The 72,089-nt window shown below is 45.4% G+C and overlaps 1 long non-coding RNA gene across 1 annotated transcript; it reads right to left on the bottom strand.

Moving 5' to 3' along the window:
- Positions 1-2,181: 2,181 nt before the first annotated feature.
- On the bottom strand, positions 2,182-38,779 carry LOC119807580. Its single transcript, XR_005284318.1, has 3 exons — positions 38,534-38,779; positions 33,040-33,106; positions 2,182-2,342 (listed from the first exon to the last, which is right to left on the bottom strand). It is a non-coding gene; the product is annotated as an uncharacterized LOC119807580 (long non-coding RNA).
- Between the last annotated feature and the right edge of the window lie 33,310 nt (positions 38,780-72,089).

The raw sequence follows: 72,089 nt of genomic DNA on the forward strand, positions 1-72,089 counted from the left end.
TCTTCCTGGGTGGTGGTTGTGGGGGATGTTAGTAGACCTGCGTAAAGGGGCTGCAGCAGATAGAGCTGGAAATTTCTTCTGTCCTCCAGTCCTTTGAGACTAGAACCCAGGTGGTAAGGGAATCAGGAAATATTTTGACTATATTAAATGTACTAGGTGTGTATGTCTATGAAAGTCCTGTAAACATACCCTTACCTCAGGCATCCAGATAAATCAAAATCTTGATGTCCCTCTGAGGTCAGATCTCAGCTCTCTGAAGGATCTGAGCAGGAGTGAGGTTGGCTAACATTGGCTGGTATTTGTGAACCCTTATTTAGCTTCTGTTCTTTGAAGACTGGGATCCACTGTTCTTCAATAGGGTGAGGTTTAAGACTAAAATATTAGATTCAAAAATATTTTCAGAGCACTTTTTTTAAAGTTTGACTTCTTTATTGATTCTTTGGGAGTTTCACATCAAGAACCCCAATTCTACTCACCTCTGGGTCCCCCCATATCCTCCCCTCATTCCTGTAGCATCCCTTCACAAAAGAACATTTTTAAATAATCAAAACAAAACAAAGCAAGCAAACAAGCAAACAAATAAAAACAAGAACAAAAGAAACAAAAAAGCCAAACCTCTTTGCCCCCCACCCCCAACACCTCTTCATTCTTCCGGGTGGCATCTAGTGTGTCACATAGTATAAACCCTTTTGTTCAATCAGCTTTACTAACAAGTGTTCATGGCAATGAGTCACGGGTCTGGTTTAAGGGCTCTGGTTTCTGGTACACCATCATCCCTGGGTCCTCATAGGAACTCCTCTGGAACATCTTTGGCAGACTGGAGTCATGGATGGAGATCCTCTGGGTTTTATTCCACAGGACCAGTCCCTTCACAAGCTCCAGCAGGTCCTAGATGGGGTAGATGTTAGGGAGGGCCTGGGTGGTAACTGAGCTGGTCATCCCAGACTCCTGGAGCCACCCACCTCAGTGAAGGTGCAGAGTCAGCTCCCCTAGGCCCAAGCCCTCAGGGTCAGTTCACCCCTACCTGTGGTGAGGGGTGGGGCCATCTCTCCTGTTGTAGGGGCCAGTTCTCCTGTGAGGGTCAGGGCCATCTCTCCTGTTGTAGGGGCCAGCTCTCCTGTGAGGGTCGGGGCCAGCTCCCTTGCTTCAGTGTCAAGCTTATACCATTCTTAATACCCACTAAATAAACTCTATACCCAAGCTCTCTCTGTACCGTGTATCTGTCTGTCTCCTAACCGCCACAGCCTCGGGTCACCTGCCGTGGCCCCTTGTGGGACCAGCCTCAGGTCACCCACGTCCAGACATGGCCCTTAACTGCAGTTCCGGCCTGGACATCGCCATGGCATTGGATAGCAGCAAAAGCCACTCAGACCTGTGTGGCCCTAGCTGCATCATGGCCCTCGGGCACTAACCTGGACGCAGGTGGTTGATCTGACCCTGGGCATCCTCATCTGGCTGCTATAGGGGCATAGACCCAGACGTGATCCTTGACAGCAGCCTGGGCCCAAATGACACCATGGTCTGAGATGGCAGCACAGGCTACTCGGATGTGTTTGGCCCCTGCTACAGTCTGGGCCTCAGACTCCAAGGCCACAGGCTGCAGCCCAGACCCTGGGCCTCCGTGTGGGTGCTAAAGGCAACCTGGGCTGCAGACTTCAATGCCCACTCCAGCTGCAGCTAGACCGCGGACCCAGACATGGCCCCAGGCCTCGGCTCAGCTCAGTCGCTATCCTGGCTCCAAGTAGACGCTGGGCACTCAGTTCAGAGCACTTTCTGTTACCATTTGCTGGGAGCACACCTCCTACATTCAAAGAGACCATAAACTAAAAAATAAAATAAACCAAGATCAGCTAGGTATTGTGATATCATAAAAATATGAACTAGGTATGGTGGCACACACCTGTAAGCCTAGTCCTTAGGAGGTGAGGCAGGATTGCAATGAGTTTGAAGTCAGGTTTGGCTACATAGTGAGTTCCAGGCCAGCAAGGGCAACAGGGTGAGACCTTGTCTCAAAGGAAGGAAGGAAGGAAGGAAGGAAGGAAGGAAGGAAGGAAGGAAGGAAGGAAGGAAGGAAGGAAAGAAGGAAGGAAGGAAGGAAGGGAATGAGGGAGGTAGAGAAGGAGACTTGTTTTTGTTGTTGTTTTCAAATTTATCAATTTATTTTTTATGTGCGTTGGTATTTGCCTCCTTGTATGTCAGTCTTGGGTTGTCAGATTCCCTGGAACTGGAGTCACAGACAGTTGTGGGCTGCTCTGTGGGTGCTGGGGATTGAACTCAGGTCCTCTGAAAGAGCTCTTCACCGCTGAGCCATCTCTCCAGCGCCGGGAAGGAGATTTGTAGTCCTAGTGTGGAGGAGATAGAAGCGTGAGAACTGTGAGTTTAAGGTCACTTTGGGCTATCTAACAAAACTCTGTCTAAACAAAATGAAGAAGGGAGACCAAGCCACGGGTGGCAGAGCGGGGGAGGGAGGAGAAGATGGATGGGACTCATAGGCAGGGGCTGTAGCTCCATGGTTGGCTGCTTGCATAGGTGCTCAAGACCCCAGGTTTGACCTCCAATGCTGTAAGAATCAAAAGAAGGAAGGAACCCTGCAGCCAGATGTGCTGGAACACTCCTGTAGTACAGTAGTCCTGTAGACCTTCCTGCGGCATTTCAAACTGGTCCTTAGACGAGGAGACAAAGCCAGCTATGCACAGACCAATCCCGGCAAAGGGAAGGGTGAGCATGGACAGCTATTAAGGTCTCTGGGTAGGAAAGACCAATGTGCTGCAGCTCCTGGCAAGGTCAGGTGGGGTTAGCCACTGAGGAAACAGGCAAGCACACACACATAAAATAAACAGGAAAAAGACAAAAACAAATAAGCAAGTCGGGTGGTGGGTGGTGCACACCTTTAATCCCAGCACTCAGGAGGCAGAGGCTAGAGCTCTGTGAGTCTGGGGCTAGCCTGATCTAGAAAAACCCTGTCTTGAAAAACCAAAGAAGATGACAAAGAAGCAGTCGTGGTGGTGTTGGAAGCAACAGGTCATCCCTAAGGGCATGCCCTCCAGGACCCATTCTTATCAATTCGGCTCCACCTTCTAAATTTCTAGTTCTTCCCAGTAGCCCATCAAACCTTGATGCAGAGCCCTGAATCTGCTCAACCTCCCATGGACCTCTGAACCTGCTGTATCCGACTAAGGCTTCTGCGTGGGAGCCCTGGATGTTGAAGAAGCAGCCAATCTGTTGAAGGAGCAGCGGGCTGTGTCCTGCCACCCGGCTAGCTTTACCCAAAATAATTACATGGAAACTGTATTCTTTTAAAACACTGCCTGGCCCATAGTTTCAGCCTCTTATTGGCTAATTCTCACATCTTCCTTTAACCCATATTTAGTAATCTGTGTAGCACCACGAGGTGTGGCTTACCAGGAGAGATCTTAACCTACATCCATCTCGGAGAGGAGAAGCATGGAGACTCACTATGGCGACTGCCTGAAGCGTCTCCCCAACCCTGCTACCCAGCATTCTGTTCTGTCTACTCCGCCTACCTAATTTTCTGTTCTCTTAAAGGGCCAAGGCAGTTTTCTTTATTAATTAACCAATGAAAGTAACATAGACAGATAACTCTCCTCCATCATTTCCCCTTTTTCTGTTTAAACAAAAAGAAAGGCTTCAACTTTAACATAGCAAAATTACATGTAACAAAACAGTTATCAAGCAAGTATTACAGTTACAATATTTAGATCTATTTTATCTTTTATCATAACTAAGGAAAGCTATAACTATCTATTTATTCTTCAACTCCATCAAAGACTCCAGAAGGATATAATATTACCTAAGTAAACAAGTCATATGCAACTTTCAAACTCTAGAAATGACAGAGACAACTCGCTGCCTGGACAGTCACCCAAAGTTCCTCTGTACCGTTCGGGCATCCATCTTCAGCCTTCAGGCCCATGGTGTCCAGCAGACATTTCCATGAAGCAGGAAATTCCAAAGACAGTTCAGTCACTTTCTGCTGTGTCCTGCAGAACGTCTCGCAGACTCTTTCATGAATCAGGACCCCCCCAAAAGGCCATCTCACCTTTAGGCAAGTTCAGCAGTCCTCTTTCTACGGGTTCTTTGTGTCCAGTTTATGCAACAGTCCAGGCAAGAGCATTTTCTTGTCCAAATGGCTAACAAACTCCATAAGTAGCCTCTTCGATGCCCATCTTCCTCTCGAAGTAGATTGGTGCTGCCAGGAGCAGATGTGTCTCATTGTCATGAAAAACCCTAAGTTATTAAAACATTAAATGCCATATTCTGCAGTCTTTGAAAGATATGAAGAATGCCTATCTGAACTATATCTATGCACATCTAGAAAATCTAACTAACATGACTACAAGTTTGACTATTGAAAGATATGAAGAATGCCTATTTAACTAAAGTATATCTCTATATATCTAGAAAATCTAACTAACATGACTGCAAGCTTGACTATTATCGATGATTATCCATTAACAACCTATATTTCCTAATTATACATTACAGTTTTTAAAATGAACTACACAATCAAAATAGCTTAATCAAGATCAGAAATACATATACATATAACAAATTGACCTTAAAATCCATACCATTGCAAATTATTCATCTTTATATCATATCCCCCTTTAAATGTAAAAGAACATTTATAAACAATATTTGGGAAAATGGGCGCAGTTATTTCTCTCCAAACTGCTTCCTGCTGAATGGGGGCGCTGTTTTTTAGGTCTTTCATGGTGTAACCTGTGTGCCAGGTTCCTCTCCGTCGGCAGTTGAGTGAAGTAATTTTTTGAGGGTGTTTACAGCAACCTTTCAGGAGGGCGAGGTCTATCATACCATATTGGGATAGAAGCAATCCACAGTGTGTCATCCTCTGTGAAACAAAAGAAGACCCTCTTTTCCAAAGCATCATGTTCTTAGATCCAAATTCTGAAGTCATAGCGTTAAGATGTCCATTCTGGTCTAGCCTGGCAGCCCATATAATGAAATGTCTCTTTGTATTTAGCTCCTTTACAGTCAAAAATTTCAAAGAAAACACAATAAAATACACAATCCAGACTCTGTGAATTTTCCATTTTTACGTGGCTTATTTTTACTCCATCACTTTACTTTATTCTGTCTCTTTAAAGACTTTACCCCTTTTTTTTTTAAAGGGATTAACTTCATTCTCTATATTCTTTTTCTCTCTCTCAAGCCTACGTACATTCATCCAACATTGTGACCCATATGGGGGTCTTCTATGTCTGAATCTGTCCTATTGTGAATCTGTAATTTTTTTACTGTCGAGAAACATGTTTGATTTGAGCCTTTACATTGCTAAGCGCTTAAGACTCTAAGCTGTGACATTCCTAGGTCAAAAACAGGTACCGTGTGCTTGCCCCGCCCAGTCCAACATGGTGAAGCCGCTTGTGACTCTGAATTGGTTGCACCTCTGAGCTGCAGAGCCGCCCGGGCTGTTCTGGATGTTGGCTCCACCTCTCTCCAATTTCAAAATGGAGGATGTACCATTTTCTACCAGCTCTGGGGCTGCCAGGTAGGAGCCGCACTCAGCACTTTAACTCTGAGACTGAGCATGCAGCACAGAAACTCTTTTCATCCAAGTTACAATCAAATCTGACATGCAGAGCACCGCGCACCCTGGACACATCTCTCTGTATTGTGGCAGGAATCCGTCATGCTCTTCCGTCTGCCTAAGCCTGATTCTGCCATCTGCCCAGGTGCAGGCGGGGAGTGCTGAGCCATTGGCCCGGTCTCAGCACACTCTCCTTCCGATCCCAAGCGGGAACACAAATATCCAGGCCCATAAAAGCCACTGAAATGCTTTAAAGCCAGAGTTCGCGATGGCGGCACAGCGCAGGAAGCTGCATTTTAAAATGACTCAGCTTTTTCTCTGCCGCTATTGCTGAAACAGGAAATCTCTACAGCACGTCCAGGCAAACAGCAAAAAGCGGTGTTAAACTCTCTCTCTCCTTTATTTAAAGCCCTCTCAGGTTTTTAAGTGGATTTAGTAACCACGTTGGAGCGCCAATCTGTTGAAGGAGCAGCCAATCTGTTGAAGGAGCAGCGGGCTGTGTCCCGCCACCCGGCTAGCTTTACCCAAAATAATTACATGGAAACTGTATTCTTTTAAAACACTGCCTGGCCCATAGTTTCAGCCTCTTATTGGCTAATTCTCACATCTTCCTTTAACCCATATTTAGTAATCTGTGTAGCACCACGAGGTGTGGCTTACCAGGAAAGATCTTAACCTACATCCATCTCGGAGAGGAGAAGCATGGAGACTCACTATGGCGACTGCCTGAAGCGTCTCCCCAACCCTGCTACCCAGCATTCTGTTCTGTCTACTCCGCCTACCTAATTTTCTGTTCTCTTAAAGGGCCAAGGCAGTTTTCTTTATTAATTAGCCAATGAAAGTAACATAGACAGATAACTCTCCTCCATCACCTGGAGAACGGTCCCCATCCAAACCCTAATGCTGGGGCTCAGAGCACTTCGAAGCAACTAATTAGTTTTCATAATGATTGCTCTCCATTGTTAATTGCCTGCATCACATTTTACAGGCCCTGGGGAAGAGCAGGTGCCCGTAATTTGCCTAAAGCCGTAGTAAATTGAGAACTAACGGCAGTCTCGTGCTCTGCCAGTCTTTAAAGGAGTATTTACTTATCGTGTATATGTATGTGTTGGTGTGCACCACGCATGTGCAGGTGCTCTTGGAGGGCAGAGGGTGTTAGCTCCCCTGGAACTGGGGTCATAGGTAGTTGTGAGCTGTATGATGTGCATGCTGGGAACTGAAGCCAGGTCCTCTGCAAGAGCAGTTGGTGCTCTTAACCACTGAGCCACCTCTCTAGCTCATCCCCTCCACCCCCATCTGCACTTTTTTTGAGACAAAAAAAAAAAATCTCATTATGGAGTCCTGGCTAGCTGGAACTCATGGATATCTGACTCCTTAATACTGGGAACAGAGATGTGTGCCAGCACATTGGGTTTTTTAGTGGTGGTGGTGGTAATGGTGGTGGTGATTTTTAAATGAGATAGGGTCTCTTTGTAGCTCAGGCTATCTTTGAACTCACCATCTTCCTGCCTCAACTGCTGAGGGCTGAAATGACAGGCACACAGCACCACATCCAGGTCTGACCCTCTTCAGAAACCCTTTTGGTTAGGAAGAGAAAACTAAATAGCATTTCTGGTGAGAGGAAGGCATGGATTTTCATAGACCTGGCATCATGTTTTGACATTGCCTCTTGCTATGTATGAGACACGGGCACATACATAACAAAACATTCCTAAGACTTGAAATGAGACTCAGTGGCACAGTGCCTGCTAGCAAGTACCCAGCCCTACATATGATTTCAGTACCAAAGAAGAGGGCATACTCCAGAGCCTCAGTTTGCTTATTTGCAAAATCCTCTTCTTTTTATTTGTTTGTGGATTTTGTTGTCTGTTTCTGTTCTTGTTTTTGATGCAGGGTCTCACTGTGTAATCCGAGATGGCTGGGAACTGGCTATGTAGACCAGGCTGGCCTCAGACACACAGAGACCTGCCCACTTATGCCTCCCAAGTGCTGGGATTAAAGGTGTGTGTTACATGTCTGACCCTCTAAAGGTTTCCTTCAATATTTATTCATGCTGCATGTGCTCAGGTGCCCATGTGAGCATGTGCATGCCATGTAGAAGTGGATGGAAGCCAGAAAAGGGCATCAGGTCACCTGACACCCGAGGTATTGATGAATGGGAGCAGCCAGATATGGGCACTAGAAGCTGAATTCCGGTCCTCTGGAAGAGCAGCAAGCACTGAGCCATCTCTTCAATCCCCAAACCTCCAATTGAATTTAAACTAGCAATGTCTCTCTTACAATAATTCAAACAATGAAGCACACTGGGAAAAGCATGGAGCTGGCAAGATGGTTTGGTTGGTAAAGCCTTCATAAGGCAAGACTGATGACCTCAATTTGACCCCCCAAATGCATGTAAAAGTGTAAGGAGACAACTGATTCCAAAGTTGTCTCCGTGACTTCTACATAAATGCTGATGTGTGCATGCTTGTATTCTCTCTCTCTCTCTCTCTCTCTCTCTCTCTCACACACACACACACACACACATCATACACACAATACTAAAACATAAAATATTTGAAATATAAATTTTTATTTTAAATAAATATTTATTTTATTATATACGTATATGCTGTATGTTTGTTTAAAAAACTATATAAAATGGCCAGGAACAGAGTTGCATATCTTTAATGCCTTTATTTCAACACTCAGGAAGCAGAAGCAGGCAGATCTCCATGACTTCAAGACCAGCCTGACCTACATATCATATTACAAGCCAGTCAAATCTACACAGTGAGACCATATCTCAAAAAAGTAAAACAAAAAAGCCGGGCGGTGGTGGCGCATGCCTTTAATCCCAGCACTCAGGAGGCAGAGCCAGGTGGATCTCTGTGAGTTCGAGGCCAGCCTGACCTATTAAGTGAGTTCTAGGACAGTCAGAGTTGTTACACAGAGAAACCTTGTCTCAAAAAACCAAAACCAAACAAAACAAAAAAAGCAAAATTAAAAAAAAAACATATATAGGAGTTCTGGGCTTAGTGATACACACCTTTAATCCCAACACTTAGGAGGCAGAGGTAGGGGGATCTCTGTGAGTTTGAGGCTAGCCTGGTCTACATAGTGAGTTCCAGGACAGACAGGCTACATAGGAAGACCCTATCTCAAAAAATAAAGATGCTAATAAATAGGACTGAACAGATGGTTTAGCAGTTAAGAGTGCTTGCTGCTTCTTCCAGAGGACCTGAGTTCAGTTCCCAGCATCCATGTCCTGTTGCTCACAACTACCTATAGCTCCAGCTCATGTGCAAACACACACACACACACACACACACACACACACACACACACACACACACGGAGGGGGAATTAAAAATATAAAACAAAAGGACATTTAAAGCTGGCTTTTCAGTAACAAATATTTCATAGGACATACATAAATCTAGACTATCATACAGAGGTTTGCTTATGCCAAAAGAACCTTTAATCTTACTAGCAATAAGAAATGTGAACTAAGTAATCAATACAAATATCATCATTAATAAGTGTCTTAGTTACTTTTCTGTTGTCATGACAGCTCACCATTACCAAGGCTATTTAAGAAAGAAGGTCTTTAGTTTAGCTTGGGACCTATGATTCCAGAAGGTTAGCCGCCATGACCATCATGATGGGGAGCATGACAGCAGACAGGCATGGCGGTGGAGCAGTAGCTTAGTTTAAAGCTTACATCTAGATTCACAAACAGGAAGCAGAGAGCTAAAAGGCATGGGTTTTGTTTGTTTGTTGGTTTGGTTTTTTTTTTCAAGACAGGGTTTCTCTGTGTAACAGTCTTAACTGTCCTGGAACTCACTCTGTAGACCAGGCTGACCTCCAGCTTACAGAGATCCACCTGCCTCTGCCTCTCAAGTGCTAGGATTAAAGACATGTGCCATGACACCAAACTGGGCATGGGCTTTTGAAACCTCAAAGCCAGCCCTCAGTGACCTGCCTCCTCCAACAAGGTCACATCTCCTAATGCTTCCTAAATAATTCCATCACCTAAGGAGCAAAGATTCAAATGTGTGAGTCTATGGAAGCCATTCTCATTTAAACCATCACAATGAGATAGTGACAACTAGCTTATTATCTTAGTTATTATTCTATTGCTATGATAAGACAATTTCACAAAGAAAGTACTTAATTGAGCTTACCATTCCAGAAAGTTAAAGTCTGTGATGGCAGAAAAAAAGGAGTTGGCAACAGGCAGCTGGAGAAGCATCTCAGAGCTCATATCTTAATCCAGGTACACAAGACAGAGAGAGACACACACTGGGAATAGCATGAGTCTTTTGAAATCTCAAAGCCCTTCCCTAGTGACACACCTCCTCCAATAAGACCACACCTCCTAATCCTTCCCAAACAGTTCTACCATCAGGAGACCCAGTATTCAAACATATGAGTCTATGAGGGCCAGTCTCATTCAAACTACCATACTTATCCCTAAATGATGTTCCCAAACTCAATCTCACTTGCTTAACTGGTACTTCCGCCAGGATGGTGCGTTTCAGTCTAGTGATAAGTACCAGACTCCCCCCCACCACAACTGTGAGACTTCTATAAAACAATGGAGCCATGCCGTGGTGGCGCATGTCTTTAATCCCAGCACTTGGGAGGCAGAAGCAGGAGGATCTCTGTGAGTTGAGGCTAACCTGGTTTATAAGAGCAAGTTCCAGGACAGGATCCAGAACTACAAAGAAACCCTGTCTTGAAAAGACAAAACAAAACAAAAAACAAAAAACCCACAATGGGCTGTTGAGTGTCATGGTTATGAAGCCAATGAACAGGCTGATGCAATAGCTAGATACAGTGTAAGAACCAGTGTGGGATCATGGGCAGTAGCAGAAACTGATGAGAATCAAGTAAAGTTTAGAGTTCACCTAATAAACTTGCATCTGTGTTGACTTCCTGGCTTTCATCATCAAACTCTATATAAAATGTGGGCATTAGGGAGGGATGGCTAGAGAGGACTCTTTGATCAGGTTTTCTGAATTCTTGCTTCTGCAGTTGCTTAAAGGAGATGAACGAGAGCAGAAGGGTCAAGAGAGAGTGATGGGCTGAATATGATCAAAACACATTCTGTACATGTATGACAATGTCATGATGAAGGGTATTATTACCGCTGCTGCCGTTGTTGTTATCATTTTGAAACACATCTTGCTCTGTAGCCCAGACAGACCTTGAAATTTCAGTCATCCTACCTCAGCCTCCCAAGTAACAGCAGTCAGGCCCAGCTTTTGGTTTGACACAAGGTTTTGACCTGTAACCCAAGCACTATTACGACAGATGTGTGTCTCCAGATCGAATTAAGCCAAGCATGGATTCCTTAGACCCTAGGTAACTGTGGTGGTCTGCTGAGCAGTTCAAGTCCCCCCAGTCCCTTGGCTTGTGAGACTGGCTTGCTGGGCTCACTGCCTTTGCCCCAGAAACCTGGGGAGAAAAGACTCCTTTTCCAAGCCAGGGCTCAGTTCTGTGTTTCAGGAGTGGTTTCTTTTGTTCTCTAAACAAAAATAGAGGCAAATGTATGCCATACAATCAGCGAGTGTGTAGAGCAGGGACCCCGGCTTCCTTACTGGAGGAAACACGCAAACAAAAAGTATTGGTGACTTAACTCAACGAGAGAGGCAGAAAATACATTAACCGCGCGACTGCGCTAGAGGGGGAAGGGAGGGAAACGAGAAGTCAATTCATAAAGTCTGATTCATTTGAAAAGGAAAGTCACATGCTACGAGATTGGGATTTGTGCTCGCTGTGCTGAGCTGAAGTCCGGAGCCTTTGTTGTCTCAGGGGTGACTAAGCCATTATTTCACCCCGAGCACAAAGAGCTCTTGCTTCGCATGCCCCTCACTGTAATTAACTCTCGCAAGCAGAAGATGAAGAATTGAACCTGAGAGGTCTTTGGCTACCGGCCAAGCACTGGGAGTTATTTATTTTATTTGGGCTAAGGAAATAGAGAAGAAGGCCGTGTCTAGAGAAGGAGGGGTCTACTTTGTGGGTCAGCTGCAGCGACTGCAGCGCAATGAGATGAGAATTGTGTGTTCTTCTGTTGGAGGGCAAAAGGGATTTCATTCAAGAGCCCTGTGGGGCTGGCACATGCCGTCTTAGCTGGTAGCGTGCTGGTGAACATTTAACCAACAGCTTGGAGAGGATGGAGAAGCTGGTTTTTGTATTGCTTGTGGACTTCTGTAGTGAAACTATTACTCTGCTCTCGCACATGGCCGATTCTAGGCTCCTCACCCTCCTCCTGGTACACCATGTCACGCTATTCCCACCACTAAAATACCATGGAAAACAGATGGCTGCGGTATAATACTCGGGAGCGAAAACAATGAACTATTTTCCACTTTATTTTAAATGTAATTTATCGAATTCAAGTTTACATAATTGTATTTTCGTAATTACTGTGTTTGATTACTGGCTCATCAAATTCTTGCAAAGTGTAAGAACCAGCTATTCATAGTCTGTCAGAGTTAATACCAACCAGGTATGCCACTAAATAAGTGTATAATTCCAAAGAACAGAATGGCAAGTTTGGGATCCTCCTGGGCTACATAGCAAGCTTCAGGTCACCTGGAAAAAAAGCAGTGAGACCCAGCATGTTAGGTGCTCTTCTCACTCCTGTGATAAAATATCTGACAAGAACAGAAGGAGGAAGGTTTAGTTCTGCTCACACCTTGTGGGCAGAGCCAGCCCATCATGGTGGGACGGGCACGGTGGCAGGGACACAAGGCATTGGTTGCATTGTTTCTGAAGCTGGGAAGCAGAGGCAGATGAACGCTAGTGTGCAGCTTTCTTTCTCCTTTTCGCTCTGTCCCAGGTCCCCAACCCATAGGATGGTGTCACCTACATTAAGGGTGTGACCTCCATGCTCAGTTAAACCTTCTGGAAATGCCCCCATAGACATGCCTACAGGGATGTTTCCACGGGGCTCTGGCTTCCCTCTGTTGCTGCTGTAAAACACCCAGACCAAAAAGTAATGGAAGGGAAGAATAGGTTTATTTGACTTACACTTCCAAGTCACAGTCCGCCACTGAAGGAGTCAGGGCAGGAATCGGAAGGCACAGCTGCTTGGGATCTTATTCAGTATTATCACTTCAGATCAGGGAATTCATAGCCAAGGAAGCATAGCAGAAACCACGGAGGAACACTGATTGCCAGCTCAATCTCTGGCTTGCTCATGCTCAGTCTCAACTATCTTCCTTTTTATAGCCTACAACCACCTGATCAGGGAACGATGTCACCCGCAGTGGACTGTGTCCTCCTGCATCAATTGGTGAAACAGTTCCCTAAAGACGTGCACATAGGCTAAGCTGAACTCTGCAATTCTCAATCAAGGCTTTCCTCTCCTGTGACTCTAGGCTGTGAGAAGATAGCAGTTAAGGCTAACCAGGACATGAGGTCTCAATCCAGTCAAGAGACAATGAAATTCACCACCCCCACCCCCAAAAAAGATCCAGCGCAAGGAGTTCTGGCACATGACCACTGCATAGTCTGGGGAAAGAAGCTCAGCAGGAACACGCTTTCATATAGAGCTCAGGGTTGTCATCAAGTGTCGCTTCTTGTGTGACAGTGCTGATTCTAGCCATCCATTATTCTCTTGCCGAAAGAGAAGGCCACGCCCAGTATTCTATAGGTTATCTCCCCCAAGTGTCTGATTTTATAAATGAGGAATGGAAAGCAGCAAGTGATGAAGATGGCGCTGGAACTGATGTCTGGTCCTCAGAAAGGGCAAATGATGGAGATGGTGCTGGAACTGAAGTCTGGTCCTCAGGAAGAGCAGCAAATGCTCTTCACTTCTGAGCCCTCTCTCCAACCCCCTCTGTTTTGTTTTATCTTATTTTTCCAGACAGGATCTTATGCAGCTCAGACTGGTATTAAATTCACTGTGTGGTTTACAATGGCCCTGATCTTCTAACCCTTTAACTTCTATCTCCCCAGTACTGAATGGCGTACCATCTTTTTGCCACCATGCCTCACGATGTGTTGCTGGGTATCACGCCCAGGGTGTTGTGCATGGAAGTCGACCACTTTACTAACTGAGGTTCTCAACCCTGACATTCTCATTTTAGATGTGGAGACATCAACACACAGAGCTTCGCATCATTTCTGATTCTACTCTACAAAAAAAAAAAAAAAAAGTTGTATGGGAATTCTGGCAGTTTGGCCAAATGCCGATGCTCAACACCATGGTGATTGCACGTATGGTTTGTGGCTGAGGTCAAGTGGGGTGAGAGCAGGTGTCAGGCGTACGTTTCCCAGCTCTTTGGAGCCACTACTGAAAAACTGTAGACAGCAGGACGTGGTAATCCAAGGCAGGAATTCCAGTGCTTGAGAGGAAGAGGCGGGAGACGGTGAATTTCAGACCAGGTTGGGCTTCACAGTAAGTTCTAAGCCGCTTTGGTTTAGATAGGCTAGCAAGATCCTGTCTCACAAACAAACAAAAATCAAGAAAATATTTAAAAGAAAGAAAAAAAATCAACAATTTGGGGAACTAATTTATCGTTCCAATTCCTATTTCTTCTGTGGCAAATAAAAGTTTTAGTCATACATGGTGGCACAGACCTGTAATCCCGGCACTCAGGGGGCTAAAACAAGAGGACTGCCAAGAGTTTGACACTAGCCTGAGCTACATAGTGAGCTCAAGGCCAGCCTGGTCTACCTGGTCTACAAGAGCGAGTTCCAGGACAGACCCAAAGCTACACAGAGAAACCCTGTCTCAAAAACACAAACGAAAACAAAAACAAAAAAGGAAAATAACCTTTTCATATATTCTTTATCTTTTTTTTTTTTTACTTTCTTGAATGGAAAAAATAGTGATTTTTGTTATTGTGTTTGTTTGTTTATTTCTTTGTTGAAAGACAGGATCGCAACAATGTAATCCTGGCTGGCAAATCTGGAACTCAGTATGTAGACCAGGCTAGCCTCAATCTCAGAGATCTGCCTGTCTCTGACTTTCAAGTGCTGGGATTAAAAGAGTGGACCCACCATATATTTTGTTGTTGTTTTTTAAATAATGTAGATTTATTAAGAAAAAGTGAGGGACTGGAGAGATGACTTAATGATTATGAGCCCCTACTTCTCTTCCAGAGGACCTGGACTGATTCTTACTTGGCAACTCACAATTATTAGCAATAACATTCCAAGGAACTAGAAGTTATGGCAAAAAAAATGGCACTGTTCCCTGAGTGGCTGCAGTGGGCAGTGGGTTCTGAGACCACGGCAGGGCAAGAAGGCAACCGTCCCAGGCAGGGAGCCATGTGGTGGGTGAGACAGAGACATGAATAGGCACACGCCACGCAGAGTGAGGTTGGATATCTATTTAGTGGGTTATGGAGGGGCAAGGGAAAGGGGGAAGGAAAGAAGAGAGAAGAGCAGAGAGGGGCAGAGAGAGAGAGAAAAACAGAGAGAGAAACAGAGAGGGGGAAGGGAGAAGTGGGGAGAAGGGAGAGAGGCAGAAGCTGCCTCTTTCAGAGAGAAATGGAAAGGAAAAAGCTCGGACTGGAAGCAGAGGAAGAGCTGCCTATGGGGGGGGGGAGATGGGGGTGGAGTGAGTGGGCGGGGCTTTTCTCTTAAAGGGACAGGCAAAACACTCAAACACATAAAGTGATATAAGCAGGTTACAGGACAGTCAGAGGAAATCCTGTCTAGAAAAAAAATAAAAAAAAGAAAAAAGAAAGTGTTAGAGGGGTTAGTAATACGGGCCAGGGGTTAGGAGCCCTTAATTTTGCAGGCCTGGGTTTGGTTCCTACCACCCATGTGACAACTCACAGTCTAAATTCCAGGGGTCTGGCACCCTATTTTGGCTGTCACAGACACCAGGCATGCATGCAGGCAAATACTCATACATATAAATAAAATTTTTTTAAGATTTATTTTATTTGTTATATCTACAGTGCTCTGTCTGCATGCTTTCCTGCAGTCAGAAGAGGGCATCAGATTTCATTACAGATGGCTGGGAGTCAGCATGGAGTTGCTGGAAATTGAACTCAGGACCTCTGGAGGAACAGTCAATACTTTTAACCTCTGAGCCATTTCTCCAACCCAAGATAAAACATTTTAAAAGCTTAAATTAAAAAAAAAATAGTATGCCTTTTATCCCATAATTTGTGAGGCAGATCTTCATGAGTTCAAGATCAGTCTGGTCTACTTAGCAAGTTCCAGGAAGGAGAAACCAGAAGGAGAATGAAGAGGAGGAAAGAAGAAGGTCCACACACTATCTCTTATATCTTCATTTGCTACAGATTGGGTAGCGGGCAGTTTCTGTTTAAGAAGGAGGAAATAGAAAGTCAGAAAAAAAATTAGTTGTACTGACTGGCTAGGAGCAGGTGGAACCTGCCTGGAGCTGTTGGGAGTGGGTGGGGCTGCATTCTAGAGGATTCCTACCCTAACCTTGTCTTGTGACTTTCTCTCAGTGAGATTTGATCATTGTTTAATAAACAGGGAACTTATCTAACTCTGTCCCAAGGCCATCACAAGCAGAAACTTTGGAATCAGGGAGCCTCGCTGTGAATGAGGCTAACTTAACCTCACTGTGGTTCAGGTCACATAGATGTAAAACCATCAGGATAGACCAGACATGGTGGCATGTGCCTGTAATCCTAGCTCTAAAGAGCTGAGGCAGGAGGATCACTATGTTCAGAGTCAGACTTGGCTATACAGAAAGACTGTTTCAAAAAAAAAAACCCAAATAAACAGGCATAAAACATAAGAAGAGAAAGAAAGAAGGGAAAGAGCGGGAAAGGGAAAAGGAAAGAAATGGAATTCCTGCTGTAAAATGTAGACCACCATATCAGCTGAAGACAAACCTGAGGTTTTGCTCCACTTGGGTTTCTTTTTTTTCCTCTACTGATGGACATCAAACCCCACCTTTCACATGCCACAAGCTATGGCCCAGCCAAGCTCCTTGATGTAGTCCACTGTATCCTGTATTATATCCAATAGGTACACAATAAATGTTTCTTTAAACTAGCGTCAAATATTTACTCTAGACCCAAACACACCGAGGTGTTCGAAAACGTTGTACCAATATTCTCTGTCAACTGCAGTAGGCTTTTAGGTGTCCATCTCTCTCTCTCTCTCTCTCTCTCTCTCTCTCTCTCTCTCTCTCTCTCTCTCTCTTTCTCTCTCTCTCCCCTTTTGGTAATGAAATATACATACTACAAATTACTGCTGAGAGAGGGTGGTGCATGTCTTTAATCCCAGCACTGGGGAGGCAGAGGCAGGCAGATCTCTAAGTTCGAGGCCAGCTTGGTCTACAGTGTGAGTACCAGGACAGCCAGGGCTACACAGAGAAACCCTGCCTTGGGAAAAACAAACAAAAAGTTGCTTAGTGCTGGAGGGGGTCACTCAACAATTAAGAGCACTTGCTGCCCCTGCAGAGGGCTCATCGTTAATTCCCAGCCCCCACAGGGTGACTCACAACAGCTTGTAACTCTAGTTCCAGGAGATCTGATGTCCACTTCTCGAACCCAGGGCTGTGCACGTGGCCAGCAAGGACACTCTATGGAGCTACATCCTCTACCCGTAAAGAAGGAAAGGGTTAAGAATGGCTGAGGATCTCTCTGCCTCTAACTGCCTTGAAAAGTATCAGAGGGTTTTTCCCAATCCTGCCTTTCTCCCTCAGTGTGTCTGAAATCAGTTTTGCTTTAGCATGTAGATATCACATGCCATTTGTGTGTCCCAAGATAAAATCTAGGGCCCTATGAATGCCAGGCAAGAGCTCTACCACTAGCCTCTATTCCTGTCTTAGTTAGGGCTTCTGTTGCTTTGATGAAATTCCGTGACCAAAAGGCAAGTTGGGAAGGAAAGACTGAATCCTGCTTATACTTCCACATCCATCACTGAAGAACATCAAGGCAGGAACTCAAACATGGCATGGAGGGGTGCTGTTTACTGGCTTGCTCCCCAAGTCTTACTCAGCCTGGTTCCTATAGAACCCAGGACCACCAGCCCAGAGTTGGCACCACCCACAATAGGCTGGGCCCTTCCCCATTATTCACTAAATAAGAAAATGCTTACAGACTTGCCCACAACCTGATCTTATGAAGGAATTTTTTTAAATTGAGGATCCCTTCTCTCAGATGGCTTTAGCTTGTGTCAGGTTGATATAAAACTCTCTGGCACAGTTCACTAGCTTAGAGCCAGATTTTTTTTTTTTTTTCACAAGGAATCTTAAGAAATTTGAGTAAGTAGGTTGAGAGTAAAAATTCAACCCAAGGCCCTGGAGTCAGTTCATCCCCAAACCATAAGCAAATAAAAATTGGAGTAATCAATGGGAACCCTAGGTTTCATTCCTTATTAGCAGGGAGACCACACCTCCCAGGCTGTCTGGACCACCTGCTTGACTCAGGCTTCCCACACCCTTGTTTTGTTTTTAGACAGGATCCTTTGTAGTCCAGGCTGGCTTCAAACTCACTGTATTTCCTTCACCGTATGGAAACCAGGGAATGAGCTCAGGTCATCAGGCTTGGCAGCAGCCAAATAAGGAGGCCATTACCCACTGAGTACTGGCTTCCTTATTTGTGTGTGTGTGTGTGTGTAATTAAAAAAAATACGTTTTGCCGGGTGGTGGTGGTGCACGCCTTTAATCCCAGCACTCGGGAGGCAGAGGCAGGAGGATCTCTGTGAGTTCCAGGCCAGCCAGGGCTGTGCCTCAAAAATTAACTAAAAGGGGGTGAGGGCAGAAGGATTCTTTTTCAGCCTTGATGACTCATCAGGACAGTTCACAGTTTATGTGTTTCTGACTACAGCCCAGCCCAGATCCCACTGATGGGTAAGCCAGGGCATTGCTCTGTTTTCTGAAGTTCAATTTGCCAGCTGCTAATCTCTGGGAATGTTCTGGCGTTCTGATGAGTTTACCCAGATGGCACTCTTAGTGACAAAATTGTTCAAAGGGATTTCTTTATTTTCTCTCTGCTCTTTCTCATATATGTGCGTTTCTGCTCATAGACAGTTTCTCTTTGGAACAGCCCTGGCTGTCCTGGAACTAGCTCTTGTAGATCAGTCTGGCCTCAAACTCACAGAGATCTGCTTGCCTCTGCCTCCCAAGTGCTGGGATTAAAGGTGTACAGCACCACCACATGGCAATAAACACTTTATAAATCCTAAAACACAGACCGTCTATGATGGAAACTGGTGTGGGTCACCGCCAGCATCAGAGTAGCCTCGAACCATCACGTAGACCCTGCTTAAGCAGTCAAAGAAAATTATACATATTTTCCTTAGTCACGCTCACATTTTGCAGGGAAGAGGGTGAGAAAGGGTCTCACTACAGAGCCCTGGCTGACCTAGACCTCACTGTGTAGACCAAGATGGCCTCTAACTTGGGACTGATCCTCCCTAGAGCTCAGATAAAGCCCGTATAACAGCACACATCTGTAATCCCAGTGGTTTTATGGTGAGATGGGAGCAGAGTTCAAATCCAGCCTCAGTTATTTATCAAGTTTGAGGCCAGCCTGCGTTGTATGAGATCCCATCGTGGGGGTAGTGGTGGGGGGAATGTATACCAAGTTGGATGAAGCTGCCGCTCTGGTCTTCCTGGTGGACCTTCAAATTGCTCAGTCTCAATGTTCCCATCTGTAAGAAGGGAATTGCCAACTATGATTCACAATATTGGAGATGAATCTACAGATCGTATGCTAAGAGCCCAACTCAGTGCCTGGCACACAAAGTTCTCTGGGAAGCCCAGTGTCATTAGCTACATCTGGTTCAGATCCAATGGGATAAATACAAGGATTACAATGTCACTTTTACTTTTTCTTCTAGATCCCAGGTTAGCTGCAAACATGAATTCCTGATCCTCCTGCCTCTGCTTCTGAAGTGCTAAGATTACAGCCATGGGATGCCATGTCCGGTTTATGCAGGGATTGAACCCAGGACAAGCATTTTGCCAACTGTGCTATACCTCCAACCCTTTCTTCTTGTTTGTTTGAGATTGGGTCTCACTAATCGGTATTAACATCAGCAGGCCACATAACGCTACCCTTGAAACTGCACAGTCCTACGACCGAGTAACAAGGCCTCTTTGGAAACTCGCTGCTTTCCAGACAGGACTCTCCTCCCACGTTTCTGTTTGGCTCTTGGGACAGCAGTAAGAGGCTTTCTCGTGACACAGCTAAGCCTTCCTGCTTCAGACTTCAGAACCGAAAGTAGGGTAGTGCGTCACCCTCCCTGCCTCTCACTGGGTCTTTCTGGTCCTAACCAAGTGTAGAAGGGCAGTCATCCTTACCCTGCCCCCACTTCCTCTCTTCTTTTTGGAGATTTCCCAAAAGTTGAGTCAAAAGTCTATTCTTGCGTGCATGTGTGATTCTGGGACAGGAAGCCAAGGCCCCAAACAAGCAAGGTGGGCACACTCTCCCACCCAACAATACCCTGCTCTGTCAACTCCCTCCCCTACAGTTGTAGTGTCTACCATCCAATGCACTCAAGGGCAGAGCGCTTACAAAAGCAAAGGGAGAAAAAAACATGTGCCCAGTGTTGAGTTAGGACTTTGGACACGTGACCTAAATCAAACCGTGAGTGGTGTCATGTGCTTTGTATTGAATTGCATATGAATTATTTTGACCTAGGTTTCATTCCTTATTAGCAGGGAGGCCTGGGATGGGTCATTTAACCTCTCTGAGTCTCTTTATTTTTTTCATCTGTAGGATAACTCCAAGAGCTCAAAGAGTTGGTTTGTGGGTGCCACCTGCTTGTCACATGACAGCCCCTAATGCCAACTCCCTGTCCCCTTACCTAAGTATTTGCCTTGCTACACTCTGCATTATTGCCCCCACAACCAGCATGGCTGAACTCTGGTCACTTTGTCCTGCTGGCTCCCCATTTCATATGCTTTGGGCTGTTTGTTCATCTCCCTTTCTGCCCAGCAGGGAAGGTCCACTTTCCTTCTCCAGGCTCGGGAGGCATGGTTTTGTTTGTTTGTTTGAAGTCTCCTGTTGCAGGGATGGTCCTATGCCATCCGTTCCTACTGCTGAAAGTCTTCAGAGGGCATCAGGTCTCCCTTGGCAGCAAACATTTAAAACATCCCCAAGGCCGAGTTCAGAAAGTCAGCTGAAACGGGTGTGTGAACCTCCGGCTTTGGATGCCTCTACGGGATCCTTGGGGCTATTTACCCAGCCTCAGCTGATACCAAGTTTGGGTTTTACCACCACCCAGTGATAGAAACTACAAATAGAGCAGCTCCCTTTGAGGACTGAGGCCTTTAGATGCCTGAGTCTTATCTACAGTCATTTTCACAACATGGGCCCACTGTTTATGCTAGCCCTCAGGCGTAGCTTCTTTCACACCCTTGCAATTTACTTCCTGGATTCCTGGGCAAGGCAGCCAGGAGACCAACCCAGCAAGGAAGGGGAGGGTCCCACGAATGCCCTGGGCCCAGGACTGTGGGTCAGGAAGAAGGCTTCTGACTGCGTTCTGTGAGCATAGAGTGACGCAGGAAATCGGTGATGCTTGAGGACTCATTTATTCATTCATCAAATATTTGTTGGGCTTCTACTCTGTATAAAGCATCCTGCTGAGGCTTTGGTTTACAAAGACGAGTAAGTCATAGTTTCTAGTGAGGGCAAAGTAAAACATGCCCACATACGATTGCAGGTAGAAGGCTGTGTGAAGGCCCAGGACCTCAGGGGGAGGAAGCCCTCGTGCCAAGGATGGTGGAACTCGACGGGTGGGATATGACGTCACAGAAAAGGCAAAGTTTGCAGAACCTTCCAGAAGGAGAAGCTCAGGAAATAAATGACGTAAGGGCCAAGCCAGGGAGAAAGGGGTTGCTGGTTTGGAATTCCTAGAAGAAGGCCTGGGAACAAGGACTGCAGTGCCCTGGCTCATTTAGATGGTCCCAGGAAGCAGCTGCTCAGAGTTGGCATTGGGGAGGTGACAGGAGTCCTTGTAGAACACACCTAAAAGTCACCAGGAGGGCAAAGCTGAGTGGGGAGTTGCTCCCTAGGGCACCTCCGCTTTACCTAGGGCGAAGAAAAGCCACAGGAAGAGCACGTGGGTATGGGTGGCATTTAATTTCTTTTCGTCTATCTGGGTGTGGAGTGTTTGTGCACATGCGTGTGTGAGTGGATGCCAGAAGACACCACTGTGTCTTTCTCTAGGCACGTCCACCTTATTTATTTTTAAAGATTTATTTTTTTGTGAACACTGGATGCCTACGTGAGTTTATGTGCACACGCCAAGTATGTGCCTGTGGAAGCCAGAAAGCGCTGGATCCCCTAGATCTGGTTGTGGCAGCTGGGAACTGACTGCAGATCCTTTGCAAGAAGAGTTGGTGATGTGAACCAAGAAGCCATTGCTCCAGCCCTTCACCACCAAGGGGCCATCGCTCCGGTCTTCCCTCTGCTTTCTTTTTGAGGCAGGGTTTCCTTTTGCTTAGATTGATTGTCAGGAAGTCTCTGGGATCCTCCTGTCTCATTCTAGGCCCCAGCATTAGAGTAACAATCACATATGGAAATCATCCAGCCTTTTCTTTTCTTCCTTCCTACTTTCCTTCCTTCCTTCCTTCCTTCCTTCCTTCCTTCCTTCCTTCCTTCCTTCCTTCCTTCCTTCCTTTCTTTCTTTTTTTTGGAGGTAAAGGGTTTTTGTATAGTAGTCCTGGTTGTTCTGTAGACCAGGCTGGCCTTAAACTCACAGAGATCCACCTGCCTCTGCCCCAAGTTCTGGGATTAAAGATGTGCGCCACCGCCCCTCCCCCAAGTAATTGCCCACTTTTATGTGGGTGCTGAGGATCCGAACTCAGGACCTCATGCTTGCACATCAAGTACTTTCCTAGCCACCACCACCCCGAAAGCAACGTTTAAAGTATAACATAAATGCAGCCAGATGTCGGCGCAGCTGCCATTCTGACGGCTCCTAAGGAGAACAAATGACCTGGAGACAGGAGGGGACGCCATATTTAGGGGTAGGCCATTGAAGCGACAGGTTCTGGACTTGCTAAGGAGCTGGATCTTTTTGGGGGGGCGTGGTTTCGAGACAGGGTCTCTCTGTGTAATGGTCCTGGCTGTCCTGGAACTTGCTTTGTAGACCTGAATGGCCTCCAACTCATAGCAAATAGTGTCACTAAGGGATCTATAGAGCAGAGTGCCAAGTTCAGAAACACATAGGCTGTGTCTCGGAATGCAGAATGGAACACAGGCATTAGCCCCACCAACACACAGGATGGATCCATTGGCAGCATTTATAAGATGTGAATTATAATGTGAATCTAATGTGAATGCATTAGAAGTTCAAAAACCTCAAGCACTATTACCTGCCTGTGTTTATCCGACCAGAACAATGGCTCATAACTGTGATTTCTGGGTTGTTGCTGTTTTATTTTCTTCCTTGCTTTTATTACTTATTTATAGTGTTTCTTTGTTTTGAGGTAGAATCTCGTTGTGGAATTCCAACTGCCCTTGAACTCACAGAGATCTGCCTGCCTCTGCCTCCCAAGTGCTGGCATTACAGACATGAGCCACCACTGCACTCTTCCTTTTCTTGCTTTAAATTTTAACTTTTTTCTTTTTCTTTTTGAGACAGGCCCTGCTGGTCTTGACCTCACCATTGTCCTCCTGCCTCCAGAGTGTTGGCATCACAGATAGGGACTGTCACGCCTAGCTTGTATTTTGATTTCATTTTCCTGAGCCTTGAAGGGACTAGGGAAATTGCTGAGAGATAGGTCTGTATTCTACCTGGAGTCCCACCCTGTGCACCTTGAAGGATTATCAGAACACCAAAGAGCACTAGATTGCCTAGTATATGTGTCTTTTGGAAGCGACCTGGAAAGGCAGGGCTGGCAGGATGCAGAATTTTGTAGCCCCTCCCGTCCCTTAGCCCACAGAGCACCTTTCTTTCCCCCGTGTAGCTCCAGCAAGCCCTCCGTGAAACTCTGCCTGATGGGCAGCTCCCTGCGAGGCCCTGTGCTGTCGCTCTGGCATCATCAGAGGTGCCTGGACTTTCCCTTTGGCCTTGGCCAACTGAGTGGCCTAGCCCTCTCTCTTCATAGATGGATAAGAGTTGCTCTGACTGCCAACGAGCAGAAGTTATCCCTGTCGTTCAACAACAGGATGGTTTTCTGAAGTGGTTGTGTGGCTTTTCCAGAAAATCCCCATGGAAAAGGAAATATCCTAATGGTAAACAAGGGAAAAGCAGAAGCATCCAGAGTGCACAAATCCTTCCTTGAAGGGAGCTACACACCCAGTGGCTCTAACACAGCCCTCAAGGTCACGGGAATCCAGTTAACAGGATTTTTCTGTCACAGAGTCCATGAATGTTGGGGGGCAGGGGCAGTGTAATTCACTCCACTCTGTCACTGTAGGCACAATCAAACTTAAATCATTGTGTGACATTTTTTGTTTTTGTTTGGTTTTGTTTTGTTTTCTTTTCTTTTTAGAGACAGACAGGGTTTCTTAGCCCTTGCTGTCCTGGAACTCACTGGACAGACCAGGCTGACCTTGAACTCACAGAGATCCACCTGCCTCTGCCTCCCAAGTGCTTGGATTAAGGGTGTGCACCACCACTGCCCTGTTTCATTGAGAGCTTTACTACAGTGATATCAGGAAGGGATTCATCTCATCTCATGAAGGATCAAAAATGTCTTCAGGTAAGACGTCTTTCTTAGAAATAACAGAATGTATATCCCAGGAATTCATTTTACAACCAAGGAAACTGAGTCAGAATCAGTAACTTAGACCCCCCCCCCCCTTCAGAAGCTTTCCTCGGTCATTCGTCAAGCATTCCTTTCATGTTTAACCCAAGGGTCATTGCTCAGAGCTGGAGAGAACAACTTGATAAGACATTGTCTGACTGAGAGGAACATTAATAAATGGGACCTCCTGAAACTGAGAAGCTTCTGTAAAGCAAAGGACATGGTCAACGAGACAAAACAAAACCCTACAGAATAGGAAAAGATCTTCACCCCATATCAGACAGAGGTCTGATCTCCAAAATATACAAAGAACTCAAGAAATTGGACACGAAAAGATCACATAATCCAATAAAAAAAAATGGAGTACAGACCTCAACAGAGAGCTCTCAACAGAGGAATCTAAAATGGCTGAAAGACACTTAAGAAAATGTTCAACATCCATAGTCATCAGAGAAATTCAAATCAAAACAACTCTGAGATTCCATCTTATATCTGTAAGAATGGCCAAGATCAAAAAACACTGATGACAGCTTATGCTGGAGAGGTTGTGAGGGAAAGGGAACACTTCTGCATTGCTGGTGGGAGTGCAAGCTGGTACAACCCCTTTGGATGTCAGTGTGGCGATTTCTCAGAAAATTAGGAAACAACCTTCCTCAAGACCCAGTAATACCACTTTTGGGTATATATCCAAAGGATGCTCAATCATGCCACAAGGACATGTGCTCAACTATGTTTATAGCAGCTTTGTTTGTCATAGCCAGAACCTAGAAACAACCTAAATGCCTCTCGATCAAAGAATGGATAAGAAAAATGTGGTATGTTTACACAATGGAGTACTACATGGCAGAAAAAAAAATAATGACAGCTTGAATTTTGCAGGAAAATGGATGGAGCTAGAAAACATTATTTTGAGTGAGGTAACCCAGACACAGAAAGACAATTATCACATGTACTCACTCATAGGTGGTTTTTAAACATAAAGCAAAGAAAGCCAGCCTACAAACCGCAATCCCAGAGAACTTAGACAAAATGCAGACACTAAGAGAGACTTACATAGATCTAATCTACATGGGAAGTAGAAAGTAGAAAAAGACAAGATCTCCTGAGTAAATTGGGAACATGGGGACCTTGGGGGAGGGTTGAAGGAGGGAGGGGAAAGGCAGGGAGGGGAGCAGAGAAAAATGTAGAGCTCAATAAATATCAATAAAAATAAAATAAAAATAAAAATAAAGACACTGTCTGTACCCCAGGAGGGACCTTAATCCAGCTCTGCAGGGATACTGCTATTTAATTAACTAGAATCCATGTCGCCAATGCTACAACAAAGGCATATTCAAATGCATCATTAAGTCTGACTTTTTTTTTTAAACAAGCAGATAGACAGAGACAGACAGCAGACAGATAGATAGATAGATAGAATTTAGATACGATGCTAGGGTTGGGGTTGTAGCTCAGCGTAGAATGCCTTCATAACTCACATGAGGCCCTGGCTTTAATCCCCAGTACCTCCGTCAACAAGAATTGCCGATGCTTCTCCTATCTTCAGCTTACTCCCCTGGCTCTATTAAGAACCGTGTTTACTTCATCACATACTTAATGATGTCATGTGAATCCCTGGATTTACTGTAAACGCAGAAAACACTTGTGGTGCATTGTAGTGTCCACGCTGCCATCCTGATAATCTAAGAAGATAGCCGGGTGGTGGCGGCACACACCTTTAATCCCAGCACTGGGGAGGCAGAGGCAGAGGCAGGCGGATCTCTGTGAGTTTGAGGCCAGCCTGGTCTACAAGAGCTAGTTCCAGGACAGGCTCCAGAGCTACAGAGAAACCCTATCTCAAAAACAAAATTTAAGAGAAGATTGAAGTCCATTTTCCTTTCTGTTGCTGCAACCTTGGAAACATGCATGGACACCAAGCTGCCATCACATGGAGCCAGCTCCCTTAAGAAGGAAAAGGAATACAGAGAAAGAAGTTTACTATTTATTCAAGTTCCTTATAAAAACAAACCCATAATGTTAATATTTTTGAGAAATGGTCAAATGAACCCCAGCCTTGTCACTGCTGGAGTAACCAGTTAGGTTTAGAGCACAAAATCTGAGGGAAAGTGACCCTCACGATGAACGTTAACTGAGAATAAATTCCACTAATGCCACCATGGTGCTTCAGACTTCTTCGTTCAAGAGTTGGATTTTGGTGCCAGGTACACTCATGATTACAGCCCAAGGGGAAGCTGAGGCAAGAGAACTGTCTTAAGTTCAAGCCAGTTTAGCTACATAGTAAGTTCCGGACCAGCCTAGACTACAGCTGGGTGAGATCCTGCGGGCAAAATTAATAAATAAATTGGGGTTTGGGCCAGTTGCAGAAGCACATTATCAGCAATTCCAGTACTCAAAAGGCAAAGAAAGGAGACTGTCTCAAGTATAGGGTCAAGCAGAGCTACCAAGCGAGACCTTGTCTCAAAAACAGCAACACACTCACACACACACACCACAAACAATCTTTCTCTCTCTGTCTCTCTGAAAAGGGCTGGGCATGGAGCTCAGTTAGTAGAGTGCTTGTCTAACCTGCATCTCATAAAAATGAGCATGGTGTCCAGCAGGAAGGAGAGTTAGATTTAAGCTGGTGGTGGCACAGGCCTCAAATTCCAGGATATCTTTATAGCCTGAGCTCTCCATGAAGTGGGAAGGCCAATGGCAGGAAGAGATATATAGAAAGAGTAGGCAGAATGAGGAGAGACCATGTAGCTGCTGAAGGAGAAAGATGCCATAACTTTATTGGTAGGTCACAGCCTCATGGTGATACATAGATTAATAGATATGGTTAATTTAAGATGTAAAAGCTATCTAGGACTATGCCTAAACCATTGATCAAACGGTTTTGTGATTAACATAGTTTTTGTATGATTATTCAGATCTCAGTGGCCGGGAAATGGAAAAGCAGTTTCCATATGGCACCCACTGTCTGGGGCATGGATTCACATAAGACCTAAATAAGCTTAAAGGGGGGAGGACTTCTATAACCACAAAAACAGGAGCCCAGCACAGGTTTTTGGTAGTCACATATTTTCAGATAGGCTCTATTTGCTGACAGTGAGCAGGGGCGTGGCTCCTTTAAGAGAAGGCTTCCTGATTCAGCATTAGCAGCAAAAACTAGGGGCTCCTTTAAGGAACATCTTCCTGGTTCATGCTGGTGGCCCAAATGGAGCTGGATCTTTCAGGAGATCCTGTTATGGAGCACTTGAATGGGGTTTGTGGGTAGCATGCTGCAAGTTACTTGACGGTGGCATGGGTCAACTGCTTCCCAGAGATGGGGTGGTAAACATGTCTCCCAGAGCTGGCAGTAGAGACCTCTGCCATGTTGGAAAGCTGAGCAGGGTAGAACCAACAGCCAAAGCAGCAGCTCTGGCCCTAGCCATGCCTGCTTAACAGTTTATAACAGTGTTTGAAAAAGGATTACAGATACAATAAAGACAGATTCAGACAGAGATAAACTTCTAAACCAGTCAGAGGTTGTTTTTAAAAGTGCACATAGAGTCCTGCGGTTGTGGCGCATGCCTTTAATCCCAGCACTCAAGAGGCAGAGGCAGATCTCTGTGAGTTTGAGGCCAGCTTGATACACAAGAACTAGTTTCGGGACTGGTACCAAAGCTACAGAGAAACCCTGTCTCCAAAAACCAAACCAAACCAAACCAAAACAACAACAACAAAACCCTCCAGTTCTTTTATTTGTTTTATTTTTGTTTTGTTGTTGTTGTTTTGTTTGTTTTTGTTTTGAGACAAGGTTTCTCTGTCGGTAGCCCTGACTGTCCTGGAACTCATTGTGTAGACAAGGCTGACCTCAAACTCACAGAGACCTACCTGCCTCAGCCTCCCAAGTGCTAGGATTAAAGGTGTGTGCTACCACCACCCAGCTAGGGACCTCAAATCTTACTTTGTTTTGAGAAAAGATTTTGCATAGCCCAGCCTAGCCTCAAGTTGACTATGTCAACAAAGCTGCTTTGAACTCCTAACCCTCCTTCCTCCATCCCCCAGGTACTAGGATTACTTGTGTGTGCTACTGTACCTGGCTGGACTGGCCTTTTTCTTTCGTTTATAAGTGTTCGTAAGTTCTTACTTCAAAAAGTACCCTGTAGGCTGCGAGTCCTGGGTCATGCCTGTAATCCTCATACATAAGAAGTAGAGACAGAAGGGCCAGGAGTTCAAGTAATCCTGTGCTGCCTGCCCATCAAACAAGCCTGTGTGAGGGAAAAGATGAAGAAGAAAAAGAAGAGGAAGTGGAAACACTAGGCAAGGAGAAAGGATAGTGTTGTGACTCAGAAACATGGACTGTAACTGATTCAGTATTTCTACTAATCTTCCATCTCTTCTCTCCTCCATGACCTGATTGGTCACTAAGCTTTGTGACTTTTACCCTCAAGTACATCTTGAATCCTACCTTCTTCCTCTAGTTTGATACTACCGTGGGCTCACACCGATATGTTCATTTTGTTTTGTTTTGGAGACAGGGTCTCACTATGTAGCCCAGGCTGGCCTCAAAGCCTACATCCTCTTGACTTGGCTTTTTCTGAGTCCTGGGATTGATACCATGCCCCCACCCCAGCAGGACATGAAAACCTTGGGGCTGGCTCAGTTTGTAAAGTTCCTGCTGCACAGGAGGACTCAATTTCAGATCCCCAGCACCCATGTTAAAGGAGGAGCCCGGGAGATGGCTCAGTGGTTATGAGCACTTGTGGCTCTTGAAAAGATCTGCATTCGATTCTCAATGTCCACAGAATGGCTCACAACCATGGGTAACCCCAGTTTCCCCAGTCCAGGGGATGCAACAGGTACACGTAGTGCATATACGTGAGTGCGAACAAAATATCCATACGCACAAAACAACAAACAAACAAAGCCAGATATGATCTGTGTATCTTTAACTCTTAACCTGTGAGCAGTGGGGTCAAATGGGGTGACAATGAATCGACTTCCATGTGTGCACTCACACGCATCTACCCTACACATGTATGCATGTATACAATCATACATACACCATACACACATACACCCACACAAAAGAAAACCTTTCTGTAGACAGGCGTGTTGCTGTCTGCCTGTAGTCCCAGCACCTGGGAGGCAGAGGTTAGAAGCATAACATATCTGAGGGCACCCTGGGCTACAATAGTGAGACCCTAAAATAAGTGAGCCGCAAGTCCTTCTGCACTCTCATTATGGCAGACAGGGTTCCCTATGGCCACCAGCCCACCACCTTCTCAGTTTCCTTTCCACTGTCTTCTCATCCTCTAGCCCCAGATCACTCACGTCCTGCATTTTTAAACCTGGCTAACTCCTAGGCTACCTTCACGCTTCTCAGCTCTGCTTTCGTCTCCCCAAATTGGCTCTTTAGAATGGTGAGTCCTCTCACAGCCTCCTGGGCTTCCAGGCTGTATGGCCATTGGCTGGTTGTTTACTTCTCGTTTCTCTTTTTTATCTCTAGCATGATGTACAGAATCTGACACATAGTATCACCTGATAAATATTGGGGGATAAAAAGAATAGATGGAGCCAGGCATGGAAGTGTACTTCTGTAATCTCAGCATTTGACGTAAGTGGAGGCAGGAAAATTAAGAGTCCATGGGTTCAAGCTCATCCTTCATTCTCTGAAGCTAGCTCGTCTAGGCTAGCTGAGACTCTATCTCAAAACAAGAGCAAAAGATTCCCTCAATACAAAAACAAAACAAAACAAAACAAAAAAGGATTTAAGGTCATGTAAACAATCATAACACAAAATGCCAAGATGGAGTTTAGCTGGTTCTGTTCCCAGCACCCTGTATACCATACATGGGACCTCTCTAATGAGATGAGTCGCAATGAGGAGTCTAAAGACCCCAGTGGTCAAGAGACTTGCTCATAGGGCATTGGGTTTGGTATTTGGCCCTAGACTGTGTTCTTTTGGAGGGAAGATCAAGTGTAGGGTCTCAGGGTACCAGGGCAAACTTGAATTCTTGATCCTCCTAAACTGGAATTACAGGCGTGTGACCCCACACTTGGCTAACTGTGTTCTTAACTATTGTGCTTACACTGTGGATGGGATGGAGGCTACCCTGCAGATGGATGGATGGATGGATGGAGTGTACCTTGTGATGAACGAATGGAGTGTACCCTGCAGATGGACGGATGGAGTGTAACCTGTGGATAGACGAATAGAGTATACACTGCTGATGGACGGATGGAGTGTACCCTGCTGATGGACGGATGGAGCATACCCTGCAGATGGACGGATGGAGTGTACCCTGCTGATGGACGGATGGAGTATACCCTGCAGATGGATGGATGGAGTGTACCCTGCTGATGGACGGATGGAGTGTACCCTGCAGATGGACGGATGGAGAGTACCCTGCTGATGGACGGATGGAGTGAATTATGCTGATGGACGGATGGAGTGAATTATGCTGATGGACGGATGGAGTGAATTATGCTGATGGACGGATGGAGTGTACCCTGCTGATGGATGGATGGAGTGTACCCTGCTGATGGACGGATGGAGTGTACCCTGCTGATGGACGGATGGAGTGAATTATGCTGATGGACGGATGGAGTGTACCCTGCTGATAGACGGATGGAGTGTACCCTGCTGATAGACGGATGGAGTGTACCCTGCAGATGGACGGATGGAGAGTACCCTGCTGATGGACGGATGGAGTGAATTATGCTGATGGACGGATGGAGTGTACCCTGCTGATGGACAGATGGAGTGTACCCTGCTGATGGACGGATGGAGTGTACCCTGCTGATGGACGGATGGAGTGTACCCTGCTGATGGACGGATGGAGTGTACCCTGCAGATGGACGGATGGAGTGTACCCTGCAGATGGACGGATGGAGTGTACCCTGCTGATGGACGGATGGAGTGTACGAAACCAAACGTATTCCAAGCAGTGAAACAACAGAAGCAAGGATAAGAATGTTCACTTTGGGGGCTGGTGAGATGGCTCCCTGGGTAAAGGCACATGTATTAAGCACACGACCTGAGTTTGATCCCTGGGACTCACATAGAGAAAGGAGAAAGCTAACTCCCACATGATGCCCCCCAACTTTCACAAGTGCCCTCAACAATGCACATACACACTAAATAAGTAAATAAAAATAAATAAAAAAATTTAAATGTACTTTTCAAAATTTATTTTATTATGTGTATGTGTGTGTATGTGTGTATGTGTGTGCATGTGTGTATGTGTGTGTATGTGTGTATGTATGTGTATGTGTGTGCATATGTGTGTGCATATGTGTGTATGTGTGTGTGTATGCAGGAATGCATTATGGTTGCTCACTAAAGCCAGAAGAGGATGTTGGATTCCTTGGAACTAAAGCTGAAGGCAGTTGTGAGTCACATTATGTGGGTGTTAGGAACTGAACTTGGGTCCCCTGAAGAGCAGGCACTCTTCAGCACCCAGCTATCTCTGGAGCTCCATCTTTTACAGAACTTTGAAGCAGAGTCTCTGCTTCATAGACAAGGTTGACCTCAAACAAGCTCTTCCTGCCTCAGCATGTGAGCCCTAGAATTATAGGGATGGGCCACCATGCCTGGTAGTGTTTACAGCATTCACATCATTTTAATGTGGTTTTTATGGCCATATGTGCAACTAATCCTTTTCTGTAAAATGGTCATTCCCTATAGTACACGTCAGATTAAAACCTTTGAGAACACACTCCTCAACCTTGGAAGTTTTGTTTGTTTGTTTGTTTTTAGTTAGGAAAAGGGAAACCAAGGGTTTGAAGCAACACTACTTGCCAAGCGTTTTATTTCTAAGTTACAGTCAGCACCTTGAACTCACCTTTCAGTTATCCTCACACACGACCCTAAGCCGGAGCCGAGCTGAACTAGACTCCACTTCCCTGATACACTCGGAACATTCGGAACCCTAGTGTTTAGATGTGCAGCCACACTTTCTACTCAGTATCCTGTCCTGCCTCCCCCAGCAGCAGCCCCTTCCCTCCCTTCCCTCCCCACCCCCCGCTCGCCCCCGCCAAACAGGTTTTCTTTGGGACCACCTAGCAGTTCCCAAATCTCAACACGGAGACTTATTGCTAGTTATAAATGCTCAGCCTTAGCTTAGGCGCATTTCTTGCTAGCTCTTATAATTTAAATTAACACGTCTGTCTTCGTCTACGTTTTGCCTCGGGGCTTTTTACCTTTCTTTCATTCTGTATGTTCTACTCCATGTCTCACTGGCTGGTGGCTGCCTTGCTGGCTCCAAGTGTCTCCCTCTCTTTTTCCCTCATTCTCTCTTCCCTCACTCTCCCTCAGCCTAGATGTCTTCCCCCTACTTATTCTCTCTGCCCACCAGCCCTGCCTATCCCTCTACTATCTAGCTTATGGTTGGTTCAGCTTTTTCTTAGACCAATCAGGTGCCTTAGGCGGGCAAAGCAATACATCTTTCTATCGCTAAACAAATGCAGCATGAATGAATGTAACACACCTCTACATAGTTAAAGTAATATTCCACAATACCCTCCCCCCATTCCCAAGGGTCTTGCTATGTACCTGGCCTTGAATTTGCAATGTAGCCTAGGCTAGCCTCAATCTTGAAGCAATCTCTGGCCTCAGCCTCCTAAGAATCAGGATTGCAAGCATGTGCCACCACACCTCACTGGAACACTCTGCTTGGCTCCATTGGATATAGCCGGGAGGATAGCCACCCAGATTCATATGGTGCAGTCCTAGACAAGACTGTCTAGGCCATGGGATGGCATCCTGTGAGAGGCCATGGGATAGCACGGTTAGGACCACGAAGCCAGGCTGCCTGGCTCTGCCGCGTTCAAGCTGTGGGTCCTTTGCTGTGTCACCTACCTGCTCTGTGTGCTGATGTCTTCATCATTAACAGGAACCTCACAGTGGTCTCTATCTTGTGGCATTCCTGTAAGGTTTACATAGTTAGCATATGTGAGGCACACAATACTGTCTGGCAAACACTTTAAGAAACTGTTAATAAATATTAGCAAATTTACATTGGTAGTATCTTCTGATAAGTTCTGCAGGTTTACTGAATTCTTGTGTGTGGCTGTTTCCTTTATAAAATAAGCAGAAATCTGGAGATCTGGTGGGGGAATAAGTCTTAAAGAGATACAAAGGAATTGACGGCACTCGTTGCCATAACCAAACCACGTTTTGGTCTTGAGTGGGTCTTTAAGGGCCTATAATTTACATTAGTGCTCCCTCCTCTCGGTGGGGCCGTCTTTGGCAGAGCCATTTGTGTGAGAGGGACGAAGGTCAAGGGACTCCTGTCTTGAAGTCCTTTTGCAAAATGAAGGATTGGGCTTCTGATTAATGTTCAGAGGAACCCCTGCTATACTTAATTCTCTTTTCTGTGAACTCAGTACATTTTTAAAATTCAGTTAGAGGCCCTCCTACAGTGTGGCATGAAAACTGCCAAGCCAGACTCCTTCTAATAGATTTCTGAGTGGCCCTTTGCTCTCTGTGGGCAGTGACTATGGTCTGGGTTTGGGCACTGGTTTTAATCCTTTGGATTACAGTGTTTGGGGAGGGGATACTATGTCTTGTATTTGCACATATTAGATCCAGTGGGGGATTTAGTATTAAAGTTGGATATTAAGTGGGTTTTTTTCTTTTATGATGGGGAGGAGAGGACTTTTAGTTTGGTTGCATGTTTTACATTAAAGTTGGATTCAGTTTTTAAAGATTTTCCGATGAGGAAAATATTACCGGTCTCCATAGAGTTTGGGGTTTTATCTCATCTACCAAAACTTGCTCTGGTACAGATAAAATTGAAAGAAATGAAAGCAAGAAGAAGAAAATAAAGTTACTTTTATTATATCTTGATGATATAGTCAACTACCACGAGAAATAAGTGTCCCTGCCCTAGCCCAACCAATAAACGCAGTCATTTATCATGACTTCATCGTGATTATGGCAAAATACTGCCATGTAGAGAAACCAGAGCAATGATACCACGTTCCAGGGACCGGCTCAAGCGCTTTGCACACACTCCCTTAGACACCACACGGACCAGTTAAGAGAAATAACTATTATGTATTGAAAAGCTAAGTAGGACTAAGGGATGTAGCTCTGTGGCAGAATGTCTGTCTGGCGTGTCAGGAGCCCTAGGTTTCATTCCCCAGCAGCAAGAGAAAAGAAAACAAAATTATTGGTGGGTAACAGCTCTGTGTGTGTGTGTGTGTGTAGCCATTCAGTCCTCAAAGTGAACAGATAGATTCTGCCATCATCCATAAGGCGAAGTTAGGAAAAAGGAAATAACCTATGACAGAGTAGACAGGGACTCACTCTGTAGCCTTGGCTGTCCGGGAGCTTGCTGTTTAAGACTAGGTAGACGAGGCTGGCCTTGAACTCCTCAATATCCTCCTGCCTCTCTCTGCCTCCCGAGTGCTACAATTAAAGGCATTGGTCACCACACCTGGTCAAAAGCCATCATTTTCAGCTCCCTTCATCTGTTCTTCAATTGGGTGCGGGGGTGAGAAACACAGCTCTGCCTCGGTCACACATTAGAGGCTTGGAGGAATCGCTGCCAGCCTCAGTCTTCAAAGCTGAGCACAGGCACGATTTGTGCCCCTGCCCATCTTACTACACACGGCTGTGGTGGTCAGCACTGATAATTAATGCGTCTTTGGAGGCGTTGCATGCATGCGTAGTTCTTACTATACTGTGGGTCTTTACAAAGGTCCGAGGCTCGCCTCTTTTAATGAGAATGTCTTGGCATAGCACTGGGCTAAGATTTAAATACAGGGAAGACAATTCTTTTGAGAGCCCTGGAGTAGGTGTTTTCCAGGTACCAAGGGAAATACCATTTCCTGTGTATTTTCTAAGTGCCAGGAACCATGTTGAGAACTTACCTCTCACTTAACTCCTAATGACCCAGAGGGTAGATGTTATTTCTCAGACGAGGGAACTGGAGCTCAGAGTAGCTCAGCAGTCTGCGCGGCGCCATTCGGCAAAGAGGTTAAACTGAGATTGAATCTCTCTGTGTGTATGTGCGTTACGTGCATCTGATATACATACATGAATTGTGTATGTATGATCAAGTTTGTATGTATGTGTGTGTTCGTGAGCGTGTGTGGAGGTCAGAGGACAACCCTGGGTGTTGGGCGGCACCTTCCAACTTGTGTGAGACAGAATCTCTTTGTTGTTTGCCATGGTGTGTGGCAGGCCAGCTGGCCCGCAGGCTTCTGGGGGAGTCTCCTATTCCTGCCTCCTGTCTCAGCATAGCAGCATTGGCTTATGTGGGTTTTGTGGGTTCTAACTCAGGTTGCCACACTTGTGCAACAAGTGTTTACCCACTGAGCCAACTCCCCAGCCCAGGATTCAAATCTTCGGGTTCTTGGTACTCATTCTAGAACACTGCCTCTGAGGCGGAATGGGACGGTAGTGGACGGCCCAAGTCAGGGGTCTCAAGCCTTAAATGACTCGCCGGAAGGTCAGCCACAAAACAGAAATAACAAAAGCTTATATTTAGTTTTCCATAGTCTGTCATTTAAAAAGTTTATTTTAGCCAGGCGTTGTTGCACTGGCACAGGAAGGTGACTTAAATATATTAGTTCAAGGTCAGCCTTGAATATATATAGTCAGTCAATATAGTAAAAAATAGTTTTTTTTTAATTTAAAAAAAATCTAGCCAGGCAGTGGTGGTGCATGCCTTTAACCCCAGCACTCGGAAGGCAGAGGCAGGCAGATCTCTGTGAACTCAAGGCCAGCCTGGTCTACAAGAGCTAGTTCCAGGACAGCCAGAGCTGTTACACAGAGAAACAACAACAACAAAAAAAAACCAAACAGAATCTGTATTATCTTTGCCATATTCCCAGCGAGAGGAATGGAGAGTAGGATAAAGAATTCTCCATGTTTTGCTTGGCCAGCCTAGGCTACATGAAATCTTGTCTCAACCCTCTCCCCAATTCCTCCCTCCCCGCAAAAACAACTCACAAAGGAATTTCGCCCACTTGGAAGTGCATGCATGCAATCCCAGCCCTTGGGAGCCGAAGCAGGAAGATAGCGCCTTCCAGGCCAGCCTGGACTACAGCGTCACACTCTGTTTCACAGATGAGCCACCCAGTTCACTGTGCCAGTGGGCAGAACAGAACGACAGGCATGGACGTTCAGGTCACCTTCGAGCATTTGGTGGGGGGGGGGGAGTAAGACTCAGAAGCACTTATGAAGTCTTGCTTTCTGGCTTCCAGGAACCTCGGGCTCTGCTCCCAGATGCAGCTAGCTCTAGGCCACACATTCGCATCCCTCCTAGGCAAGTGCTCAGCCTCTGAGCTTTGGCACCTCCATCTTCTTCCCTTTCTCTCCCTTCCTTTCTTGTGGACACAGGGTCTGGTTGTGTATATTCCTGACCTTAAAAGACACCTTGCTGGACTTCATTCCAGTGGGTCTCAACCTTCCTAATGCTTCAACCCTTTAATACAGTTCCTCATGTTGTGGTGACCACACCCCCACCAAACTGTAAGTTTGCTACTGTTATGAACCGTAATGTAAATACCTGATATGCAGGATATCTGATAGGTGACCCCCCCAAGGGGTCTCGATGCCCAGGTTGAGAACCAATTATCTAGTCTATTACTCATGGTCCTTGCTCCTCAAGGCTTAAACCTGCGGTGATTCCTCCAACTCAGAATGTCCCTGACACTAAGAAGTCTCTTCAGGCTGAGGTCCGGACGGAGAGACAAGGACATTCGGGCTAATGCAGAGCTGGGTTTCCAAGCCATCACAGCTGCGTGCTGGTTCCTGCCTGCCTGTATCAACCCCTAGGAACGAACAGTGCAGGAACTGGGGGTCCTATGGCCAGTGATTCCCTGCACACATGTGCAACCAATTGACAAGGCAAAGTTCTGGAGTTAGAATCTAGAACACGGTTAAACTGGTCTGGCTTGAGTTTTGCTGCTTAAAAAGATAAAAGCACAAAAGGTAGCTAAAGCTTCAAAATTCCTGGCTGGCTTCAGGAGTTACTTTTGCTAATGGTGTTAAGACGTTGCTTCTCCATTAGACCGGAAGGTCTGCGCTCAGGGGAAAGTTGGACTGATCACCTAACCTCTATACGGACAGTGTCTCCACCTCCAGAATTGGGACAGACCTGAGGATCAGATTAGGTGAACTGGGTGAAGGTGCTGAGTAACACAGGCCTCAACATAAGGAGATTGGGAAGCCAAGGGGCAGAGGCATGGATTCCCTTTTAGCCTCCAGTATTACTTAGTATTGATATTTATGAATTCTCAAAGCATTTTCTGTGGTCCATTGTTACCTAGCACTGACTTTTAACCAATAGAGTAAATTGCAGGATGACCCTGCAGGCCAGGCGCCTAAGTCTGAATCAGAACTATGCATGGTGACACAGTCACTTGTTCCCAGAGTCCACTAGTGCACCTCATGGACTGCAGGGAAAATGAGTTGTACACCCCTCTACAAAGACTTGATTTTCCTTTCTACCTGAGACTGTCCACAATGAACGCAAAACTCCCACCCTTAGAGTCTTCCAGAAACTCACGGTTGACGGCTAAATAACTTGCTCATATCCTCACAGATAGTGAGGCACAGTGTTGGGCAGGAGTCTCCCAATCTCACTCACCTTCTCTACTGGAAAAAAAAGCCATAATACACAATAATATCACTAACAATGGCGGCTAATACTGTATATTATTATTAGAAGTTAGTCTTCTAAGCTTCATATTGATCCATTTAACTAGAGGGGGCAAAATGGTACAGCATTCTTTTAATTAAAGTAGCCCCCTGCGAAACAATACTTTTTTTTTCTGTCTCTTTCTCAGTTGCATGACATTGCAACCCGAAATCACAACTTGAGGTTCCTGGTGGTGCCCGCTTCCTCTTCTACTAGTTTGTTTAGTCACAGAATTCGATTCCTGTTGGCCGATTCCGCGCCTCCAAACAGGCTTAGCGCTCTATTGAAATGCGCGAGGCTCCCTAATTCTTGTATAAACAGGTAACGGGGGGTGGGGCGGGGACCGCGGCCCTTGGGTGGGTTTCGTGGGAGTGAGGATGGGGTCGGATCTGGAGCCAGCTTCCCAGTGATCAGAGGCAAGGCTAAGGGAGGGCTTGGCTGCAGCTTCTCCAGGCATTGTTTTTGTTCCCTTTCTAGAAACCAGCTGTAACACTAGGTCAGAGCGCATTAAGAATGAGCCACTTTGAACGAGCGGCGCCCAGGCCCCAGGCCCTGCTGTGAAGGCCCCGGCAAAGGTCAGGGCTTGGGCCCCGTGACGTGCCTGCTGGTGCTCTGCGAGCCATGCTCGGCCCCAGGTAAGGATAGCTCGGAAGGTCCGGGCTTCCTGCAGGCCCGCGGCGGGGCTCGCTGCCGCCCTACCTGCTCAGCGCCTTCCTGCCCCGCGAGGCCGGTGGGGAGGGGTGGTAATGCTCGCCTGGGATCCAGGCGACGAAGGGTCCTTAGTCCTCGAGTGGCTTACTCTGTACAGCCCCAGGGCGGCCGGAAACCACTCTTCCAGATGTCCCCGTGTGGGGCAGGTGCCACTTCTGGGGTCCCTTCTGGATGTCTGAAATGGATGCGACTTTTTGAGCGGCCAAAGTTCCTAAATCTTTTCATCGGGGCCAGTTCGTCATGATTTTTTCTTTAAAAAAAAAAAACCTTCAGCTAAGGTATCTGCGCTCCTAAAACAACAGGAATGTTGCACTGGCCTTCGGCCAGCGGAGGCTCAGCGAGCTGGATAAAATTTCAGTACAGATTTACGGGAAGTTGCCGGTGTTGGGAGTAAAAATCTGGTTTGGTGAGTTTAAGGGAAGGGAGTATACTAGACAACCTTGCTACTGTGAGGCGAATGGCCTCGGCTGGGGGAGGGCAGGAGGCGGAGGGAGGGAACCGGGAAGAGCCGGGATTGCAGAGGCACAGATTGCTGCCGGACTCCGCCGCGCGCTCCGCGGGATCCGACCCCGCGCCGCTCTGTCCGGGCCACAGCCGCCCGGCAGCCCGCTCGTACAACCCAGTCCCGCAGGTCGCCGAGCGCCCGGACCCCGAGAAGCGAGGCTCTGGGTTGGGGAGTTTCTCTCCTCAGGTCGCCCAGCTTAAGAAACTGTGACAATCTGGAATTCCCAGAGCCCGAGAGAGTTAAAGCCTAGAGCGAGCGATCTGTTGCTTTTAAGCTACACGGTGGGAAGGAGCTTGGAGTCTCCTTAAACTTGGTTTTCTGTTTAAAAGAGGGCCGCCAGAGAAGATGTTCTAGGTGGCTGCCTAGCCGGGCCGTGAAAGGTGTTAATTTCTGAAGTGGGCGACACCAAGTACTTACTGAAGGTAAGGTGGACTTTTGGCAGTCCTGACAACTGTCCCCGAATCTTCCATAGGGTCCTGATTTTTTGCAGAAATTTTTGTCTTTCTCTTTTTCTTTCCTCTTTAGTACTTATCTCTCATTTGACCGCCTTCCTTCTTGAGTGGGAAGTTAAAGGGTTTCTAAAAAGATTTTTAAAGCGTCAGCTTTTGGAAAAGCAGATAATCCACACAGTCAGCCGCTTCATGTTTCCTGTAGAAATGAGCCTTTTTCCATAGTTTAAAAAAAAAAAAAGTTTTTTTTTCCTCAAAAAAAAAAAAAAAAAAAACAAAACGGCCTCTTTGAGGCACAGGTGACTAGCAGGGATATTAGCGTGAGATTTCGGAATTTCAGGTGACTGGGGCTTCTGATTTAAGTGCTAACCAAAGCAGAGGGGGGTCTTCCTGTAGACCTCTGAAGGCTACTGCTTTGCAGTTGTTTTCAGTGGAAAATTCATTCTGGAGAAACGAGTGTGACAGGTGACCAGGTCTGCTGTTCAGGGGTGTTGAAGAAATCCATGCAAATGAATGGAAGTAGAATTTTCCGATAAATGACTCTCTAATTAGGTAAAAGTTGACTGGCAAGCTAGTACCGTCCTAAGGCACTTTGGGACATTGGCTTCCTTATTAAGTCTTATCAAAGCGATAAAAAAGATTCGGTCTTCTAGGCACTTACGGGCCACTTTTGATTTGTTTTTGTTTTTCCATTGCTTATTTAAATTTAAAAGCCAAATTTCTTTCCCTTCCAGTTAGCATGTTAGTGACTCACTTAGGAGTTTTCCTTGGGAGGGTTACCAATGAAAGCTGTGTTCTTCAGGCCTGTGAGGTCTGAGGCCCCTATCCCATGGTGTTCAAGGCCTCTCATTTCCACTCACAGTAGTGGCACCCCTCCAATCGACCAATTAATTAATAAATTTAAATAAATAAATAATAAATATGCATTCTTAGGTCAGGCATAGTGGCTCATGCCTTTTATTCTAGCACTAAGGAGGCCGAAGCAGGGATGTGGAAGGTTTAGGGCCGCTGGAAAGCAAGACTTGGGACTTCATGCCTTTAACCCTAGCACTTGAAAGTCAAGGGCAGGAGGATCTGCCCGAGTTCAAAGTCAGCCTGGAATACACAGCAAGTTCCTGGCCAGCTGGAACTGCACAGTGAGATTCTCTTTTAAATAGATTTGATTTAAAATACAATAAAAGACCAACCAAACAAATAGTAACTAAGAGCCTTACTGCCGAAGTCAGCCTAAGGAAAGCAAAGGGTGGACCACACAACTTGGAGGGTGGGGGTTTGATCACCAAAGAGTGGTCGGTTATCAGAACAAAAGTGTTTGAGAATTGCAGATGTAATGACCACCATAAGATTATTTCATTGTTGCTCCATAACTGTAATTTTGCTACTGTTATGAATTGTACTGTAAATATGTATGGGGAGGCTGCCGTGAAAGAGTCATTCGACCCCTGTAGGGGTCATGAACCACAGGTTGAGAACCACCGCTCTAGCTGGACCAGAGCCCCCAGCCAAGGGGAGAAGGTAGCATTTTGTGGGGTTCGGGCAGCCACTTGTTTATACAGTGATCTCTCAGAGCCATATGTGATGGCTTTGGGGGTGCAGCTGAAAACACAGCTGTCGGGGGGCAACTGACAGAAGAAAGGAAGGAGAATTTGGGTTCCTGCATTTCCTATGTTCTCCTTGACCTTCCCCTTGCTCTGCTGTGGACACTGGAAGCCTCTGGCTTTGCAGGATGCTCCATCCTGGGAGAACAGAAAATCGAAATTTTCCCTTGTGCCAGATCCGTGCTTAACTTCATCAAATGAAGACAAGCCGACCTGGCTATGCCTCTGGCCCACCTGCGCCTGACTAGAGAGACTGCACTCGTTTCATCTAGAGTGTTTGCAGTACGAGCCCCAGTGCCACACAGGAGACGGTTGTCCCTGTCTGAGGACTGAACTCAGGGTGTCTAGTGCTCTAGGCAAATGTGTTACCACAGAACTACATTCCCAGCTGTCTTCATTTCGTTGTATATTTATTGAGATAGGGTTCTTTGCATTGTCCAGGCTGGCCAAAACTTGTGAACTTCCTGTCTTAGGCTCTTGAATAGGTGGAGTTATAAATGTGTATAACACTCGTGCCAGCAAGTGTATTTTTTTAAATCCAAATTCTTAATATAAATAGAATTATCTTTTTGTTTATTATTGCCTTGTCAGAAATGTGTAGGATTCAGAATTTAGCAGTGTTATTTTATGACTCTCTATAATTTTTAAAGACTTTTTAAATTTATTATTATTATTATTATTATTTATTATTTATTATTATTTTATGTGTATGAGTTTTTTGCCTGAGTGTCTGTGCAGCACATATGTATCTGGTGCCTTCGAAAGCCAGAAAAAGGGAGTTGAGTCCTCTGGAACTGGAATTCCAGAGGGTTGTGAATCTCCATGTGGGTGCTGGGAATTGAACCCAGGTCCTCTGGAAGAGCAGCCAGTGCTCTTAACCAGTGAGTTATCTCTCCGGCCCCAAGACTTACATTATTTGTGTGTGTGTTTGTGTGTGTGCACGCTGCATGTGCATCTTAGGAGATCAGAAGGAGTCACTGGTGAGCTCACTGTGAGGGCCAGGATCTAAACTCTGGAAGTTCTTAGGAAGAGCGGCAAGAGCTCTTGACCTCTGGGCCTCCTCTTCAGCTAGTGCAGTGTTTTGTTATGTTTGCGTATGTATGTGCACAAGCACGCAGGTACCTGAGGAGCACAGGAGAATGAGGCAGATTCTCTTGAGCGGAAGTTACAGGCAGTTGGGACCAACTCAGTGTGAGTGTTGGGAACGGAACTTGGGGTCCTGATATCTCTTAACCCCTTAGCCATCTCTCCACAGCACTCAACAGTTGTCTTTGAAATAATTTAATTTTTGCGTGTGCACATATGTGTGTGTGTGTGTGTGTGTGTGTGTGTGTATGCATGGGTAAGCCCTGGTGTATATATAGGGGCCGAATAACAACTTTGTGGAGTTAATTCTCTCTTGCACCTTTTCGTAGTTCTGAATTGAACCTATGTTGACAGCGCCTCTACCTGCCAAACCATTTCTCCTGCCCTCTGTAGTTTAAATAATCAGCAGACTAACTTTTTGAGACAGGGTCTCACACTTCTAGCCGCAAATCTGGTTCTCCTGCCTCAGCTGCCCAGAGTGTCTCAGCTAGGAGACACTCTGTTTAGGAGACAGAGTTCTACTTTGTGGCTAAGGCAGTTGGTGGTACTGAGTATTTAAAAAATCAAGGCAACAATATTTTTGGATCCATGTTCTCTACACTTATTGAGTACTTAGGGCTTAGTCTCTTCACCTATTCAGTACTTAGAACTTAGTCTTACCCATTTTTTTTGTCTCTATACTCACTGAGTACTTAGGACTGAAAGTTTTAGACTGGGCTACATGATAGTCATAAAACAAAACAAATTAAAAGATTACGTTCATTTTTTTCACATGACAAGAATGTGATGATTAAACTTTTTCATTTACCAGTACAGCTGTTTTAAGTAACGATTTTTAAAAGGTTAATGTAAATAACATTTTTCTTACATAATGATTGGATTCGCTTTCCAGCTTCTGTGCTCTTTACTCCCAGGTGCTGGGCATCCAACCCAGGGCCTGAGAGACAGTAGACAAGTCACTCTACCACAGAACCACCCCTCTCTCCATCCTTAAAACTGTCGATTTTGTGTTTCTTTTTCTTTTGAAGTGAGTTCTCACTATGTAGCTGAGGTAGCCTCAAATTTTTGTTAATCTCCCTCCTTAGTCAAGGCTAGCCCAGTTTCCCAGAAATTTTTTTGTTTTTGTTTTTGTTTTTTGCTTTTTGCTTTTTGTTTTTCAAGACAGGGTTTCTCTGTGTAACAGCCCTGGCTATCCTGGAACGCTCTTTGTAGACCAAGCTGGCCTCGCACTCACAGAGACCCACCTGTCTCTGCCTCCCGAGTGCTGGGATTAAAGGCATGTGCCACCTCCGCCCAGTTCAGAATTAATACTCATGAGCTCAAGATCAAAAGTAAATTACGTTCCAAGTAATTGAGCTTTGACTGGCGTAGAAAAAGATCTGCTTGTGTGAGGTAGCTCTTCCTCAAGACTTCTTCCTGCTTTTCTGGATTGTCAAGGGTTAATATTTGGGTGTTAGTGAGGGAATGGAACTTTCCTTAAAATTGGACCTAGGCTAATGTTTCTATGGTAGGATATAACCGTAAGGGGAAAAAGAAAAAAGTCTTGCTCTGAGGGTAATTCATAGGACTTTGAAAAAAATATGTATGTGTATATATTGCATGAGTATAGAGTGCACATAGCAGACTTTTATGAATCTACAATGGAGACATTAAACACAGCTCGAAGGGCTTGTCAGAATGATTCCAAAGTAAAGGTCATATTGGAGTCTTTGGATTTCTGGCCTGACTGAGAGAGAGATGCTTCCTCTTGGGAGCAGTCTCTGTGTCTTGTGATGATGTGGATTTCCTGGTCTAATATCATACGAGGTGTGTGTTAGTCAAGACAACCACTTGCCGAGACTAATTCCTCCAGAGAACAGCTAGTTATGGATCTTCCATAGCAGCAGCGTGTACATGACTTGGGTTCCATGCAAGGGGGCCTGGGGAAGAGGGGAGGACCCCTCTACAGAAATTGGTGTAGAGAGGAGCTTGATTATTCAGTTGTCACCTCAAATTATTGGAAACACCCCTGACTGAGAGATCTGGGTGGAACTAGTACCCTTTCACCTTCTCTGTGTGGCCCCGAATCCCCAGGTCAGTAAAACACTCCAGAAAAGGTCTGAGCTTGACTCCTCATTGGTTCTGTTTCTCTGATAGTTGCTTCTCCTGTGTTCCATCAATATCCATGTACAGGAGAGGAGGGGGCAGGAGATAGATGCCCCTTGGTTCTCCCTCAGTACACTGTATTAAACCCTGGGCCTTGCATATGCCAGGCAAACACTCTGCCACGGTTCTCGGCTTGTTCTTGTTTTATTTGAAAAGGGAGTCCTGGTGAATTTCCCAGGATGGCCTTGAACTTAGTTAGAGCTCTGCCTTAGCCCCTTGAAAAGTTGAGGTTATAAAGCTGCAGAATTTATAGCCTTAAAGAAACCCATGAAGGGGTGGAATTTTCCACTGAGAGTAGAAAGGAAAGTCTCTGGAGAAACAAGCGACCGGGCAACAGGTGATTGCTGAGTGTGCCAGTCTTGTGGCATTTACCAGGCGCTCACCTGGAGATTACCAATGCCATCAACTACTGCAACTACTGGCCACTGTGGGAAATCGGGACTGGACTGTCTCCTTTCTGCCTGTTTGTCTGTTTGTGTCCGGTCCTTTCCTTGTCCTTGTCTGTTTTTGTGGCTTTCTTTTTTCCTTCCTTTGTTTTGATTTTTGAGACAAGAGTCTCACTCTGGGGCCCAGACTTGCCTTAAGATCGCTGCCGAGCTCCTGTGTCAACCTCGGAGTACTGAGATTACAGATGTGGGCTACTGTACCTGGCTCCTGCCCCTCTCTCCTACTGTGTGAATGTTTCTAGCAGGCTGCCATAGACACCAGTTTAGATGAGTTTAAGATTCAACCAGAGACCTGTTCGCAAAGGGCATAAATACTCCCACAGCGTTTGCTCATTATAGGAACTTAGATTGTATAAAATTGACTTGTGGGTGTGTTTAAACGTATGTGACATACGTTTATCAAACAGTATAGGTAAGCATGCAGGTAGGAGAGAAGGGGCAGAAGCACAGCCAGGTGGTGTTGGCGCACGCCTTTAATCCCAGAACTAGGAAGGCAGAGGCAGGCGGATTTCTGAGTTCAAGGCCAGCCTGGTCTACATACACAGAGAAATCCTCTCTGTGAGGGGTGGTGGGGACCAGAAGCACGGTCACTATCGTGCTGAAGGCCATCGAGACCAGGTGTCTATCATTAGAAGACAAAGTGCTCTGAAACCCTGTGTGTACTGCGAATGTAGCAGTCCTTTAGTTTCCTATTTTAAAAATCTGTACTTCATTTTGAGATCATAGTCAGGTTCATTAATCAACAAAACAGTATCCATCTAGTCTCCCTAGCTCACAACGTTTGTCTTTGGGGATAGTTTTCATGAATGAAGTACTGGGTACGGTGAATGTCTGGGTGACAAGGGTCCCTGGAAGCCCTAGCTTCCAATAGAGCCCCAGTTTGTCTCCTGGCCAGTTTTGGTCATATTCCTTGAGAACGGATAGAAGACAGCCCACTCCCAGAAAGGATGGGTGATCCTTGCATGGGTGAGCAAGGATTATCTATGCGTACCGGTATGACGTAGGCATGTGCGCTTGTGCGCAATGAACGCTGCGCATTGTGCAATGAAATGGGGACAGGGTGTTTATACCTGACAAGGAAATGCCAGACTGGAAAAATTATCACAGAAATATTATCTGCCTTGAGGGTGGGGCTAGAGCTGGGTGGTGGAACAGGTACTTCACACATGGGGAGCTCTGGGTTCTATCCTCTGTGCATGGATACACACACACACACACACACACACACACACACACACACGCTCACAGATGGTGTCTACATGTCTATGTTTCTTAGCACTGTGATCTGGCTTAGTTCTGTGTGTGTGTTTCTGTATATGTCTGTGTCTGTGTATATGTGTGTGTATGTGCAGTGTGTGTTGCATGTGTGGTGATGTGTGTGTTTCTGTATATGTGTATGTGTGTGTGTGTGTGTGTGTGTGTGTACGCACATGCATATGGAAGCCTGAGTTCGATGTCAGATATCAACAGTCTCCACCTTACGTTTTGAGACAGGGTCTCTCACTGAACCTGGAGCCGACTGATTCAGCTGGCCTCACCGACCAGCCAGCTCTAGGGACCTTCCCTTGTCCATCCTCCTAGTGCATGTGTTCCTGGGTTGTTATGTGGATACCAGGGATCCAAACTCAGGGATCCATGGCTCCATAGTTAGCACTGCACCAACTGAGCTATTTCCTCAATCTCTAGCTCAGTCATTTCACAGGTCAAAAGAAAGGAAAAATATTGCCAGGCGTAGTTATGCAGGGCTGTAAATCTCAGCACTCGGGATGCAAAGGCACAGGGATAGCCATAAATCAGAAGCCAGTCTGGTTCGTATAGTTAATTTTGGGACAGCCAGGGCTATACAGCAAAGACCCTGCCTCAGACAAAATACCTCTCCCCCCCCCCAAAAAAATCAACCTTAAGTAATGGAACAGAATTTTAGTGTTTGAGAGAGAGACTCGCAGCGTTGGCCATCCTGAACTTATGGTGGATATCAGACTGGACTGGAATGGGCCAGTCTGCCGAGTGCTGGGATTACAGGTGTGTGCCACCACACCAGTGAGGCTTTTTGTTGTTGTTTATTTTTTTTAATATACTTCCCTCGGGTCAACTGGATTCCTGCTAAAATAATATTTTTTTTTTGTTCTTTATTTCCAAACATAACCACATGGTTCTCAGGACAGCAAGCTCTTGCCAAGAGTAGGCCCACCTTCTCAAGACAAAGTCGCCTTTATGTAACCACAACTAGGAGGATTTGGTGCCACAGAGAACTCAATGGGGCACTGCAACTGTATTGACAGAGAATCCTATGCCTAACGTTGTCTCTTATTGACAGAGGATCCTATGCCTTACCAGCAAAGACCTGCAAGGTGTTTCTCTAAGGAGATAACCCTACTGCTTTAGACTTGCCCAGGGAAGAGGTCTGTTGACTTACCACAGGGCTGTCTAGATGACAAACAGCTATCAAGCCTTGAATTAAGATCCACCTGCTGAGAGCGTAGGCCGATACCCCCAGGCCTGGCACGTAGCTCTTGGGTTTTTATCTCACACCCTCCTCTGAGAAAGCCCTTTTTTCTGGGGTCTCTCCTAGCTGGGAGAGAGCTCTTCCCAATGTCACACGCAGCTTTCACTGAAAGACCATTGCCAGTGTCTTCAGATCCTGTTGCTGTGTGACTAAATTTCCTGGGGAAATGCAGCACTTACCCCACAGAGGGAGCCTACAACACACCAAAGTTTGAACACCACCAAAGTCCAACTTGGTGAACCAATGAGTTTCATTGGGGTTACTTACAGGAATATGGGTGAGGGGTTACTCACAGGAGCAGAAATGACTCAAAGGCAGCTGCGTCACCAAAGTCCACCCCGGCATGCTAAGAGCCTGCAGGCAGACCACAGGTTGGAGAGTATCCTCTCCAGCTGCCTCAGTTGGTCTAAACCTCTTCAAAATGACTCAGCTGGCTTTTTCTCTTCCAGGCAGATTGTCTGGTCTTAGAGTCTTCGCAACTCAGCTTCAGTCTGAGGGGGACTCTTAGCTTTAATTGCTTGTTCTAGCAGAATCTGGTCAGTTTCAGGGGCTTCCTGAAGCTGTTTTGAGTTGTTTAAGTAGTTTCATGTTTCAATCTCAGAGGAAATTGTTATACAACATTTTTTCCCGTTAGTTTTTTGTATTGTAGTTGTGCTACTTATGAAAAAAACACTGTTCAGGAATCACCAAGAGGCATAGGAATGATACTGGTTAGCTGTTAGTGTAGTATTGAAAGTGGACTCCGTTCTGGAGGTGGCTAATATGAATGAGTTGTGTGTATATAAAATTATAATACTTCAAACTCATACAGTTCTTATCGGGCCTTATTGCCTAGTATTAACTAGCCATAATCATTATGTGGGACCTTTTTGAGACAAGGTGCCACTGTGTAGCCCTGACTGGCCTGGAACTCACTATGTAGATTAGGCTGGACTTGAACTCACAGAGATCTGCTTGCCTTTCCCTCCAAGTTCTGGGGTTAAGGTGTGGACCACCATGGACTTTCACATATGCACTTTCTCCGGAATGTAGAGTAAGTTCCTGGGAAGCAGGAAGCGTTTGTGTCTGAGTACTAGTCACATCCCTCAGGTTTGTGAGTGCCCTGACACAAAAAGCGGACATTTCCTCAAGTATGTTAGCATTTAAAGTAACGTTTTTGCATTTCATGGGTATGTGCTTTATGTAAATAAACACACTTACCCAAACAGCATCCTCTGTTTTCTTCCAAAAGCATTTGACCAAGATTTGTCAAAAATGAGATAGGATGCTGCAGTGAGCTGAGGCGGGAAGGAGCCAGAACCGAGATCACCCTGTAGCGGCTAAGCCTCTGAAGCCATGGCTGACGGGGTGTGTGGTGGGGACTGTCGTGGAGCTCAGCTCCTGTGCTCATTACCCTGTTCTGAAGGAGCAGTCTTTAAAATATTGAATTTACTGAGCTTTTGTTCTGTGGGTTTTTTTTGTTGTTTGTTTTTTTTTGTTTGTTTTTTTTAGCTCTCAGTGCCTGGCAGCTAAACCTCCACACATTTAGCCCCTATACTTGCTGAGGCACAGTTAAGGAAAGGAGAAAAAAGACGTTTCCTCATAATTATGAAATGCTTCTTAGATAATTATTAGGGAAAAGGTAGATTCAACTTAACTTTGAGAAAATCCCAAAGAGGAAGGTCACTCTTGGGTGAGTGTCCCAGCACAGGAGCCTGGGGTACCAGTGTGGCTTTTCTGGTGGCTGGAGCTGTGATTGTCAGCTGAAGAGAGATGAGGAAGGACGTCATGGGAGCTACCTCTAGTGAGTAGGCGGAGCACAGAGAAACCAGTGAGAGCCAGTTCCTGCCACCTCGGGTAAGCCGGAGTTCTGCCCAGGGAACTTCCTTTGCTTTTTGCTTCATATTGTGGGTTCCAGAATCCACCTCGAGGTATATGGAGATTTTTCAGTGAGCAGCAGAAACCACCAGCTCAGCCGGTAGTAGTGAGCCTCGTAGGAAATGAGCCAGTTGGAACCTTCATAGCACCTGGGCTCTGAAATGAAGTGCCTGTGACCTGTGTTCTCACACATCCCACAGACAGGCTCTTTCCACTTTGACCGAACTCCTCCCTTGCCTTTTCCCCTTCCCGTGTAGGCCCTGGTCCTTCAATCACACCTCAGCCTTCTGAGTGCTTGGATTACAGGTATGTGCCACCAAGTCCATTTCTTATATAGTGCTGGGGATTGAGCTCAGGGTTGTGCATGCCAGGCAAACTCTACTACAGAGTCCCGCTCCACCGCAGAGGTGCTGTCTGTCTGTCTGTCTGTTTCTGAGATGGGTTCTCACTGCGTTGCTCAGGCTTGGCTCCAGTTCCCGGGTTCCAGCGATTCCTCTGCCCGAGTCTCCTAAGTTGCTGGCACCGTAGGTGCAGATTACCTGCCCCGGTCACAGCCTCCTGTTTAAAATAGCAGTTCTGTCTTTCATGTTGGTTCTCTCCTTACTCTTCTGACCCCTGTACTCCCCCTGATTCCACTTAAAAAGGTTTGGTTTAATTATGTGTGTCTGTATCTGTGTGGTTATCTGGGCACTTGAATGCAGGTGCCTGTAGAGTCTAAAGGTATTGCATCCCCAAGAGCTGAAGTGGTCAGGGGTGCGGGGGACCAAATTTGAGCCTTTTGCAAGAGCAGTATGCATTCTTAACCACTGAGCGATTTATCCAACCTCTATCACTTTTTCAGCGTGCTGTAGAGTTGTGCAGCTTATAGTCTCTCTGTCTCTCTCTCTTTGTCTCTCTGTCTCTCCCTGACTGGAATGCCTACTTCATATTGCTGTATCCCAAGCACCTTAGGGGTGTCCTCTGCCACAAAATAGGGGCTCCACAAATACTTGTATGAATGAGTAAAACAGCCAGGCTTTCATTCAGCACAAAGCATGACCCCAAATGTATTATACCTTGTTTGTAATCATCAAAACACAACCACAGGTACATCTTCTCAATGAACGTGTTTTTTCTACTCAACCTCTCTTAAGCTGCCATGTTTCCTGTGGTTTCGTTATTTTCTGTATCCACCAGCTCTTGCTAGAACCTGATGACTAAGTAACGTCCCGTCCTGGGCAGCGCCAAGAGCTGGGATGTCTCAATCCTGTCAGCACTTCCCCATTTCCAAATCAAAGCCGCCCGCCCCTTTGGCAGTCTCCCTGTGATTTCCACTTAAGTCCCAGTCCTCCTCGTGGAGCTGGTCTTGTGAATTGTGTGTCCCACGGATAATTGCACTCGACGACTAACTCTTGTTGCTCTATTGATTAGCACATCTTCCTATTGTTTAATTTGAATGAATGGGTTCTGAAAGTAACTGTTGACAGTGTTCTTCATTATCTTTTTTGGCTTCTGAGGTGTTGCCAAGTGCCAACTGCTGCTAATGGATTTTCTCCATTATGGTGCGTGTGTGTGCTGGAGATTGAATCCGTGTATGCCAGGCACACACTCTACCACAACTACCCTATCCCCCCACCCCTCACCTCCACAGCCCTTCAGGTAGGTATTTCGCCTTGACCTGTCATGCAACAGAAATGCTGGTATTTTTACTATTGCTGGAGAAAACTTTGCAAGAGACCTTGGGCCTGCTTTTTACTGATGAGTACATCTTTCTGGTCTGTCTTACTGTCCTAACTGTTAGCTCGTTAGCTCTGTTCCTCCTTCCTTTATAGAATTACTTTGGTCAATTTCTCTGCCTTTTTTTTTTAAGTTTTTTGAATCAGTTTCTCTGTGTAGCCCTGGCGGTCCTGGAACTCACTCTGTAGACCAGGCTGGTCTTGAACTCACAGAGATCCGCCTGCCAGTGTGGGATTAAAGGTGTTCGCCTTCATCCCCAGCTACTTTCTCTGCTTTTTGAGGCTCCGCTCCCCTTTGCTTGCCCTTCCTTGTTTTCACTGAAATGGGCTTCCCCAGTTGCTGGTAGAAGCCTGTGGTTGCTAGCTAATGCCTGTGGTTATTAGCTAATATTTATAGTTTTGTTGTTGTTATTGTTTTGAGACAGGGTTTTGCTATGTCACCAAACCTGGCACTCTCCTTTCCTTGGCTCTCCAGGGCTGGGATTATGGGCATAAATCTTCATACCTACCTAATATTTTCATTTTTTTCTGCCAGTTATTTTATTTCTTATCATGTATATTGAATGGGATGATAGGGGTAATTTATATTGCATATAAATTTGAAATTAGATTTTTCTTTAATAAAATACTATGTGAAGACTGTCTTACGAAACAAACACAAAGCTAAAATACTATGTAAAGGGAACCTGTAGTAATGGTTTACAACAAATAGAATAGATGTTAAACTTTTAGCTTAATCTAGATACACTGAAGACACTTGTTTTTCTTAGGTAACGAGAACCTCAACTTTGTCTTTATTGAGGTACAGCCCCATGTAGCCCAGGCTAGTCTTGAACTCCTGATCCTCCTGCTTCCACTTCCCAAATCCTGGGATTGCTGCCATGCTCCACGACACTCCGCTTTGGATGCACGGTTTGGAACTGTGTGCCTGACTGTAGTCGCTAGTTACGAAGTGGTGTACGAAGATTGTCCACTGTGAAGAAGCTGTTTTCCGTGGTGGAGATGGTGCCTGGCGGAATCAACCAGCCCCTGAAAATAGAGCACTCTGGGGTGTTCAGGGATGGCCAGGAAAGTGTATTCCAGCTGGGCCTGGTGACACACATCTGGAATAGCTGCACTTGGTTGGCTGAGGCTGGAGGAGCATGAGTTTGAGGGAGTCTTGTCTCAAAGATAAGGACAAAAAATGAAAAAGAGTGCAGGAGAGAGGGCTTGGCCAGCAGTTAAGAGAACTTGCTGCCCTTTTAGAGGACCCGAGTTTAGTTTCCAGCACCCATGGCAGGCATTCACAGTTGTCTGCAGTTTTCAGGGGCTATGTTGGGAGCAGTGAGCCCCCAGATCCTGAATTTCTTGTAAACAACTTGTTTTTCCCTGATCTGAGTGCTGCTCTGAGCACGAGACCCTCAGGAGTTCCTGATGGCAGGGGAATGGTTTCTGGTGCGTTTGGCTGGGGCATGGCTATCTCTATATAAGCTGCCCCTGGACACAATAAAGGGAGCATTCTTGGGGGCATTCTGACTTCAAGGATGACCCGTGTCCCTGTCTCTCTGTCTGTGAGTCTTTGTGTGTTTCAATCTCCAGCCCCTTGCCCTGCTCAAGATTGGTTTGGCGGCGCATAGAGCCCAGACGGGCGTGGTGCGCCGCAGGGATGTGCATGTGTATACGATGCATATATGCACGCATGCGCGCGCGCGCACACACACACACACACACACACACACACACAGCGTAGCTTATTTGCTAGTGCGCTAACTTAGCATGCACAAAAAGTCAGTGTTAGATCTCAGCACTGTGTAAACTAGAAGTGGTGGCTCACACTTGTAGTGAGGTGCAAATAGGAAGACCAGAAGTTCAAGGCTGTCCTTGGCTGTAAAATGAGTTCCAGACCAGCCTGGGATATATGAGATAATCACATGGATTTATTAAACATTTAATATTTATATTATATACTTAACATGCTGATTAGTTATAAATGCCAGGTAGACACAACCAGTAGCCATCTAGAAATAGTGTCTTACTGGGGAACTTTCTACATCAGGTTAGCCTGTGGGCATGTCAGTGAGGAACTGTCCTGTCTGCTAGCTGATGGGATGATCCAGTCCATCGCAGACCATGCTGTTCTTTCTCTCTCTCTTTCTGGTTTTTTGTTTGTTTGTTTTGGTTTTGTTGTTGTTGTTGCTTTTTAAAATTTTTTTGTTTTGTTTTGTTTGTTTGGTTTTTTGAAACCAGAGTTTGTCTGAATAATCCTGGCTGTCCTGGAATTCTCTCTATAGACTAGACTGGCCTCAAACAGAGATTCACCTGCTTCTGCCTCTTGAGTGCTGGGATTACAAGCATGCGTCACCCACGCTATTCTTAGAAGCCCTGAACAGTATGTATTGAGGGCTAGCGAGCAGAAAGCAAGCCTACATACATTTGTTGTATGTAGATACCTGTGGATGTGATGTGACCTGCTTCAGGTTCCTGCCTTGATTTCCCCTTGGTGATAGACTCATCAGGAATTTCAAGTCAAAAACGCCCCTTTCCCCCTGGATTGCCTGTTACCAGGGTATTTTATGACAGCAACAGAAACTATTAAACTTAATGCATAATTCATAGTAGTATAAACCTATTCACTTTTATATCAAATATTATATTTTCAATATGTAGTTAATACTGGATATTATTCCAGTATATGCATTGTTTTATATTGTTTAGTATGTATTTACGTAATTTACAATATTAAATAACACAAACAGCAGGGAAAGCTAAGTATGGATAGTTACATAAACGAAAACCATCTATCCAACTTTATAAAAGATGCAAGGAGATATTGTCGGACGAAGTGGTGAGTTCCCTTGTTAGTTCCAATTAATCAAAGGCACGCAGATTTATGCTGTAAATATTGATATCTTATAGGAATACATTTGGGGCATATAAACACCTATGTTGCCTTTTCTTTGCTAACTTTGTAAAAGGTCTCCGCACATGTTCGTGTGCTGGGTAAAATCTGAGACCCGTCCAACGTGTTCAGTTATGGGAGGCTGGTGTGTGACTCTGACAAAATCAGGTTTTAGCGTTGTTCTTCAAAGACAAGATTGCATGAAGTCCAGCCTGGCCTTAAATTCATTATGTGACTGAAGCTGACCCTGAGCTCTGGTTTACCTACTGAGTTCTCAGCTCACAGGTACCTACTGCCATACCAGACAGCAGTCATTCTAAGACAACACAAAACACTTATGCTTCCAGATCCATTGGGATAACGAGTTTAAGATGTTCCCAGATGTTCGAGCTGGCTGGGAGTGGGAGAGAGGTTAGGGATGGACGTGGTTTCGCAATCACAGCTACAAAAACCCTGGGTAGTTGCAGCAAGCTCTATGTCAATGCCAGAGCAGCCTGGGTAGCGATTGAGTTCGTTATTGCTTAATTGGGTCAAGTGGTGTGGGTTTTGCTTTTGTCCGAGATGGGTCCATTTCCAAAGGGGTTGATAGTGCCTGGAGTTTTCCCTGGAGTTATTTCAAGTTTGTTTTAGCAGTTTGAGGGTAAGAAAGGTGGGTTAGCGAGCACCTACAGCAACCATATGCACGGTGAGGAGGGTGTACCTGCGGACCTGAGGGGCAGTGATTGATGAGGTTAATGAGACAGGCTGGCTCAATTATGTATAACATATATATGCCAATACTTGGTTAAGAGTCTGAGGCAGGAAGATATGAGTTTGAAGCCAGCTTGGGTTGCATAGTGAGATATCCTCAAAAAAGGAAGGAAGGAAGGAAATAGGGAAGGTAGGAAGGAAGCTTTACAAGAAAGTTAAGAACAAATAGTAATGTCTAGCATTTATTAAGTGCGTATTGTATACCAGGTATTACCTAACCCAATTAACAAAATCACCCTTAATGAGTTGCTTACACTCTTTACGCCATGTGTCAGGTGTTGGGACCAAGGCAAGGGCGTGTTGAGTAACTTGCCCACTGGAAATGCTGGCCAGAACCCAGGCTACTTGTAAGGCCTCCTAAACCAGGCCAAACTTGATCCTTGGAGCAAGACCAGGTCTTCTCACCTAGATCTGCTAATCATATAGCTCTAAAACTTTGGTCTCAAAGTCGTCTTGTTTCCATGGTTCAAACACGAGTCGTTCGTGTGTCTCCAAGGGGAAGTTCAGAAGAGGAGAGGATGGGGGCAAGGAAATTGCTAGGCTAGCTGGCTGGTTCTACATCTCACAAGATTCTTTCAGAGCTGGGTACAGAAACCTGAATCCTATGTGAGACTTGTCATTGCTGGTGTATGGAGCAGGGTAACACCAGTCACTGCTTTTCCATGGGATGTTTTGTCTTCCAGAGGACCCTTGACAAAGTCAGGAGACAGTTTGGTTGCCGTGTTCTTAGGGCAAATGAGGACCGAGCTTTCCTCTTCATATAGAGTTGATAGAGGCTGGGCATGCTGCTTAAAAATCAGTACTACAGTGTACCCCAGAGCCTCTTCCAGCCCAGGATTCTCCTCTCTTTCAGCAGTGTGGAGAATGAGAGTCTGCCTTCCTGGTGAGTCTTCACTAGGGCCATGGCTACATTCATGCTCCCAGCACTTTTTGTTCATTTTTTTTTAAAATATATATATATATATATATATATATATATATATTTTTGGTTTTTCGAGACAGGGTTTCTCTGTGGCTTTGGAGCCTGTCCTGGAACTAGCTCTTGTATTTTTTAATGGGGAGGTTGGAAATTGAAAACAAAAATTGTATGTATGTGCACATGAGTGCAAGTGCCTGAGGAGGCCAGAAGAGGGCGTCAGATTCCCTGGAGCTGGAATGAAAGGAATTTGTGAGCAGATCAAACCTGCGCAAGAACAGTATGTACTGTTGACTACTGAGCATCTCTCCAGCCTGTTTTATGTTTATTTATTTATTGCTGAGGATAAGCCCAGAGCATCACCCCTGCCCCAAGCCCCACCTTAGTTGTGCTCCCCTCTCTTCCCCCTTCACCTATTTCCTCCACTGCAATCCTTTTTTTTTCTCACTGTGTAGCTCACTGTGGCTCTGAGCTTCTGCTTCCTGCCCGACAGCTTCAGCTTCATTTTGGGTTTACCAAAATGTTTTTTGTTTGTTTTTTATTTTTCAAGACAGAATTTCTCTGTGTAGCCCTGGCTATCCTGTAGCTCAGGCTGGCCTTGAACTCAGAGACCCACCTGACTTTGCCTTATGGGTGTTGAAAGTAAAGGTACACGCCACCATGACTGACTTTTTTTTTTTTTTTTCAAATCCTGGATGGAGCCAGGCTCCAAAAAAGTATTAGCATCCTTTCAGAATTAAGAACACTTCAAGCTTAAAGGTTTGGGTAAAGCAGAATAAAGTTGTCCTATCAAAACTGATGATGATATCATGTAACATGAGAGCTATTTGTGTGGCACTGTCGACTCCACGAGAAGAGCTCCGGGAGACGAGTGGATGCCTCGATGGAGCTGCGTGGTCAACATCTTTATGAAAACATCAAACATCCAAGGATAGCTAGAAACAATCTCTGTGGACTAAGCAGGCAATCTTCCTTTGAAGAAACAGCTCTGGTCAATATTTGATGTCCTGTAGATTTGGAACAGAGAGATGAACACATTTGTTCTTGGCTATTTACCTAGTTTCCATAAAGAAGCAATTATAGCTAGCCCTACCATATTCCCAGCCCTTGAGAAGCGGAGGCAGGAGGATTGAGGCAAATGTGAAACGAGTCTTTCTACTCTTGGAATTCTAGACTGGCTAGGGGCTGTAGTGAGACCATATCTCAAAACCCAAAATGGGACTAGTGAAATGACTGAATGGGTAGAGGCCACTGTCCCCAAACCTAGATGGAACCCACACGGTAGCAGGAGAGCACTGCCTTGCCCAAGTTGTCCTTTGGCCACAGTATAGATGTGTGTGCACATAGCAAATAACTGTGATAAAGCACCAACAAGAAAAATAATTATAGGGGCTGGAGAGATGGCTCAGAGGTTAATAGTACTGACTGCTCTTCCGGATGTCCTGAGTTCAATTCCGAGCAACCCACATGGTGGCTCACAACCATCTGTAATGAGATCTGGTGCCCTCTTCTGGCATGCAGGCATACATGGAGGCCGAACACTATACATAATAAACAAATCTTTAAAAAAACAAAGAAAAATAGTTATAATCAAAGATGGAAGATCTGGAGCTAACAGATTTGGTTCGTCTGGCCAAAAAAATGATCTGCCCGTCTCTGCTCCCACCAGCACTGGGGTTATACATGTATTCTGTGTTCCAGTGCTGGGAATTTGAACTCAGGTCCTTATGCTTGTGTGGCAGGTACTAACAGACTGAGCCATTTTTCCAGTGTCCCTTTATGTCCCTTTAGACTGAATAGTTGGGAAAGCAGTGTGTACCGAGATTCTGAGAAATTCTTTCATGACTTTTTGTGTTGTGCCAAGCCAGTTAAGGTCAGAGCAATTTGACAGACTCTTTGTTGGATCCGATTAGAGAATGTCTTGTCCTGGTGTGCGCCTCCAGCAGGGTTTGATGTATGCATCCATGGATGCTGGCATTCCCTGAGGTTTTATCTATACAGAGTTTTTTGTTTTGTTTTGTTTTTGGGGGTGGGCAGGGTTTCTCTGTGCAATCCTGGCTGTTCTGGAATTTGCTCTAAAGACCAGGCTGGCCTCAAACTCAGAGATCTTCCTGCCTCTGCTTCTGGAGTGCTGGGATCAAAGGTGTGCACCACCACCCCTGGCTTTAGCTATACAAATTTAATGTTGGGTATGGATTCCAAGTGCCTTGTTTTCTCCTCATACCAAGTATTACAGGTGTCTGAGCAGTGAGTTTGTTCAGATTCTCTGGGAATGTCTTGTTCAAACAGTCCTCAAAAACTGGCCTTCATACTTTACAGCTAGCTCCTTAAACTTCATTGGAACTCTTGGGTTTTTTCCCTACTACCAGGTATTGAACCTAGCACCGCATCTTGCTGGTCAAGTGTTCTGTTGCTGCGCTGCATCTCAGTGCTGACTTCTTATGCTTTTACATTTGGATCTCATTCCATCTTAGTTTTCATCTCTCTGTTCTAAGGAGGCCCGAGTCCTGTGTGGAACATTCACATTCACACCTTATTATCTGAGTTGCTTCTCTCATATATCTTGTTGAAGAAACCTTTCTTCCTGGATGCTGGGATAAAGATGTGGGCCCCCACAAACAGCATTACTATCGTTCATAAGATGTCACGCTTTGTCCCAGTTAATCTGGGATGCTCTGTGTTTTTCCCCAGGTATTGAATACTGACTCAAGTTTGTCACCAAAACTCTTCTGCAAGATTCTGTGTGGTATTTGTCTATCTATCCAACCATTCTTCTTTCTTTCCTCCTTCCTTCCTTCTTCCCTCCCTTTTTATCTTTTATTTCCCTTCTCTTTTGGATAGTAATCACTCCTGACACTTATTTATTGGGTGGATACAGGTTCTGGATCAAGCATCCTGCATCCGGCATTAGAGATATATAATATGTAGAGGATGCTCTGGGTGGCAAAGTTGCCTAGACATGGAGCAAAAGAGGTTAAAAGTTCTTCGTGCTTTCTGTGCTAGAGTCCTCATTCCTTCATCTGTTGGTTTATATTTTGGGACTACGTTTACTTCCTGGAATAAGAAAAGACCCCCTGTTTTAATGTTGCTGTATTCTACTACAGAGAAGCTGACTATTGTGGACTATTGTAGATGCTGTGATAGGAATCAGTAGCGTCCGTTTCACCAGAAGAGACGTCTAGAGGAGCCTATTTAACATACTTGACACTTGCAGAGCCTTTGTTACGTGCCTGATTTTGTCCCAAACACTTTGCAAAGATGGTCTCATTTAATCTGTTATAAAGTTCACCTAGTTATTATCTTTATTTACAGATGGGAAGATAGACCCAAGAAATTAAGTTGCTCTGTGTTACAGAACTGGAAAGGGCAGAGTCAGGATTCTTTTTAATACAGGCAATTTTGCACCAGAATGAGAGATGATTCTTGAGTGAGTCTTGAAATAGATTCAGAGATGTGTTTAAAAAACATTTCAAAAAGTCCCTCCATCTTTGGGGAATCCCTGGGCTTCAGAGAGTGACAAGGTTAAAAACACAGGGAGAAACTTGGTTATAAAGATCTCAACCTCTGGAAAAGACATTTTATAAACAGCAAAGAAAAATGGAAGCTTTAAAAACTATCAGGAAAATAAGCTGGCGCCAACTTCCCAAAGAGCCTCATTTCCTTTTGTTGTGCATATTCGGAGACAGGGTCCCCTGCAGCCCATCCTAGCCTTGAATTTGCTCTGGAGCTGAGGGTGACTTTGAACTCCTGACCCTCTCGGCTCCGCATTCCAAATGCTGGGATGGTAGGCATGTGTGTTAGCTTGAGTACCATTCATACTCTTCTCACATAGCTCTCTCTGAACCCTATGGCAATTCTGTGTCTTTTAGGGTTGCACCTTTTCAAGTCTTGTTTAGGCAGCTATGTTGTTGAAGCATTGTGGGTGAAGCGTCCCTGTCATTTCTAGGAGACACAGCCTCACAGGTTGTGTGTTTTTTTACAGTCTTTCTGCCCCTTAGCCAGGCTGTGTTGACACACACCTTTAATCCTAGCTCTTGGGAGGCAGAGGTATATGTTTGAGGCCAGTCTGGTCTACAAAGCAAGTCCCAGGATGTCGAGGGCTGTTACACAGAGGAACCCTGTCTCAAAAAAAAAAAAAAAAAAGAAAAGAAAAGAAAAGAAAGAAAGAAAGAAAGAAAGAAAGAAAAGAAAAAGGAAAAGGAAAAAGAAAAGAGAAAAACAATAACAAAACAAACAAAACCCAATCTTTCTGCCACCTCTTCTACAACATTCCCCAAGTTGCATTGTAGGTGAACACTGGGGCTGTTCTGGGCCCAATATCATTTGTTTTCTGTGTTTTGATTGGTTGTGGTTTTCTGCCATGGTTTCCATCTGTTGCAAAGAGAAGTTTCTTTGGAGGTTGTGAATGCAGCAAGGAATTATGTTGGGTTAGTCAAGTGGCAGCAGTAGGTTCTCCGAGATCCAAGGTCTCTATAGTTCATGGTTGGCTAGGTTTCTGATACCAGGCTTGATTTCCCTCCTGTTGGGTAGATTTTAAGTCCAATCAGAGAGCTGTTGGCTGCCACCAAAATATGAGTCCTGCTTATTGCATGCACTCCTAGAGCTATCATACTGTGCTGGTTGTCATGATACATAGGTGATCCAGATGGGTGGGAGTATTGGCAGCTTTCTTCCCTTGGAAGCAGGGTGCCATAGTACCAGAAGGTGCCATGAAACTAGCAGAGGGCTCATTCTCATCCTCACTCCTTAGACAAGAAAACCAAAGTCTACAGAACGTTATTTTCTCTAGTTTAGGTGATACCAGAATCAAAACAGTTTCCTCTAAGTCTTGTTCTTTTTTTGGTAATTTGGGGTTACATTGGGTGGACAGTTGCATTGGGCTATTATTGATCTTGGGAATTGAGAGTAGTAGAAAGAGGGCGTTGTTTAAGGTGTAGAACAATGGTAAGTGGTGCACAGAACTTCAGAGGAAGCTTTGTAACTCACTACACCCACTACCAATACATAAGCAAGGAAAGCTTTCTTTGTATATGAGTTCAACCCTTTGTTCCTTCTCTGCCCTCCCCTCCCCTCCCCTTCCTTTCCCTTCCCTTCCCTGCCTTTCTTTTCTCTGTTTTTTTGAATAAAGGCTTTTTAAAAATAATTTGAAATAACTTTTTAAATATATATTTATTTACTATTATGTATACAGTTAGCCAGAAGAGGGCACCAGACCTCATTACAGATGGTTGTGGGCCACCATGTGGTTGCTGGGAATTGAACTCAGGACCTTTGGAAGAGCAGGCAATGCTCTTAACCACTGAGCCATCTCTCCAGCCCCTTTTCTCTGTTCTTTCCATCCTTGCCCTTCCTTGCCCTTCCCTGTCTTTCCCTTTTCCTCCCCTTTCCTTTCCCTTCTTCCCTCCTTCCCTCCCTCCCTCGCTCCTTCCTTCCTTCTTTCTTTTTTCCTTAGATATAGTTAAGGGTCTTAAGTACAAATTAAGTGACCAAATTAAGTTAACAGAAAGAGAATGCCATCGACTTGATTAAGATGTGGTTGGAAGGGCCTTGGGTAAACCCCAGCTTTCCAGAATGGCTGTGGAGTCAGAGGGCATGTTTTTCAGTTGGACAGGCCCACAGGGGATTTCTGATTTGACATTTTATTTTGGGTAGAGAAGCTTCTCCAGCATTAGTGATAGTCAGATCTGGTACCTGTGTGCACAGTTCCCGACACGACTGTTCTAATAAAGTCTAGTGACTTTATTTTACAGAAAAGCAAATAAACTCAGAGAAACTAAATAGTTTTCCCCTAAAACAAGCATCCAATTAGATGCAAACAGACCCAGTCTCGGGGGCATCTTATTCATTTATGTAGAAACAGGATTGTAGCCCTTATTGGTCTACAACTCGTTATGTAGACAAGGATCTGCCTCTGTCTCTCAAGTGCTGGGATTAAAGGCTTGTTCCTCTCTCCCCCTTTAAAAATTAGGGTCTTGCTTTGTAGTCTAGCCTGGCCTTGAACTCACGATCTTTCTGTTCGGTTTCCCAAATGTTGGGATTATAGACATGCCCTTATCATGCTTGGCTAGAATTTTCTCTCATATAACTTCGATCCGTGGAGCCTAGTTCTGCCCGCAAGAATAATAGCACGAAAGATTTCTTTTTTTGTTGTTGTTTTTTTTTGTTTTTTTCGAGACAGGGTTTCTCTGTGGCTTTGGAGCCTGTCCTGGAACTAGCTCTTGTAGACCAGGCTGGTCTCGAACTCACAGAGATCCGCCTGCCTCTGCCTCCCGAGTGCTGGGATTAAAGGCGTGTGCCACCACCGCCAGGCTACGAAAGATTTCTTTTGGGATGAAAGCCACCCTCCCAGGAAGGTGAAGGGTTATATTGGTTTAGTTTTCAGAATGTTTCTGGGGCTCCAGTGATTCCCAGTGTCACCAAACCACCTATTAGGTTGAATGACAGCAACAACTTGTTTTCTGTTGATGTGGCCTCTCCGTAACATTGTCCCTGCAAGGTTGATGAACTTTGAAAAAAGGGTTTTTTCCCCCCTTTTAGGGCTGGTCATGTAGGCATACCCCTTTAATTCCATCACTTAGGAGGTAGTGGGTGGCAGATCTCTGTTAGTTCCAGGCCAGCCTGGTCTACACAGTGAGTTCTAGTACAGCCAGGGCTAGAGAAACCCTGTCTCAAAAAACTGGGAAGAAAGAAAACAAGAAGTAGATCAGCATCACTGCCAGGTCACAGCAGCCACAACATCCACCTGGGTTCACTGGAGCGTCCGTGGGAGAAACAGCAGAATTTGCCCACACACCAAACAGGTCTTTCCCAATCCCGCTTTCCTGATTGTGGGCAGTAAATTTTTTTCTTTTTGTCTGAAAGTCCTCTTAGTGAACTATTTTGGAGCATTTGGACTTTCGAGAATTCTTCTTAAATAATCTATTTAGTTATATATCACAATTTTTTTCTTTTAAGATTTATTTATTTTTATATACATTGGTGTATTGCCTGTCTGTGTGTCTGTGTGAAGGTGTCCTCGGGTCCTCTGGAGTTGGAGTTACAGACAGTTGTGAGCTGCCATGTGGTTGCTGGGAATTGAACCTGGGTCCTCTGGAAGAATAGCCAGTGTTCCCAATCACTGAGCCATCTTCCCAGCCCAATATCACAATTTTTATCATCGTGAATTATTTGTGGAAGGGATAATGTATCCACACTCCAAGCATAGGTTTTCCACCTCTCAGGACCTAGGGTATCTTGAAGTGGGCAAGTGCTCTACCGCTGGGCAAACAACTCCAGGCTCTTAAAAGTTGGTTTGAGATAGGGTCTGGATAAATTTTTCTGGATGTCCTTAAGCTCACTGGGTGTCCTCTTGCCTCAGCCTTCAATTAGCTGAGATTATAGGTGCCCACTACCATGGCAGCCCTTGTGCTAATGCTTTGTGGCTAGACCATATAAGAGAAGACAGAGTGGGGTGTGGCAGCAAATACCTTTAGTCCCAGCACTCCTGAGACAGAGGCAGGAGATCTTTGTGAGTCTTGGTCTACCTACTGAGTCCCAGGTCATCCAAACTACATAGCGAGGACAGAATGATTGGATGCCATGAAGTATAGAATGCAAATACCCATGCCAGTACTATATCTTTCAAAGTTTATTATATAATTTTAATTATTCATCATTGTAAAGCATTTGTGATCCTTTCCTCTTCCCGCCTTCTTTTTAAAAAGATCTGATCAATTGCATTTATTTGTTTTAGTGTGTATGTGTGTGTGTGCTCATGCCACCAGCCTATGTGTGTGGAGGTCACGGCTTTCAGGAGCTGGCTCTCTCCTCCTCCCTTGTGGGTCTCTGTGACTGAACCCAGGTCATCAGGCTGGGTAGCAACACTTTCACCCTCTGAGCCCTCTCGTTGGTTCCCTGTCTCTCTGAGATAGGATCCCACCTTCTAGCCCTGGCTAACTTGGAACTTGCTATGTAGAACAGCATAGCCTTGAATTGGTACCTCTCCTCCCCTAGTGCTGGGATTTCAGGCTTGAGTCACCGCACCCGGCCTTGACTCTTCAATGTTGCATTTTCAAATATGATTTCGGTCAGTCATAAATCTCCCGTAGGCATGCTTTATTTCTCATTAGAAGCAGCGGCCGGATTCAGGGGCAGTCTCTAGCTGTGTCAGCTGAAAAAGTTCATTTGTTTCTAATCTGTTGATCCTTGTCACACTATTTGGCTATGCAATAATACACTCAAGAATTTTCAGAAGTTGTCGGGGACTCCACGTAGCTCTCCGCCTTAAAATCCATTGTGCGGAGTTCAGCTGGGCGCTGGTGTGTACTCTGGCCCCAGAGGGCTGTGTAGGAAACAGGAACTGCTGTGTGCTCAGGGGAAAGGGACGTCTTTGCACAGGAGATGGCAATCTGTGTTTTGCTGGATGCCTTGCTCTGGACGCTGAGGAAAAAATTTTGTGATAGTGTGCTGATTCAAAATCTGAGCTAAGAGTTTTTCCTAAGCAGGCATGGTGGCTTTGTTTATTTGATTTTTTTACTAAAAAGTCATTTTTGCCAAAAAAAAAAGTTCTAAACTTGGTAAGTTCATTTTAGCTACCTTTTAAAAACCAAAATTTTAATATTTATTTTTTTTGTTTTTGGTTTGAAAGTATTTTTATTTATGTGTGTGGGTGGGTGGATTATGTATGCAAGTGTGGTCCACAAGGGTGTTGTCGTGTCCCTTGGAGTGAGATCAATTCTGCGCTGCCTGAGTGGGTGCTGGGAACCGAGCCTGTGTCCTCTGGAAGAGTGGTCTGCAGTCCGAACCACTGAGCTAACTCTTCAACCTGATTTTGCTTTCTAAGATGGATTTTGCTGTTTAGCCAAGGCTAGCCTCAAACACACAGCAATCATTTTCCTCAGCTGCTTTCGTGTATTTTAATTAAGTTTTTTTTTCTCCTTTGAGCTAGTTTGGACTTCCTGTTACTGGGACTAGAACCCCAAACTGTTCTGTCTCCAGCCAGCATGAGACACGAAACACTAGAGAGACAGCAGACCTCTGGAACTGTCTCTGGAGTGGCTACTCCTACCCATGAGGACTGTGTTCTCCACGCTTGTCTTTTTGCTTGAACTACATATTATTTGCACCCACATGCAACTTCTAGACCTCTTTATTTCTTTTTTCTTTTTCTTTTCTTTTAACTTTTGCGGTTCTGGGGATCAAACCTAGGGCTGTGCACAGGCTAGGTGAGCTCGACTATTGATCCACAACAACAGCCCTGCTTTTTACTTTTTATTTGGAGGCAGGATCTTACTAAGTTTCCCAGTGGGCCTTGAACTCACTCTATAGCCCAGGCTTGCCTTGATCTTGCACTCCTCTGGTCTTAGTCTCTGGAGGAGCCAGGGATTCCAGGCCTATACGACTAGGCCCAATCTTTTCATTCTTTTCATTTTCTGGTTTTTCAAGACAGGGTTTCTCTGTGTAGCCTTCGTTGTCCTGGAATTTACTCTGTAGACCAGGCTGGCCTTGAACTCAGAGATCCACCTGTCTTTTTGCCTCCCAAGTGCTGGGATTAAAGGTGTGAGCCACCATCACCACTCACTTTCCTTTTTCCTTTTTTCTTTTTTTTTTTTGAGCTCTACATTTTTTTCTGCTTCTCTCCCTGCCTCTCCCCTTCCGTTTAACCCTGTCCTACGGTCCCCATGTTCCCAATTTACTCAGGAGATCTTGTCTTTTTTAACTTTCCTTGTAGATTAGATCTATGTAAGTCTCTCTTAGGGTCCTCATTGTTGTCTAGATTCTCTAGGATTATAATTTGTAGGCTGGTTTTCTTTGCTTTATGTTTAAAAATATGAGTGAGTACATGTGATAATTGTCTTTCTGGGTCTGGGATACTTCACTCGATATAATGTTTTCTAGCTCCATCCATTTGCCTGCAAATTTCAAGATATTGTTACTTTTTCCTGATATGTAGTACTCCAATGTGTAAATGTACCACATTTTCCTTATCCGTTCTTCGGTCGAGGGGGATTTAGATTGTTTCCAGGTTCTGGCTATGACAAACAATGCTCCTATGAACACAGTTGAGCACATGTCCTTGTGGCATGATTGAGCAACCTTTGAATATATACCCAAACCACTTTTCATTCTTAATAGATAGAAAAGTAGATGAAAAGAACAATCTTTTGTGACTTAAAAGCCATCTGAAATTCACATTTCTGTGTCCATAAGTAATTTTTCTTGTGGGGAATAAAAGTCTTACATACCCAGCAGATCTGAGTAGTTCTGATAGAAGCTGTATGGCACAAAAAAGCCTAAGCTGTCTATGACCATCTCTTATTGGCATATGGACACACACACACACACACACACACACACACACACACACACGTAATCCGGTTAGGGGATGAGTGCTGGGAAGTCTGGGCCAAGGAAGGCCGAAATGGAAAAAAGTCTTTGTTTTTAAAAACCAGTGTAGTGATTAGCAGCGGGCTGCATCCCACCACCCGGATCCCGCACAACTAACTTTACACGTGAAATAACAACACACAAACTGTATTCTTTTAAACAATGCCTGGCCCATTAGTTCCAGCCTCTTACTCACATCTTGATTAACCCATATCTAATAATCTGTGTAGCACCACAAAGTGGTGCCTTACTGGGAAGATTCCAGCGTACGTCCATCTTGGGCCGGAGCTTCATTGCGTCTGGCTCAGAGGAGAGGCATGGCATCTGTCTCACTTAGAGAGGCGTGGCATCTGACTGAGCCATCTACCTCACTTCCTTCTTCCTGTTCTGTCTATTCCACCCACCTAAGGGCTGGCCAAGGCAGTTTCTTTATTAACGAATGAGATCAACACAAACAGAACACTCTCCCACATCAAACCAGCAATTCTCCTGTCCTTCTCAGGATATGAGGACTCGCTGACTTGTTCCTTCCTAGCATCCGTCCCCAGAGCACCGCCTCTTGCCACTCTATGCCTCTTTCCTCTTGCTCTCTGCCCCCCCCCCCCCCGCCCCATCCACAAGCCAGCAGATTCCATCTGTCTGTGACAGAAAGGCTGGCTCCCAGGACAGTTGCCTGCCCCTCTTGAGAGCGCTCTGTGGGTTTCGCCCGTGTCTCCTGTTGCCTCCCACCAGGCACACTCTGTTCCCGTGCAATTGCCTTGGCCTCTGCCTCTGCGGCTTCTGGCTTATTACTGGCGGAGACTGTGTTCACACTGGCCACAGAAAGAGCAGCATGGCGTAACTGAGCACATAAACTTTTAAAGACAGACTGCAGGAAGCCAGGCCTAGTACTGCAAGCCTTTAATCCCATCGCTTGGGTAGACAGCGGCAAGAGAGTCTCTGTGAGTTCTAGATCAGTCTGGTCTACAGCATGAATTCTAGAACAACCAGAGCTACAAGTGAGAACCTGTCTTGAACAAAACAAAAAATCAAAACAAAACGGAAAAAAAAAACCCAGCACAACCAAAGAATCTGCGGTGATGAGGTGATTTTCAGTTTCTTTTGCGAGTAAATCAGAATGCAGGTTCTGAGTAATACCCCTTCCTTACTTCATAGTCGAGAGTTTTCTGCCTTTCCTAGTGAGACCTCTGCAGCTGTGGTTGTGACGGTTGTGGCGATTTCATCTTCCAAGGCTAGCTGAGGAATGTGCAGTGATAAGCCCCAGTGATAATCTGTAGATGAGGTTCACTGGCTCTGGGGCCAGGCTGCACATCTATGAGCCGTGAGACCTTGGTGTTTGGTTAGCAAAAGACAGAGGAATGGCTCTCATAGGGACCCTTGAGGTGCCTGCCAAAAACAGAGAGCCTACGAAGATGAGTCATACGATAATTCTCAGGCAGCAACCTCGAAGCATTGCTAAGTGATATTAAGACTGTGAACATAGAAAATGACGAGGCTCCCAGATGAGCACTCAAGGTCCAGAGCAATGAAGGTCATATACTAGGATGGAGGTAAAGGAGGGGGCCACCCAAAGGAGGTGGCAAGAAAACCGCAGGAATGTAGAGCAATCTGAAATGTACAATGAGAATGTTCTGGGCTGGGCTCCGAAGCAGAGATCCATCAGGTTGTACATGGGAAGCAGGGAGCGGATAGTGCTGGTTGACACCCTCAAAGGGGAGAAGGAACGGAGTGGGGTTGAGGTCTGTCTTGGCAAGGCTGCTTCGTTGTACCCACATACCAAGAGTCTTCCCTGCTGAGCTCTGACCTCAGTTCTGCAGGGCTGCTGGGTGACAGAGGCCTTGACTTTCGGTGTCCTGGTCCAGTGTCCCTCCAGGCAGATTTGTTATCTCCTTACAAAAGATGTCTTACAAAACAGGCAGAAAGAACCGCATTGTGCTTCTGCTTTTGTCACTTCCAAATCAGAGAAGTATCCTCGGCCCTAGCAGAACGCGTCCTCTGTTGAGCTGGTGAAAGAGGCCACGGTGGAAGCGAGTGGGCGTGGGGGAGAGGAGGACAGTTTCTTTCCCAAGCCCTTCCCTTGGCCTGCTGGGGTCGAGCTTTGATGGCCGCACAGGCACCTGTGACGAGGCTTCTGTGGGGCCTTCCCTCACTCAGGTACTGTTTGATACTTTTGTACAGGCCGATCATAGAGTGTAAAGTTACTTAATGTGTGTGTTAATAGAGTGTGCCCCAGGTTGTTTTCATTGACATTGACATTAAGTTGAGTAGCAACTAGGGTTGAGAATGCTGTTTGGGAATCTACGTGAAGGAACAGGAAGGTCTCTCTGTGAACCCCTGCATCAAAGTGATACCAGACTAGTCCTAAACTTTCAAGTTCCCATCCCAGAATCCCAGACCTGCAAAATGGGGATCTGGCTGCAAAGTCTCAGAAGAGAGAGAGAGAGAGAGAGAGAGAGAGAGAGAGGGAGAGAGGGAGAGAGGGAGAGAGGGAGAGAGGGAGAGAGGGAGAGAGGGAGAGAGGGAGAGAGGGAGAGAGGGAGAGAGGTAGAAGGGACTGAACCTAGGGTCTTGTTTATTCTGGGTAAATGACCTGCCACCAAGCTATACCTCCAAATCTCTTCTTATATTTTATTTTGAGGCAGGGTCTTACTACTAAGTTGCCCAGGTTGTCCTTGAACTTCTGTAGCCCAGAGTATTGTATACTTTTCTGCTGCTGTGATACTGTGATAGATGACCGCAGCCAAGGCAACTTTCAGAAGGAAGGCTTTTTTATTTGCTTCCAGTTTCACGGGGAGAATCCATAACGGTGGGAGAGACATGGCAGCTGACAGCCCGATCAGGAAGCTGAAAGATGTTGTTCTTCAGCCTCAAATGTGAAATAGAGGGAGTGAACTGAAAGTTGGGGCAGGCTATGAGCTCCCACAGTCCATCCCCAGTGATATCCTTTCTCCAGCAAGGTCATCCCATCTCCCAAACAGTGCCACCAACCAGAACCCAGTGTTGGAATACCTGGCCCTATAGGGGGCCACTTTCATTCAAACTACTACACTCAGGCGGCGATGCTGTGATCCTCCTGCCTCAGCTTTCAGAGTAGTTGAGATTATAGGGGTGTGCTGCCAGCCTACAGATATGGGTAGGGAGACCTCTATTGTGACTGCCACTTCAAGGGAAAACGGTTCTTTTGAAAAAGTTTTTCTATGTGGAAAAATATACATAACAGAAAATCTATCACTTAATCTTTGGGTTTGCTTCCCTTTGGGTTCGTAGGACAGAACCCAGGGTCTCCACCACGTCAGGCAAGTGCTTGGCCACTGAGATATATTCCCAGCTCTCTAGACATTTTTAATGTTTTTATCTGCATATATTAATTATACATATTTCTGGTGCTGGAGAGATGGCTCAGTAATTAAGAGCACTGGCTGCTCTTCAGAGGACCCAGGTTCAATTCCCAGAGTCTACCCCAGCTGTCTGTAATTCCAATTCCAGGGGACCCGACACTCTCTGTACAAAGGCAGCATACGTGCAGGCAAAACACCAATGCACATAAAAATAAATAAGTCTTTTAAAAATAGAAAAAAGTATCCATACTTCTATATTTTTATTTGTGTGTAGGCAAGTGTGAAAGATAACTTAAAGGAATTAGTAATCTCCTTCTACCATGTGGGTTTCAGGATCGAACTCAGGACATCAGAGTTGGTGGCTCATGTCTTTCCACACAGAGCCATCAAGCTTCCCCTCTACTGATCCTGTTTTAAGAACAAAGTTCACGAGTAGCAAACCCATTCACAGTGTTGTATAAGCGACACCACCATCCATCCCCAGAGCGCTGTCTTCCCCAGACTGAAGCTCATCAAACCCGGTCCATCACCCCTGGCAAGCCATGCTACTTCTTGTCTTGAGGAGTTTGACAACCCTGGTACCTCATAAGCAATTATATTTATTTATTTATCTTTTTCTTTTCTAATTCTTTCTTCTTGTCTGGTTGTCCAGCTCAGGCTGGCTTTAAGGTTCTCTAGCCCAAGGTGTGATGCTGGGATTACAGGTTTGAGTTACCAAGCTCAGTTTAGTATTTAATCTTTTTGTGACTGGTGTATTCCACTTAACGTAATGCCCTCAACATTCTTACAAATATCCTGTGTCCTAAATCCATTCATCTTAAGGCAGAGCGGTAATGTACTGTGTGTATAGACATCTTGTTTGTGTCTCCATCTGTCCACACATGAGCGGTGGTTGTTTCTACCTTTGAACTGTTGAAACTCTTCTGGGAATTTGAGGCCAGCCTGGTCTATGAAGCGAGTTCCACAACAGCCAGGGCTTTTACACATAGAAACCGTGTCTTGAAAAACCAAACCAAACCAACCAAACAAACACCAAAAAACCCAGAACTGTTGTCCCAGGCCTGTGAATGTTGGTATCGATTGCCTCCCTGAGGCTCTGCTTCCGCGTGTGCTGGCTCTACGGGTAATTCTTAAAGAAGTGCCCATGTCCTTTTCTGCAGTGATTGGACCACTTCATAGTACCCCTTGCAGTGACTTAATCCTGGCACTCTAGTGGCAGAGGTAGGCAGATCTCTGGTTGATGCTAGCCTGGTTTGCCTATGGAGACCTAGTATTTGGAAGGAAGAAAGGGAGGGAAGGAGGGAGGGAGAGAGGGAGGAAGGAAAGAGAAAATGAGGAAGTTCAAGTAAAATTGGTATAAAATTTATTTTAAAACTTGTTTTTTTAAGTTTATTTAAATTTTTATTTAGGTTTATTTATTCTGTGAATGTGTGTGTACACATTGAGGTCCCAGGACAATATGTGAATGTGTAAGAACCTATTCTCTTCTTCTACTATGTAGATCCTGGAGATTAGATTCAGGTAGCAGGTTGGTGTAAGTGCCTTTATCTACTGAGTCATCTGGGCCCCAAATTAATATTTTAAAGTGTACTACTCAGTAGCATTTAGGACATCAGCAAGCTTGTGCAACTGTCACTTCTATTTAGTTCTAACACGATTTTAATAGTGTAACACGACATCTAATGTATTTCTTTGTGTGGGGGGTGGTGGCTGGTGGTTGTGTGCTGCCATGATGCTTCTGGGGATGTCAAAGGACACCTTATGGGAGTTGATTCTCTCCTACCATGTGGATCACAAGGATTGACCTTGGGTCATGAGCCTTGGCGGCAGGTGCCTTTATCCTCCACGCCATCTTGAAGGACATAGTGCCAAGACATTTTTATCTCTAATAGAGAATATCTCTACACCGTTAAAAAAAAAATCACTCCTTTCTCACCTTCCTCTGGATTCAGGAAACCACAAAGAAGCCTCTGCCTACCCTGGATATTTCATATTAGTAGAATCATGCAATATTTGACCCTGTATGTCTGACTTTTAGAATTACATTTACTTATTGGGTTTGCAGTATGGGCAATGGTGCATGTGTGGGGGTCAGAGGACAACCTGTGGGACATTTGCTTCTACCGTGCGTGTCCTGGGGGACCAAACCCAGATTGTCAGGCTTGGAGGCAAGTGTGTTCACCGGCTGAACCTTCCCACCAGCCCGTGTCTGTCCTTTTGGACCTAGTATCAGGTCTTCAAGTTCATCCGTGGTAAGGCAGGCTAGTACACCACCGCCTGGCTGTGAGCGCCTTCTCGATGTGTCACATCGTCCCTGCCCACATAGTTCCTCTTTGAGGTACTGCCTGTGACCCTGGTCTCAGCTTCAGACTTAGTCCCTGCCACCCTAACTACATCCTTCCAATCATCAGTGAAGGTCCCCAAACACAGCATATGGACTTGCCAATCCTAGCTCTGTCTTTGTTCTAAGTCTTCTTTCTCCTCTCTGGGAAGCCCATCCCAGCTGCCTCTGCAGGTAGACACATCCTTTGAGTGTTAGTCCGTATGACATATTGAATATTTAGGTTGAGAGCTGTTGGCAAGGCAGAAATTCTTGTTAATATCCATTCCAAATCTGATCTTAGGGCTTTAGCTAACCTGGAGATAGACAATGGGGCTTTGAGTATATTGAGTACAAAAAAAAAAAAAAAAAATCAAACTCCGAAAAAGTCATGTGATCAGTACAGAATTATGCATGATGTTGTCTAGAATACATGCCTTTTGTTTGCACACAGCCATTTCAATCCCCTCTGTTTAGCTCATCATGCTGGCATCTGCTTTAAAATGTTGGGAGTGGAGAGAGAGTCACCAGTGGGTGGCCTGGTCTATCTGCCTAGCAGCTACTCTTGTTTTTAAAGGTCCCGTTCTCCCGGGATGACTCTCCCAGTTGTCACTGCTCCCCACTTGCCTGTCTTTGGAATGATGCTGCAGGGTGCCTGGGGAGATGGAAC

Source organism: Arvicola amphibius, chromosome 1, assembly GCF_903992535.2.
Source record: "Arvicola amphibius chromosome 1, mArvAmp1.2, whole genome shotgun sequence".
NCBI lineage: Eukaryota > Metazoa > Chordata > Mammalia > Rodentia > Cricetidae > Arvicola > Arvicola amphibius.